At 39.7% G+C, this 72089-nt stretch overlaps 2 protein-coding genes across 3 annotated transcripts; both read right to left on the bottom strand.

The window, feature by feature from the left end:
- Positions 1 to 18930: 18930 nt before the first annotated feature.
- LOC110543424 (UDP-glucuronosyltransferase 2B17-like) lies at positions 18931 to 48247 on the bottom strand. 2 transcript variants are annotated; one of them, XM_060380868.1, is made up of 7 exons: positions 48109 to 48247; positions 30929 to 31711; positions 29880 to 30028; positions 28478 to 28609; positions 25074 to 25161; positions 24125 to 24344; positions 18931 to 19832 (listed from the first exon to the last, which is right to left on the bottom strand). In XM_060380868.1, the coding sequence occupies exons 2-7, from the start codon at positions 31647 to 31649 to the stop codon at positions 19553 to 19555; spliced, it is 1590 nt and encodes a 529-aa protein (XP_060236851.1). In that variant the 5' UTR covers positions 31650 to 31711; positions 48109 to 48247; the 3' UTR covers positions 18931 to 19552. The 2 variants fall into 2 exon arrangements, with proteins under 2 accessions (XP_060236851.1, XP_060236852.1); XM_060380869.1 differs by having other exon boundaries at positions 48105 to 48198.
- Positions 48248 to 63910: 15663 nt separating this feature from the next.
- LOC132652879 (igE-binding protein-like) lies at positions 63911 to 68861 on the bottom strand. Its single transcript, XM_060378811.1, has 4 exons — positions 68521 to 68861; positions 67451 to 68175; positions 64632 to 64661; positions 63911 to 64242 (listed from the first exon to the last, which is right to left on the bottom strand). Exons 1-4 carry the CDS (start codon positions 68859 to 68861, stop codon positions 63911 to 63913), a joined length of 1428 nt encoding a protein of 475 aa, XP_060234794.1.
- Between the last annotated feature and the right edge of the window lie 3228 nt (positions 68862 to 72089).

The raw sequence follows: 72089 nt of genomic DNA, 5'->3' as shown, positions 1-72089 counted from the left end.
GGTTGGTGCATCACTGTCTGTAGGTTCCCCATAGTACCAGATTTGTTGGCTTTATTGGTCTTCTTGAGGAGCTCCTGTCCCTTCTGGGTCCTTTTATCCTCCTTCTTCCATAAGACCTTCTGCACTCTGCCCAAAGTTTGGCTGTGAGTCTCAGCACCTGCTTCAATACCCTGCTGAGTGGAGAGGACATTTATGACAGTTCCCATCTTGTTTCCTCTCCTCTACCACTTACAGTATCTATCCTGTTTACCCTTGTGAGTGAGAATTAAGCATCCTCTATCATAAAACAAGGACATCTGCTCAACTGCCACAGACCAGCCCAGTCGGGTTCCCTGTATCCACGGGAGAATCAGGATTTGGATATCAGGAAGGCACAGTTTCAGGCGAATGACAGTCAGAGACCACACCAAGATGGTGTGACCCTCCTGTAATTTTACTGAAGTCAGGCTAACAATTTTATAGTGATTTCATAAGGAAGCACCTTAAAGTTGGCATGCTTTCTGGAACATTCAAACTTTTACCAAGGATACAAAGTTTATGTTTTAACTCTAAAGTATCGCCAAGCATAAAGCAGTGCCCACAAGAAATCTCAGCCTAGATACTTTCTGATCAATGCAAACAAGAAACAAAAACCTCAAACTGTGGTTTCATTATCACTGACTAGTGAAGGGGAAAGTCAGGAGCTGTAATAATCTTCCAAGCCAAGTCAAATACCTGCCAAAGTCTTTTTCTACATTAAAGTCTAAACACACCTTGGTCAACCCTCCTCCCATATGTCTTGCTAAAGATTTATAACCTTCCTTAGAAACAAGATGCTAAAGGGAGGCATGCTCAAGCCTGCTGTACTTGCTTATGCTATTTTTTCCTAAAAAGAAGCCCATTATTTTTCACTATTCTTGTAATGCTTTCTAATACTAAATCTGATTCATTACTTATTTTTCTTTTACTCTATTCTTGCTAAAGCTTTTAATAATCTATCAAAAATATTTTTTCTTGAATAGTTAGTTGTGCTGTATCAGGAATCATAGAGAAAATTCAAAAGGCTCATTCAATCCTTCATCTGAAAAAACAAGATTATCAGAGTATATCTTTTTGGCATAGATGGCCAGGGGGAACATCCAGGGACTTCCAGGGAGTGGATTCCCGTAGGAAACGTGTCTCCTCGTCTTAGCAGCATAATTTTATGCTTATATAGCAGATTTTTATGCTCATATAGACTCTGGAGTTAGTGTGGCACTCAATTATGTTCATAGCAGCTTTATTCATAATAGTTAGATCTGGAAACTACCCAGAAGTCCTTCAACCAAAGAATGGATACAGAAATTGTGGTATATTTACAACAATGGAATACTATTCAGCTGTTAAAAACAAGGAAATCATGAAATTTGTAGACAAATGGATAGAACTAGAAAAGATCATCCTGAGTAAGGTTGCCCAGAAGCAGAAAGACACACATAGTATGTATTCATTTTAAGCAGATATTAGCCATATAATACAGGATAACCATACTAATAGGTTATTCCACTCTATATTATTTATTAGAATGTGTAATATGTGTGAAGACATACACTTCAAGGTTCAGTGTTTATAAAGATCAATGTTTAGGTATTTTGGATATAAGTAACATTGTGAGAGACTTCACTTGATATTTAGCAAAGCAAAATTTTAAACAGAGAGAAAATGAAAAATTAAAGCAAATAGCATGATTTCAAAATCCTCGTTTTGGGAGATTCAATATGGTGGCGACTAGCATGCACCTTATCTGAGGGGTAAAGGACTGAAATTAGTCCTTTGCTGAAATTAGTGAGTGAAGGGGCTACTAGACCTAGAACAGAGTTATCTAGGCTTCCAGGGAGAAAGAGACTAACCATGAACTGAGTCCATCTAGAATCAGTTCACTGGCAGACTCCTCTGGGGACTTGATCCTTAAGCACTTCCCCTTATCCAACTCCCTATTTTCTCTGTGGAGGAGGCAGAGGAGGCAGCCAGCAGAATCCGCCACAGACCACACCGACCATTCCCTAGAGACAGTGGCAATCCATACCAAAGAAACCCTGGCTCAAGATCTGGATCTGAGAATACCCAACCCTTCCTGGCACTCCCCTGAGACCGCTGCCATAAGCTTGCCCTGGTGGAGGGGAACAACAGAGAGGTGGTCCGTGGATTCCACCACAGTCCACAGCGCCTGAGCTCCAGTGCAGCCAGTGGCCCCTGGCAAAGAAACCCCAGACTTGGGACCTGGGACTGAGGTCACTTAACTTCTCCTGGCACTCCCTCAGGACCAGACGCAATAAGCTGTAGCACTGGCAGCTCCTGGCAGAGAAACCCCGGTTCTGGATCTGAGACTGAGGACAATCCACCCTACCTGGTACTCTCCCTGGACCAGCCTCCATAAGCTCTAGTGCCAGGTGGCTTCTGGCAGAGATACCCGGGGTCCAGGATCTCAGACTGAGGACACTCAACTCAGCCCTTTCAGGTACTTCCCCGTGACCAGCCTCCATAAGTCTTCCCTGGCAGAGGGGAAGGACAGGGATGTGACCTGCAGATTCCACCACAGACCACAGCACGTGGGCCCGAGCCTCAGGATCTGGGACAGAGGAGATTCAGTACCCACTCTCCCCACCTACCCCCATCCCAGCACTTCCCCAGAACCAGCCACCAAAATTATTGCCTGGTGGAAGTGAAAGATACAGAAGGGGCCTGCAGAGTCTGCCACAGACCACACTGCCTGGGCTCCAGCATGGTCTGTGCCCAGCACAGCACACGGTGCAGGTGGACACCAAGACCTGCTGCTACAGCACCACTGAGATGACTGTTAGCCTACACCAGAAGTTGCCTCAGAAGGATCAAATTGGAGAGTTGAGAGCAAGGGAAACACCTGTGCTTTCCAACTCATCCTGCAAGGGAGTGAGTGTGCCTTCAAGGGAGTGTTTGCAGAGCCCCAAATCCAAAGCCCCTCTAAGCAAGGCATCAGACAAAAGATCCCTATCACTCACACCCCTGGTGTGGGCATCATAGGAATTCTTGGGACAGCAATCCCAACTCTGAAGCCTCTGCTCTGCCGGACTACCAGTGAATTTAAGGCAAACAATTCCTGGATCCCAGACAGAGCTACATACCAGTGGCCTGCAATAGTCAGGGAATCCTCACATGCACACTGTGCCAGCTAAAAGTCCCTGTGAATAGTGCCAGTGTCACATTCCTCACTTAGGTAAAGCTGAAACGACAGCGAACACTTCCAAGCCAGTGAACCTCTCTCATCTTCCTGAAAAACATTCCAGAAACCAGAAAAAGATGGTCCTAGCCTGAAGTACAGAATCTAGGAACAAAGAGTGAGTGTTACAGATTAAGCAAATGGTCAGAGGCCGATGTAAGACACACCCAACAAAAATCAGGACATCATGGCTTCACCAGCAAGCCCCCAAGTCAATGGACACTTCAATCCACTAGATATACAAGAAAACAACTTCAAAACTATGCTTTTCCAGCTATTAGAGGCTCATAAAGAGGAAATGAACAAATCTCTCAGAGAAATGGCCACATGAATTGAGGCAAACAAAGAAGAAATGAAGAAAGTTCTCAAAGAAATAATCACACAAGTGGAGGCAAAGAAAGAAGAAATGAACAAAGCTCTCAAAGAAATACAGACAAATACAGCCAAACAAGTAGAGGCACAATTAGTGGCATATAGAGAGGAATCAAACAAAAAAAAAATAGAAGCCATCATTGAAAAGCAGGATTCTACATTCAAACAGATGAAGGAAATGGTGCAAGACATGAAAACAAAATTAGAATCAATAAAGAAAACACAAAAAGAGAAAAACCTGGAGCTGGAGAGCATAGAGAAAAGAGTAGGAACTACAAAGGTAAGCATCACCAACAGCATACAAGAGATGGAAGAGAGAATCTCAGGTGCTGAGGATACATTTGAAGAATTTGATACATCTCTCAAAGAAAAAATAAAATGAGAAAAGTTCCAAATACAAAACATCCAAAAAATCAAAGACACCATGAAAAGAAAAAAATTTAAGAATAATAGGAGTAAATGAAAAAGAAGACATCAGGTTCCAAGATCCGGAAACTATTTTCAAATAAATCATAGAAGAAAATTTTCCCAACTTCGAGAAAGAGATCTCCATAAACATACAAAAGGCCTATAGAACACTAAACAGACTAGACCAGAGAAGAAAATTCTGTCACATCATAGTCAAAACACTGCACCTACAGAACAAAGAAAAAATATTAAAAGCAGCAATGGAAAAAGGCCAAATAACATATGAAGGCAGACCTATCAGAATCAAACTAGATTTCTCAACAGAAACTATGAAAGCCAGAAGGGCCTGGGCAGAAGTCATGCAGACCGTAAGGGACCACAGATGCCAACCCAAACTACTATACCCAGCAAAACTTTCAATCAACATAGACAGAGAATTCAAAATATTCCATGACAAAACTAAATTTAAACAATATCTAGACAGTAACCCAGCCCTACAGAAGTTACTAGAAGGAAAATTCCAACCCAATGGAAACAACTACATTTAAGGAAACATAGAACATAGATAACCACACAAGAAAAAAATCAAAAGAATACAAGCAATGAAACACAGCAACACTACCAACCCCACATCAAAAGAAAGTAACATTCATTGATCACTAGTATCTATCAACGGCAATGGACTCAACTCTCCAATAAAAAGACAGAAACTAACAGAATAGTTGTGGAAACAAGACTCAACATTCTGTTTCATCCTAAAAACACACCTATGCAACAAAGATAAACACTACCACAGATTAAAGGGCTGGAAAAATGATTTTCAAGCAAGTGGATCCAGAAAACAAGCTGGAGGAGCTATCCTAATATCTAATAAAATAGACTTTCAACCAAAATTAATCAAAAATGATGAGGAGGGGTACCACATTCTCATCAAAGGAAAAATCCACGAAGAGGACATCACAATTCTGAACATCTATGCCTGAAATACAAGAGCGCCTACATTCGTAAATGAAACATTATTAAAGCTTAAATCACACATAGATCCTAATACCTTAATAGTTGGAGACTTCAACATCCCACTCTCACCAAAGAACAGATCAACTAGATAGAAACCAAATAGGGAAATAAATGCACTTACAGAGACCCTAAATCAAATCTTTTCACCCAAACTCAAGAGTATACCTTCTTTTCAGCACCTCATGGAACCTTCTTCAAAATAGACCATATAGTTGGTTGCAAAGCAAGCCTCAACAGATAAAAGAAGATTGAAATAATCCCCTATTTTCTATCTGACCACCATGGACTAAAGCTGGACCTCAACAACAATGGAAATAAAAGGCCTACACACACATGGAAACTGAACAACTTGCTACTCAATGACAGCTGGGTTAAGAAATAAACAAAGAAATTAAAGTCTTCCTGGAATTCAAGGAAAATGAAGGTACAACATAACATAATTTATGGGACACAATGAAAGCAGTGCTCATAAGAAAATTCATAGCACCAAGTGCCTTTCAGAAGAAATTTGTAACGTCACATACAAGCAACTTAATGGCCCACAACTGAAAACCCCAGAAAAAAAAGAAGCAGATACATGAAAGAGGAGCAGATGCCTGGAAATAATCAAACTCAGGGCTGAAATCAATCAATTAGAAACAAATAAAACTACTCAAAGAATCAATGAAACCAAGAGCTGTTTGTTTCTTTGAGAAAATCAGTAAGATAGAAAATCCCTTAGCCAAACTAACTAAAAAGGAGAATCTATCCAATTCAGCAAAATCAGAAATGAAACGGGGACATAACTACAGACACTGAGGAAATCCAAACAATCATTAGGTCATATTACAAAAGCCTATATGCCACAAAATTTGAAAATCTAAATGAAATGGACAATTTTCTGGACAGAGTCCATCTACCAAAATTAAGTCAAGATCAGGTAAAAAGACTGAATAGCCCTATATCCCCCAAGGAAATTGAAGCAGTCATGGAAACTCTCCCCTCCAAAAAAAGCCCTGGACCAGATGGTTTCAGCACAGAATTCTACAAGACCTTCAAAGAAGTGCTAATACCAATCCTCCTCAATTATTCCACAAAATAGAAACAGAAGAAACATTACCAAACTTATTCTATGAAGCCACAATCATCTTGATATGTAAACCACACAAAGACCCAACAAAAACCAGAGATCTTCAGACCTATCTCTCTTATGAACATTAATGCAAAAATACTCAATAAAATACTTGCAAACCGAATCCAAGAACACATCAAAGATATCATCCACCACGACCAAGTAGGCTTCATCCCAGGCATGCAAGGGTGGTTCAACATATAGAAATCCATCAACATGATCCACCATATTAACAAACTGAAAGAAAAAAACCACGTGATAATCTCCCTAGATGCTGAAAAAGCATTTGACCAAATCCAACATCCATTCATGTTTAAAGTCTTGGAGAGATCAGGGATACAAGGCACATACCTAAAGATAGTAAGGGCAATATACAACAAGCCTATAGCCATCACCAAACTCAATGGAGAGACTTAAATCAATCCCAGTGAAATCAGGGACAAGGCAAGGCTGCCAATCTCTCCATATCTCTTCAACATAGTACTTGAAGTCCTAGCTAGAGCAATAAGACAACTACAAAAATCAAGGGGATACAAATCAGAAAGAAAGAAGTCAAAGTTTCACTATTCGCAGATGATAGTATACCTGAATGACCCAAAAATTCAACCAGAGAACTCCTTCAGCTGATAAACACCTTTAGCAAAGTGGCTGGATACAAAATCAACTCAAAAAAATCAGAAGCCCTCCTGTATACCCAAGACAAAAGGGCCGAAAAAGAAATCAAGGAGATAGGGAGCCAAGATGGCAGCGCCGGGAGAGCACCGCATCTGAGAAGCAAGACAGCACTCTCCATGCAGAGACCAGGAGACTGAACTCAGGGCCCTGAAACTACATCGATTGTGTTTCTCAAGTGAGGGGAGGCTCCCACGGCGTGGGAATCGGTCGGGTCCACTCACAGCTACCCAGCCAGAACCCGGAAGAAATCCCGGGTAATGCGGGCTTTGTGTCTCCGGGATGGAGCCGCAAGTGTGCGTGTCCCAATCACTTTCCCAGGCTGATCCGTGGGCACAAGGGTGCCTGAGACTGGGAGTCCCAGTCGCAGGGGGACCCCACTGGGAAGCAAGGTTGCGGGTCTGATCGCAGTTCACCCAGTCTTTCCCTGGAAGGTCTCTGCCGCCATCACAGCTGAGCTCCTGCCATGCACACGGAGAGCTGTGCGCTCAGCTCAGCGGTATAGACAAGTTGCGTGCCCCAGTACAACAGGGACTGGAAACCCCTGTCTGGAGAGGACCCCACAGAGAAGGAAGAAACCGTGCTGCTGGGGTCACCTAGGGAAAGTCTAGCAGACTGCAGATCGCAAAAAGGTGAGTACGGCCAGCCATCACAGATCTGAGCCCAAACAGGGAGCACAGAGTGATTGGAAACTCAGCTCCCGCAGACTAACAGGTGGGAGCACGCTCCGCCAGACCAGAGGCCTGCTTTGTACCAACTACTCCTTACAGATAGAACTGTGTGCCCCAAGACACCAGAGCAGTACTCACCCACCAAAGATTACCTATTGGGTCCTGGGGCACAGAGCCCCAACCTCAGACCTACAAAAGACCGAGAACCCTGAGATCAACCCCCAGATACTGCTCCAAGGGGCAACCAGTTATCCCTAACAAAACCTACCAAACCATGGGACACACAGATTACAGCAGCTGATCACTAAATTTACAGCAGGAAACCGAGAAGGAGGGCAGCTGTCTCCAGGACTTCTCCCAGTGAGAGGAGAGCCATCTTGACTAATCAGGACCACAGTTACCACCCAGGTCTCTATGCCTGAGGTGAGCTGTATCAACTCCTGAAAAACACCGGACATCCAGGGACTATACCCAAAAAGCTGGGAAGGCTTCCTTGAGGAAAAACCATCTTCCTGCCAAAGGGATTTTCTCCACTACAAGAGTCCAGGAACAACCAGAAACTAAATTCAAACAACTAAGATAGCCCAATGGGTAGAGGACAGCATAAAAGTTCAACCAACAAAAGCCAGAGCATTATGGCATCTCCAGAACCCAGTTATCCAGGGGCAAATAGCCCTAGACACCCCAGCATAAATGAAATTCAAGGAGACGACATAACATCTATGCTCAAGAAGATGATAACAGAGGAAACAAATAAAATACGAAAAGAAATAGAAGAAGCTGCAGCCAAACAGTATGTGGCCTTTAGAAAGGAAATGCTTAAATCACTGAATGAAATAAAAGAAACAGTGGATTGTTCAAACAAACAGCTGAAGGAATTGACGGAAAAACATGAAAATACAGTCAGACCGGGGAAGAAAACCAACAAAATAGATCAAGACCTGAAGATAGAATTGGAAAAATTAAAAAAAAAAAAAAACACAAATGGAGGAAATAAGGGAGAGGAAGAATTTAGGGAAGAAAGCAGGAACTACAGAGGTTAGCATAACCAATAGGCTACAAGAAATGGAAGAAAGAATTTCAGGTGTGGAAGATACAATGGAAGAAATAGATGTATCTGTCAAAGAAAATGTTAAATCTAAAAAATTCCCAACACAGACCGTCCAAGAAATTCAAGACAACATAAAAAGACAAAACCTAAGAATAATAGGTATAGAGGAAAAAGAAGACTTCCTGCACCAAGGCCCAGAAAATATTTTCAACAAAATCATTGAAGAAAATTTCCCCAAGTTAAAGGAGAGGCCAATAAGAATACAAGAGGCGTATAGAACACCCAACAAATTTGACCAGAAAAGAAAATCCTCCCGCCACATAATAATCAAAACCGTAAGTATACAGAACAAAGAAAAAATACTAAAAGCTGCAAGAGAAAAAGGCCAAGTAACATATAATGGCAAACCCATTAGAATCACACCTGACTTTTCAACAGAGACTATGAAAGCCAGGAGGGCCTGGACTGATATCATGCAGACCCTAAGAGAACACAGATGTCAGCCCAGGCTACTATACCCTGCAAGACTCTCAGTGCTCATAGACGGAGAAAACAAGATATTCAAGGACAAAAACAAATTTCAACAATACCTACAAACAAATTCAGCATTACAGAAGACACTGGAAGGGAAAATACAACCCAAGAAAGCTAGCTACATTCAAGAAAACACAGGAAATAAATAACCCCACTGCAGTAAAACAAAAAGCAACCAAGCACACAACCGTATGACCACAGCCAACATCAAATTCAAAGGATCTAACAGCCACTGGTCATTACTCTCTCTCAATATCAATGGACTTAATTCTTCAATAAAAAGACACAGACTAACAGAATGGATGCATAAACAAAACCCAGCAATCTGTTGTATACAAGAAACACACCTAAGTCAAAAGATAGACATTACCTGAGGGTAAAGTGTTGGAAGACGGCTTTTAAAGCAAATGGACGCAAGAAGCAAGCAGGAGTAGCCATTCTAATATCTGATAAAATAGTCTTTTAACCAAAATTAATCAAAAGAGATGGGGAAGGACACTTCATACTCATCAAGGGAAAATTCCACCAAGAAGACATCACAATCCTGAACATCTATGCCCCAAATACAAGGGCACCCACATTTGTGAAAGAAACATTGATAAAACCTAAACCACACATAGATCCACACACATTAATAGTGGGAGACTTCAACACCCCACTCTCAACAAAGGACAGGTCAACTAAACAGAAATTAAACAAAGAAACAATATCTCTAACAGAGGTCATGAATCAAATGGACCTAACAGACATTTACAGAACCTTACCCCAAACACAAAAGAATTTACCTTCTTCTCAGCACCTCATGGAACCTTCTCCAAAATAGACCACATAGTTGGTCACAAAGCAAGCCTCAACAGAAACAAGAAGATTGAAATAATCCCTTGTATCCTGTCTGATCACCATGGAATAAAGCTGGACCTCAATAACAACAGAAATAGCAAAAAGCCTACACATACATGGAAACTGAACAACTTGCTACTAAAAGACAGCTGGGTCAGGGAAGAAATAAAGAAAGAAATTAAAATCTTCCTAGAACTCAATGAAAATGAAGACACAACAGACCCAAATCTGTTGGACACAATGAAGGCAGTGCTAAGAGGAAAGTTCATAGCACTAAGTGCCTTCAAGAAGAAATGTGAGACAGCGCATTCAAGCAACTTAATGGCTCACTTAAAAACCCTAGAAAAAGAAGAAGCAGACACACCAAGAATGAGCAGACGGCTGGAAATAATCAAACTCAGGGCTGAATCAATCAATTAGAAACAAATAAAACAATTCAAAGAATCAATGAAACCAAGAGCTGGTTCTTTGAGAAAATCAACAGGATAGACAAACACTTAGCCAAGCTAACTAAAAGGCAGTGAGACACCATCCAAATCAACAAAATCAGAAATGAAAAGGGGGACATAACTACAGACACTGAGGAAATCCAAACAATCATTAGGACTTACTTCAAAAGTCTATACGCAACAAAATTTGAAAATTTAAATAAAATGGACAATTTTCTTGATCGATTCCACTTACCAAACATAAATCAACACCAGGTAAATCAATTAAATAGTCCTATATGCCCCAAGGAAATAGAAGCAGTCATCGAAAATCTCCCATCCAAAAAAAGCCCAGGACCTGATGGTTTCAGCGCAGAATTCTACCAGACCTTCAAAGAAGAGCTAACACCAATTCTCTTCAAACTATTCCACAAAATCGAAACAGAAGGAACATTACAAAATGCATTCTATGAAGCCACAGTCACCTTGGTACCTAAACCTCACAAAGACCCAACCAAAAAAGAGAACTTCAGGGCAATCTCCCTTATGAACATTGATGCAAAAATACTCAACAAAATACTTGCAAACCTAATACAAGAACACATCAAAGATATCATCCACCATGACCAAGTAGGCTTCATCCCAGGCATGCAAGGGTGCTTCAATATACAGAAATCCATCAAAGTGATCCACCATATTAACAAATTGAAAGAAAAAAACCACATGATAATCGCCCTAGATGCTGAAAAAGCCTTTGACAAAATCCAACATCCATTCATGTTTAAAGTATTGGAGAGATCAGGGATACAAGGCACATATCTAAACATAATAAAGGCAATATACAGCAAACCTATAGCCAACATCAAACTGAATGGAGAGAAACTTAAAGCAATCCCACTGAAATCAGGGACAAGAAAAGGATGCCCACTCTCTCCATATCTCTTCAACATAGTTCTGGAAGTCCTTGCTAGAGCAATAAGACAGTTGAAGGAGATCAAGGGGATACAAATTGGAAAGGAAGAAGTCAAATTATCACTATTTGCAGATGATATGATAGTAAACATGAGTGACCCCAAAAACTCTACCAGGGAACTCCTACAGCTGATAAACACCTTCAGCAAAGTGGCTGGATACAAATTTAACTCAAAAGAATCAGTAGCCCTCCTGTATACAAAAGACAAAAGGGCTGAGAAAGAAACACCCTTCACAATAGCCACAAATGACATAAGGTACCTCGGAGTAACCCTAACCAAGGAAGTCAAAAACCTGTATGAAAAAAATTTCAAATCTCTGAAGCAAGAATTAGAAGAAGATATGAGAAGATGGAAAGATCTCCCATGCTCATGGCTTGGCAGGATTAACAAGTAAAAATGGCCATCTTACCAAAAGCAATCTACAGATTCAATGCAATGCCCATCAAATTACCAACACAATTCTTTACAGACCTGGAAAGAAAAATTCTCAACTTCAAATGGAATAACAAGAAACCCAGAATTGCTAAAACAATCCTCTACAATAAAAGATCTTCTGGAGGTATCTCCATCCCTGATCTTAAGTTGTACTATAGAGCAACAGTTTTAAAAACTGCATGGTACTGGCATAGAAACAGAATGGTGGATCAATGGAACCGAACAGAGACCCAGAAATAAACCCACATACTTATGGACACCTGATCTTTGACAAAGATGCCAAAACCATACAATGGATAAAAGATAGCATCTTCAACAAATGGTGCTGGTCCAACTGGATGTCTACATGTAGAAAAATGAAAATAGATCCATACTTATCACCCTGCACAGAACTGAAGACCAAGTGGATCAAAGACCTCAACATAAAACCAGACACATTAAATCGGCTTGAAAAAAAAGTGGGAAATACCCTAGAACTCATTGGTACAGGGGAAAACTTCCTGAACAGAACACCAACAGCACAGGCTCTAAGAGCAACAACCAATAAATGGGACCTCATGAAACTGAAAAGCTTCTGTAAAGCAAAGGACACCGTCATCAAAACAAAGCGACCACCTACAGATTGGGAAAGAATCTTCACCAACCCTTTATCTGACAGAGGACTCATATCCAATATATATAAAGAACTAAAGAAGCTGAAAAGCAGCAAACCAAGTAATCCACTTAAAAAATGGGGAACAGAGCTAAACAGAGAATTCTCCGTAGAGGAATACCGAACGGCAGAGAAGCACTTAAAGAAATGCTCAACCTCACTAGCCATTAGGGAAATGCAAATCAAAACAACCCTGAGATTTCACCTTACACCCATGAGAATGGCCAAGATCAAAAACTCAAGGGACAACACATGCTGGAGAGGTTGTGGAGAAAGGGGAACCCTTCTCCACTGCTGGTGGGAATGTAAACTTGTACAACCACTCTGGAAATCAATCTGGTGCTTTCTCAGACAACTAGGAATAGCGCTTCCTCAAGATCCAGCCATACCACTCCTGGGCATATATCCAAAAGAGGCTCAAGTACACAAAAAGGACATTTGCTCAACCATGTTTGTAGCAGCTTTATTTGTAATAGCCAGAAGCTGGAAACAACCCAGATGCCCCTCAACTGAAGAATGGATGCAGAAATTGTGGTACATCTACACAATGGAATATTACTCAGCAATGAAAAATAAGGAAATCATGAAATTTGCAGGTAAATGGTGGGATCTGGAAAGGATCATCCTGAGTGAGTTGTCCCAGAAGCAAAAAGACACACATGGTATATATTCACTCATATAGACATACAACATAGGACAAACCCACTAAAACCTGTGCATCTAAAGAAACTAAGCAAGAGAGAGGACCCTAACTAAAACGTCCAATCCCCATCCAGAAAGGCAAAGAGGATGGACATCAGAAGAAGAAGAAAACAGGAAACAACCTAGGAACCTACCACAGAGGTTCTGAAAGCCTCTGCCCTTCAGACTATCAAAGCAGATGCTGAGCCTGATGGTCAATTGTTGGGCAGAGTGAATGGAATTTTATGAAAGAACTGGGAAATAGTAATAGCTGGAGAGGACAGGGTCTCCACAAGGAGAGCAACAGAACAAGAAAATTTGAACACAGGGAACTTCCCAGAGACTCATACTCCAACCAAAGACTATTTATAGAGATAACCCAGAACCCCTGCACAGATGTAGCCCAGGGCAGTTCAGAGTCCAATTGGCTTACATAGTAATGTGAAGAGGGACTGCCTCTGACATAATCTGATTGCCCTGCTCTTTGATCACCTCCCCCTGGAGGGGAGCAGCCTTACCAGGCCATAGTAGAGGACAATGCAGCCACTTTTGATGTGAACTGATGGACTAAGATCAGAAAGGAGAGGAGAACCTCCCCTATCAGTGGACTTGGGGAGTGGCATGCATGCAGAGGGAGGAGGGAGGGTGGGATTGGGAGGGGAGGAGGGAGGGGCTTATGGGGGGATACAGAATGAATAAAGTGTAATTGATGAAAAATTTTAAAAAAAGGAAAAAAAATAATTTAAGAACCTTAAATGACTTTCAAAAGTGGAGGAAAACATGGAGTTAGTCAATTTACATGGAGCACGTCTCGCCCCTGGGGGCAATGGTCTCCTGAACCTACTCAGACCTCGGACACCACCACTGCTAGTTCTAGAACTGATGCAGGATGTTCCAACGAGGGGGTTAAGGCTTCTCATAATATTTCCTATAAGCCCACACCTGTTTGTTTATATCCCCCATTTTTATTCATTATCAGCCAGATAGAGCCAAGTAATTGTGGTAATGATACTTGCTTTTTTGCCCAATGCTGGAATGCTAGTGAATTTAGGTATGCCCTGGTTACTCGCATGCCTCACTGGGTGCCTGTGCCCGTTGATGCCCCTCACACTATGACTCTCTTCAGACAGAAAAGGGATCTTGGAACTACAGACACCATTGTTACTGCCATCTCATTGGTGACTGTTGGAGCTACCACCGTGGCATTAGCCATGAGTCATACTGTGCAGACTGCTCAGACCCTGAATAATCTTTTAGCCAATGTAGCTCATGCCTTAGATGTACAAAAAGGAATTAATGCTTAACTAAAAGGAGGCTTGATGGTGTTCAATCAGAGGATTGACCTCTGATCAATCAGGAGCAAATTGATACCCTATGGCAAATCGCTCAACTTGGCTGTCAATGAAAGTATGCTGGACTTTGAGTCACTAGCATCCAACATGAGAATTTTTCCTGTGCTGCAAATCTGTCTAAACAATTGTCTAGCTATATTTTAGGTAATTGGACTGGAGAATTCGATGCTACGATGGAGCAGCTGAGAGTGGCCATTGTCACGGTAAATTCTACCAGAGTGGATGCAGGACTAGCCACAGGATTATCATCATGGATTGCTGCAGCCATGAATCATCTGAAGGAATGTGCAGGCATGGGAGCGTTAGCAGGCCTTCTGGTGTTGGTCTCCTTGGTTTGCCTGTGGTATATATGCAAGATTAGAGTCTCACAACAGCGTAATGCAGCCATGACCATTCAGGCCTTTACAGCCATTGAAGCAGGACAGTCTCCCCAAACATGGTTGGCTACCATAAAAAGCTAAAATGTTACACTCAGGATGTGAGGCTAAGCACTGCACTCAGGGTCAGACGCTTTCGACCCAGAGAAGAGCAAGTCTGATTGCATGCAGGTTGATACCCCAGGTCCCGCCTCTGAGAAAAAGGTATCGGAAGGGTCTGATGCTCTTTGGGTGGATGACACCTAAATGAACATTGGTACAAAGTCCCAATTTATTTCTAATATCAGAGATCAGACCTCTACTCTTGCCTGATGTGTCTAAAACAAAAAGGGGGAACTGTAGAGAGCTGCGTAATGCCACGCTTTAAAGAGGGAGCTGGTTTCTGCCTTCCACCTTCAAGATGGTGAGTGCTCTCTCTTACGAACAACTCCACATTTGGCTAAGGTCGAGGATCTGGCTTGCTTACATGTATGTGGACCTATCTGCATTGCCCACGTGGCACGCTGGGGTTGGCTACCCAGAGGCTATTTAAGCTGTGGGCTGGCTTTCTCCAGGGTCAGATGATTGTTCAAGGTTCCTGAATAAACTGCATTGAAAAAAAAAGAATCAAGGAAACATCACCCTTTACAATAGCCAGTAATAACTAATAAAGTACCTTGGTGTGATTCTAACCAGGAAGGTGAAAGACCTTTTTGAGAAAAACTTCAAGTCTCTGAAGAAAGAATTGAAGAAGATATAGAAAGATGGAAAGATCTCCCGTGCTCATGGATCGGTAAGATTAACATAGTCAAAATGGCTATTCTGCTAAAAGCAATCTACAGATACAATGCCATTCCCATCAAAATACCAACACAATTCTTTAAAGACCTTGTAAGAAAAATTCTCAACTCCATATGGAGAAACAAAAAAACCCAAGGATTTCCAAAACACTCCTGTATGACAACAGATCGTCTGGAGGCATCTCATTCCCTGATCTGAAACTGTACTACAGAAAATAGTAATAACAACCACATGGTATTGGCATAGAAACAGAAAGATGGATCAATGGAACTGAATAGAAGACCCAGAAATAAACCCACACACCTATGAATACTTGATTTTTGACAAAGAAGCCAAAACCAAAGGAAAAAAGACAGCATGTTCAACAAATGGTGCTGGTCTTATTGAATGTCTACATGCAGAAAAATGCAAAGAGATCCATATTTATCACTCTGCACTCTGCAAGTGGATAAAAAACCTCAATATAAAACCAGATACACTAAGCATTTTAGAGGCAAAAGTGGGGAAGAGCCTATAACTCATCGGTACAGGAGACAACTTCTGAACAGCACACCATCAGCACAGGTTCTTAGAGCAACAGTCAATAAATGAGACCTCATGAAACTGAAAAGCTTCTATAAAGCAAAGGACACTGTTGTCAGAACAAAATGACAGCCTACAGATGGGGAAAGGATATTCACCAACCCTACATCTGACAGAGGGATGATATCCAGTATATATATAGAACTAAAGAAGTTAAAAAGGAATAAATCAAGCAATCTGATTAAAAATGGGATATGGAGCTAAACAGAGAATTCTCTGTAGAAGAATATAGAATGGCAGAGAAACACTTAAATAGATGCTAAACATCCTTAGCCATCAGAGAGATGCAAATCAAAATGACCCTGAGATTTCACCTTACACCCATCAGAATGGCTAAGATCAAAAACTCAAGTGACAACACATGCTGGAGAGGTTGTGGAGAAAGGGGAACCCTCCTCCATTGCTGGTGGGAATGTAAACTTGTACAACCACTCTGGAAATCAATCTGGTACTTTCTCAGACAATCAGGTATAGTGCTTCCTCAAGATCCAGCTATACCACTCCTAGCCATATATCCAAAAGATTCTCAAGTACACAATATGGACATTTGCTCAACCATGTTTGTAGCAGCTTTATTTGTAATAGCCAGAACCTGGAAACAACCCAGATGTCCATCAACGGAGGAATGGATACAGAAATTGTGGTACATTTTTCTCCTACTGATCCATTTTTGTAGGATTTATGATCTTTTTGTGAGTCCTAAGGAGTTATGATAGCCCATGGAAGATTGCAAAGTGCTGGGTTGTTTTCTGTTGTGTTTGTGTTGTGGGTGGCCATCTTGGTCTTGGCTGTTTTATTCTCCCGGTCATATGGAGAACAGCAAGGAGGTTCCTAAGACAGTGCTTTGTGGTTGGAAGCTGGCTTTTCAGGTGGACCTCCTGGACTGGGGCAGTGAGTCAGGTTCTAAAGACTTTCAGGGAGGTTGTGAAGGCAATGAGTGCTCAAAAGTTTTTTCTTTCATGTTCTTTACATTGGCTGCCAGCAGAAGGTGTGGCCCAGATTTAGGGTTGGTCTTCTCACCTCGAAAGATGAGTAAGAAATATGTCCCTTACAGGTGTTCTCAGATGGTTGGCTTTTAATTTATGCCAGATGTTGTCAATCTGACAACTGAGAATATCCCTTATACAGACCTAAGCATTCTTACCATTACCAGTTTCTTTAAAATTGATTGATCTTATTTGTTGGTTACTCTGTGCTTCTGTTATCATGACTCATGCTTTTAGTTTCATTTAAAAAAAAATTAGTGAAATTATCCTAATGTACCAATACAAAAACAAAGCCAACAGAAAAACTCCACAGAGCAGAGAAATAATACATACAGAAAGAAATCTGAGTATACTATATGGATATAAAAGTAAATACTAAGATAAATAATTAAAAATTTGTTACATCAATGACATTTTCATTAAACTTTGATTAAGGTATGTATTATCCTTAATGGAGGCACTAAGTAACTTTCTTTTCCAGTTCCTATTGTAGATTTATATAGAGTGATAATATTTGATGGAACTAATAAGCCTTAAATAATTAACCTCTGTTTCCAATATTGATCTAACTACCAATGAAACATCATAGAATAAAGGACTGAAAGACTCTAAGAGGGCCAAGATATCTGCTGTGAAGTTGCATCTTTGAGAAGTATCAGAAAAGCTATGCTCATGTAGTCTCAACAGCATGGGTGCCTAAACAGGCTTTGAATAAGGATGACACCAATAGTCATGCTAATATGGACAGGGGTTTATCTCATCCTGGCACCAGCTCTACACAGAATTATGCTGAGAGTGGGAAACAGTCTTCTCCAGGGAAGTACCTCCCAATTGGAATTTCTTTAAATCAAAGAAAATTGATGATGGACGCATTCATTGCTTCACTCTAATATGTTTTTACTATTTGAATTTATCCTAAAATGTTAGGTTGCATATTTATACATCCAACCATACACTTATTTTTATATTAATATCTTTTGTATTTTGACACTCAAAGACAACTACCATAAACATTACATAGCTCTCTTATAACAGTTCTCAAATCACAACAAATCCTCGCACGAATGTGGCTGCTAGTCAATATCCCTTGCTCATGTACTTCATTTCAAACATATATCAAGCTTCATGATCACAGGTAACTTACACTGAAGAAGTGCAAGTGTTCTGTGGTGCTGTGGTAGACTTACAGATAGAGTAAAAGAATGCTAAGAACCTATGGGATGCTAAGAAATGAGACTAGAAACAGGGCTATTTCCTGTTACGATTTGAATGAAAAAAAATGTCTCTGATAAACTGATGCAGCTGAACCCCTTTTCCTAAACTGGTGGTGCTGTTTGAGGTTATAGAGTACTAAGGAATTTAAATCTTGCTGGAGGAAGTGCATCACTGGAAGAAGCTCTGCAAATGTGCAGCTTGGCCCACTTTCTACTACTGTCTCTGCTGCCTATTTGTGATCAGGGAGAATCCTTCTGCTCCCTACAGCCTTGCCTTCTCACCTACCATGCATTCTAAAGACCTAACCAGAATTCAAAATAAACTGTTTTGTTTTTGCTGTGAGCTGCTCTTGATCAGTGTATTTTGTTACAGCAACAAAAGAGTAAATAATTCATTTTCCAACCCTGTTTTTACTTATTCTTTCAGCTTCAATTTTTTTCTTTGCAAATTGTTGAATAAAGGCCTTGAAATATTTCTTCTCCACCAGACTGCAGAACATTGTTCTTTATCAACATTTGATAACTGGAGTGTATGTTTTAAAATGCTACAATTTCGTAAGAAAATATGTGGAGAAAACCTTGTTTTATTATGCCACAATTGTTTTTATTTTAATAGTCAACACATTCTATATAGATATTAATTCAGAAAATTTATAGTTATTCTGTGAAGTAGATGACTGAATTTTATATACTGTTTTTAGAATGAAATTTTGATCATTTGATTTTTGCTAATAATTTCTGTGGAACATACAGATTCCTACCATTTAAAATGTATTTGCAAAATAAACCACACTATCCCCAAGACTACAAAAAATGAAGACTTTTACAGGAAAACCATATTTATATATGAGTATTTAGAATTTAGTGCTTTTCTTTTTTATTGTAGAAATCTCCAGAGTCAGATGGAAGAATGAATGAAATGAATAGTATTCAAATGTTGGTAGGTTAATAGTTTCATTTCAAGTACATTTTCAGTTTTCCTATGCATGATTGTTTTAATTACATAGTTTAGAAATTAAAAGAAATGATGGCATTCTTTGATCACATATCAGTAGCCACAGCTATATATATGTCTTCTTACATGCTATAAAAATTACAAAGAAGATATGCCTTGATAAAGTAATCAGTGAATGTCTGGAAGGTGGTTCATAAATTACAAGGATGCTGAAATTCAGTTCATGTAGTGTGTTCTCAATGAGCTCTATTCAGTCTTCTTTTTCTTTTCCTCCCTTGCAAAGAATCGGTAAACAAGCAAGCAGCCCTTTACAGTAAGGGTAGCAATGGCTGCCACACAGGCGAGTAGGAATCCTATCACATCCAGAGAGTGGTACTGGTACCAGGTGAGATTAAAGGCGAGTGGTCTCAGGTGTTTGGCCCCTTTGTGGCGCATGACAAACTCAATCCAGAAGACAGCTCTGTCTAGCGGCTTCATAGGCTGGTCATGGTGAATGGTTGATAGCCACATAACATTCTCTTTATAGCTGTAAGAGATAAAATAGGCATCAATTCACTGAATGAATTAAAATACATATTTACAAGATTTTTTTGTGTGTGTATAGGCAGTAAACATGATTATACAAAATAGAAGGAAAATTATTTGTTTTACATTCATGCCTAGGAAGATGTTAGCAGCAATCTCTCAGCTTCTTGAGTATACAAGAAGCATATGGAAGCATATACTCAGAAAGGCTGGAAAAGAGAAAATGTTCCCAAAGTTAAGTATGCAGACAGTTGAAGGACCATGCATGGAGATAACCTAGAACTCCAGCACAGATGTAGCCCATGGCAGCTCAGTGTCCAAGTGCATAGCCTAGTAAGGGGAACAGAGGTTTGTCTGTGACATGAACTCAGTGGCTGGCTCTTTGTTCACCTTCTCCTGAGGGGGGAACAGCTTTCCAGGCCACAGGAAAACAATGCAGCCAGTCCTGATGAGACCTGATAGGCTATGGTCAGAAGGATGGGGAAGAGGACCTCCCCTATCAGTGGACTGGGAGGAGAAGACGGAGGGAGGGTAGAATTGGGAGGAGATAAGGTAGGAGGCTATAGCTGGAGTATAAAGTGAATAAACTGTAGTAAATAAAAATAAAATAAAAGTATTTTGAGCCAGGAAAACAAATTTACAGAATAACAAAATGAGGTATTATTTGAGTCTATGATACTTCAGTTATCCAGTGTCATAATATGGTCCCAGATCATGTGAGGAGATTCCTCAGTGCTTATGAGAAAACTCCAAGAAAACAAGATAAGAGTGTTATAACCTCAGTTTCTTCAAAAGATATGGACTTGTTCATGGATTATGCTTTTGTGCGCCTCCCTGGTGTAGCAGACAGGAATGATTTTACTTGAGGTTTTTCATTACAAGTGGCTTTTGCTATTTGTTTATATGCATCTATGAATAAATGTACTTCTCTGGTAATGGCTTTTCCACACTGCTCATGTGAGTCCTCTTAACTCTCAGAGTGCCTGATGTCTAAAGAAAAGTAGGGTATTGCATGAGACTTTATTTTGTCTAATTTATCAGCCCTAATTTTCCAGGTCCCATTGCCATTCTAGAGTGATAAACAACCCAGTAAGCAATGAAAAACTAACTTTTCATGAAAACTTTATACTAGAATCAGAATGCATGAGTTTAAGTTCTCTCAAGTTCCCACAATGACACCTGCCTGTGTAATGGTGATAAGTGGTTGGATTTGAAAAGAAAATTTTATGGAATGACATATCAGTGATTAAAGAGTGTAACTACAAAAGTGTCCTGGTTCTTATTAATTAGATATAATGGTTGCTTTTTGTTACTTTTATGTATTTTCATGAAAGTTACTAATTATTCAGTGAAATTAATAGAAAGTCTAACTTTTCTATTACAATAAACAGGAATTATTATCGCATCACATATATTATTCTTATTGTAAAATGGAATAAAAAACTTTCGCTATTATTTTTAAATGTGTGTGAGTGTGTGTGTGTGTGTGTGTGTGTGTGTGTGCGCAGATATTTGAGGGGTTGGAGTTTTTGTGTACCACCAGACATGGGCACTGGGAACTGAGCTGTGGTCTTCTGCTAGAGTAAACCTTGCTCTTACCTACTGAGCCATCCTTGAGTCTATTTCCTGCTATTATTTATTATCTTCTTTTTGGTTAGAAGTGTGATTTTAGAAATAAAGTGGTCAAAATTTCTCAATGAAGCATTACAAGAGCATTGATTCTAGTTCTGAAATGATTATTAATGAATATGTAAAATGAAGGGTTACACTGAGACATGAGTCATCAACCCCAAATATCAGTTTGATGTAGCACAAGAAGTAATTGCAATGGTGGTAACATATCCTCCTACTATTTACAAGGATTGATTGGAAATTTGTGTATTGCTTTTTATTATATCCTCATTTCTTAGTATGCATATTACAGTATTTTAAAATTAGGATTCAACTTCTTTGATGGAAGAATGGGAAGAGTAGAGGCTCCCTAGAGAGGGGTAGGGAGGCAAATAAAGAAAAGAGTGAAGGGAAATGGCTGTCTTCAGTAGTCTGATATAGGAAATTGGAAGAGGGGTGGGTCCTTTGGAAGGGGGATCGAACTTAATACAGAAAGAGCAAAATGGATAAAATAACAATAAGGATGTCTAAAAAAGCCGCTAATAAATATATTAACTTATATCCAACTCTATATTCTATATGCTATTCCATGTATAAGCATATATATAGTTTCTATAAACTCTTCTTTATTATTATCATTTATTACAATTTATTCAATTTGTATCCCAGCTGTGACCACCTCCCTTGTCTCCTCCCAATCCTGCCTTCCCTCCCTCTCTACCCCTATAACTCTCCCCTAGTCCACTGATAGGGGAGGTCCCCCTTCTTTTCTATTTGACCCTAGCCTATCAGGTCTCATCAGGACTGGTTGCATTGTCTTCCTATGTGGCCTGGCAAGGCTGCACCCCCCCCCAAGGGGGAGGTGATCAGAGAGTCTGTCTCTGAGTTCATGCCAGAGAAAGCCCCTGCTCTGCTTACTTGAGGCCCCACTTGGAGACTGCATCTATGGACTACATCTGAGTTGGGGTTTTAAGTTTTCTCCATGCATTGTCCTAGTTTGGAGTATCAGTCTCTGCAGGGTACCCAGGGTTCAGGTGTTTTTGCCTCTGTTGGTCCCCTTTTGGAGATCCTGCTCCTCTAGGTCTTTCTATCTCTCCCTTCTTTCACACAATTCCCTGCATTCTGCCCAAAGTTTGGCTATGGGTCTCAGCATCAGTTTTCGTACCTCAATCAGTAGCATCTTTCAGAGGCCGACTGTGGTAAACGCCTGTCCTATTCCCTGTCTTCTCCTGCTTCCAATGACTATGGCATTTGTCCTTCTGAATGAGGATTGAGTATCTTTCCTAGGTTCTTCCTTGTTGTTTAGCTTCTTTAGGAGTATAGATTTTAGTATATTTATCCTATGTTATATGTCTAATAACCACTTATGGGTGAGTATACACCATGTGTATCTTTCTGCTTCTGGGATACCTCATTCAAGATGATTTTTTTCTAGTTCCCCCCTTTTGCCTGTAAATTTCACAATTTCCTTGTAATAAACTATTCTTATCTAAACTGAGGGTGCTCTCTCCAAGAGCCAAGGACGACCTAACATAAACCCCAATGCCAGACATGAGAAGCCCTGTTTTGAGATGTTGGCCAGGACTGTCAAACAGACTTACGGACTTACAAACATACAGACTTGATGTTGCCCTTGGTTATTCCCCAGAGGTAGAAAGTAAGTTTCTATTGATGAAAGAGCATGCACATCAGAAAATAAAGACCTATGATCTGTAACTGACTTTAAATCACCTTACCTGAGAACTAGCTTTCATGGTAAAACATAGAATAGAGGATTGAAACATTATAAGAGCTGAAGGGCAAAGATAGCTGCTGTGAAGTTGCATCTTGAGGAAAGCTACACTCATGAAGTTTCAACAATATGGTTTCCTAACTAAAATCTGAATAAGGATGACATCAATAGTCAAGCTAATATTAGAAAGTAGTACATCTCAGCCTGAGCTCAATTCTGCACAAAATTATTATAGGTACATGAGGGATGATGACAGTGGGAGAGAAATAGTCTTTTTCAGGAAAGAACTTCCAAATTGGATTTTTTTTAATTAAAGAAATGATGGTGGACATATTCTTTGTTTTACTCTTATGTTTTCGCTATTTGAATTTATCTTAAAACATTAGGTTGCATATTTAAACATCCAACCATACACTTTCCTTTTATGTTAATATCTATTGTATTTCTATGCTGAATATTATAACTGCCATAAAAGTTACTTAGCTCTTTTATAACACTCAAGCTTGATTGTGGTATAGTGTTATCCTATGGCTTCTGTGTACAACAGATCTGATTGGTACCTGACATTTTATTTCACTTTGCTTATTTGCTATGTAAGTTCTGGACTATCCTTAAAATGCTAAACAATTACTTTACTAAAAGAATTGAATAGAAAAATTGGTCAGTGCTGGTGGCATATGCCTGTTGGTCAAGCAGTCTGGAGGATGAAGCAGAAAAGGTTTACACTTTGGACCAGCCTGATACACATTGCAAGGAAACATAAATCAAAACATGAAAATAAAGAACAAGAAGAAAGAAGAAAAAAAATCATGGCACTGAATCATGTTATAATTTGTCTCTGCACCTATCATTATTTCTGCCTTCAAGATAATTCTTGCTTCTTTGGCCTTCCATAAGAAGCACAATGAATAAAGAAGTAATGGATACACATTTTAGGAAGTTACACTCACGAAGGATTGTCGATGACTGCCTCCAGGGCATTGAGCAAATCTGACTTTGACAATGTTCTGATATTTAATGCAACAGCTGCTCCTTTGGCCACCATGTGGGCAATGTTATCATGTTGTTCTCCAAACAGAGGAATGCCAATCATGGGGATTCCATGGTGGATCGCCTCATAGATGCCATTGGCTCCACCGTGAGTTATGAAGGCTTTGGTTTTGGGGTGTCCTAGAATAAGATGAATTCAGGTTAACATTAATTAGCTGTCTTAGACATAAGAAAAGAAATGAATACTATGAGGAGCTCAAAGGAGATTTTTCTACATGAAGATTGTTATACTCAAACCTCACTGAAATGTTTTCCTGTCTCAGAACACAAAGTTAAACATACAGAGACCATTTTGCAGACTTGTGACTATATAGACTTTGCAGACTATTTTGTGACTTGAGACTTGAACTTTGCAATACTGATTCCAGTCGAACACATACAGTACATAGGAGATAAGAGAAAATGAGTGTTAACAAAAGACCAGATGCATGACAGAAGTTGCTACCTTTAAATAAATAGTGCCTTCTCTAAATGCCTTCCTTAGGAGTTTTGAGAGGCAGAAGAGGGAGAGAAAGGTGTGAGGGGAGGACAGTGAGGCAACAAGGAGCTACGATTCTGATTAATAGTAAATAACTAAATAAAAAAATATAAAAATAGTAACTTTTTAGCTTAAACATAACATAGCTAAATGCCTTCCTTAGGAGTGATGAAAAAAATCAAAGGAGGTGAGTAATGAGATCCTTTAAAGATGGAGATGAAGAGTGTGCCAGCAGTTTCTGTGTTTATTTTGACATTCAGACAGGTTGAATGCAATCATCATTTTCAAAGTAGTACGAAGAACTTTGAAGTCAACCAGGATGGGTATAGAGAAAGTCAGTCATGACTCAGCATTGTTTTCCAAAGTCTTACCAAGAAGATCATTCTGGGGGAGCCACTTGTAGACTCTAGTATTGGGTCCTAAGTTGGCTGGTTTTTTGCCATCAAATCTCCAAAGAACCTGTTAAATATGAGATTATCTTGATTTCTGGAGCCAAATTTGACATTATACAGACTGAGCAAGTTATATTTAGGAATATAAATGCATGTACATGTACATTTATGTATGTACCAGCAGTTAATGAAAAAGATGCCATGAACTTGAAAGAGAGCAAGGGGCATGATATAAGAGAGTTTGGAGAGAGGAATGGGAAGGTAGAAGTGATATAGGGAGCCTTGTAGAAGAACAGGCAGAAGGATAGAAAGACCCAGAGGGAACAGGAGCTCCACAAGAGGAACAACAGTCCCAACTAACCTGGGCCCAACATGACATGTGGAGACCAACCAAGGACCAGGCACAGACTAGACTTAGACCCTCTACATGTATATACACAATGGTCAGCTTAGCCTCCATGTGTGTGCCCCAGAAAAGGGATGGGGGATGTCTCTGACAAGGTCTTTGTTGCAGGACATGGTCACTTCACCCTGGCATGGCTGTGAAGCCAGGACACTGTGAAAGAGGAAATACACAGTCCTAATGAGACTGCGTGCATTGAAGTGGATTTGTGTGGGGAGGGCCTCCACTGTTTTGAGAGGCAGAAGAGGGAGAGAAAGGTGTGAGGGGAGGACAGTGAGGCAACAAGGAGCTACGATTCTGATTAATAGTAAATAACTAAATAAAAAAATATAAAAATAGTAACTTTTTAGCTTAAACATAACATAGCTAAATGCCTTCCTTAGGAGTGATGAAAAAAATCAAAGGAGGTGAGTAATGAGATCCTTTAAAGATGGAGATGAAGAGTGTGCCAGCAGTTTCTGTGTTTATTTTGACATTCAGACAGGTTGAATGCAATCATCATTTTCCAAGCAGGGTTATTTACACAAATCAGATAGTTCATGATACATGAACATATTTACTACATGGACATGGTGTCATAATTCCATTGAAGAAAGCAGTGGCCCATTATGAATAATTTTTGTTTTATATAAATTTCGTCCCACCTTGGGACAGGTAAAAACCATAAGCACCAAGAAGTCAGTCTATGAATCACAAAGAACCCTATGTCACCCAAGAATCTCTTTCTGGTGATTTTAGCTTCTTTGGCCTGTGCATGTGTTGATACTCACACATCAAAGGACCATTAGGTTTATTTACCTTTGAAGTCAAAATAACTCTAGATATTCTTTATCTAAAATAATTACAAAAGGGGAGGTATCCGGGATGAATTCACATAAGAAGTATTCTTAGTGATTCGTAAGAACACCCCAAGAGACCAGGGCAAGATTCTTCTTAACTCAGTTTCTTCAAAACATGAGATTGTATTTGGAAGGTGTTTTCACTCTCCTCTCAGGTGTAGTGGATAGAAGTGGGTTTACTTTAGCTTAATGACTACTGCTGGTCATTTACAAATTTTGTAAAATGGAGAATGGTCTACATGTCTAACACGGACTTGCTATGTGACTGATAAAATCAAATACTGGATCACAGCATATAAATTAATGTAGATGATTATATAGAGGCTTTTCCACTAGAACATAAACTGTGTTCATAAATGTTCAAAGATTTAAATTTAATCTCCAGAAAATTACTTTGTGGTATGCTTTATGAAGAAAGCCATCTGAAACTGTTTTCACATTGGCTTCTGTTAGACTCTGTTAGACTCTTTCTTATTTTCATATTTCTTCCTTGAATCTTAGGAGTTCATTCTGACTACTTATAAGCAGAGCTGGATGTTTCATATGTTACTTATGACCTTACTGCTGTAAGGGCAGTGCCCACATCTATCTTTCCTTCATGCATTTCTTCTACAAATATTTGGCAAGGAAGGCCTGAAACAATGTTTTTAATTATCTTTTTTTTAATTAACAAAATGAGTACTTTATTGTTTTTAAATTTTTTTATATTAGAGTTTGTTAATTTTGTATCCCAGCTGTAGCCCTCCCCCTCATTTCCTCCCAATCCCACCCTCCCTTCCATCCTCATCTCCTCCCATGCCCCTTTCCAAGTCCACTAATAGAGGAGATCCTCCTCCCCTTCCATCTGACCCTAGCCTATCAGGTCTCATCAGGAATGGCTGCATTGTCTTCCTCTGTGGCCTGGTAAGGCTGCTACCTCCTCAGGGGGAGGTGATCAGAGAGCCAGCCAATGAGTTCAGGTCAAAGACAGTCCTTGTTTCCATTACTAGAGAACCCACTTGGAGACTGAGCTGCCATGGGCTACATCTGTGCAGTGTTCTAGGTTATCTCAATGCATGGTCCTTGGTTGGAGTATCAGTCTCTTTATTTTTTTTACTGTGTTAATGCTGCCAAGCCATGAGCAAAGGAGATCTTTCCATCTTCTGATATCTTCTATTTCTCTCTTCAGAGACTGGAATTTTTTTTCATATGAGTTTTTGACTTGCTTGGTTAGAATCACACAAAGGTACTTTATGTCCTTTGGGATTATTGGGAAGGGTGTTATTCCTAATTTCTTTCTCAGCACTTTTGTCTTTTGCATACAAGTGGGCTACTGATTTTTTTTTTTTTAGTTAAGTTTTTATCTAGCCCCTCTGCCGAATGTGTTTATCAGCTGTAGGTGTTCCCTGGGGTCACTCATGTACGCTATATCATCTTCAAATAGTGATACTTTTGACTTCTACCTTTCCAATTTGTATGCCCTTGATCTCCTTTAATTGTCTCATTCCTCTAGCAAGGACTTTAAGAACTATTTTGAAGAACTATCTCTTCAGTGGGCATCCTTGCCTTGTCTCTGCTTTCAGTGGAATTGGTTTAAGTTTCTCTCCATTTAGTTTGATGTTAGCTGTAGGCTTGCTGTGTAATCTCTTTACTAGTATCAGTCTCAGAAAAGACCCCTGGGCCCTTTGAATGACAGTTGAGAATTTAAATGGCTCTCTCAACTGCACATTGAACAGGCCTACTTCAAAATTAGGATGCAGAGCAGAGCCATGATACATTTCAGACAGTTTCAATACCTGCTTAATGTTATTAGGCTAGAAAATAAAAGAAATGTCAATAATCTTACCAAAACTTTTATGTATGCATTGAGTTTAAATAATCAACAAATACAACAAGTGACTCTGAAGTACAAGATCCTCTCACACCAGCATTTCAGAATGTGTCCACAGAGATCACAATGTTTATATCCAAGATATTCTAGGTCAAAAACAATTTCTGGATAACTTGTAGTACATTGTAACGTTTGTTATGCATATCTGTTTCTAAATTGAGTAATGTAAATTACAGCTTACCTAAAACTTTACCTTTCACCAGCCATTTCGGTAATCAGACCTTTGAAGGTCATTTATAGAGTTGCCTCCAATGAGGGGACTTTATCTCACCTTTTGTGGAATCTGGGCAAGGGCCCATGCAATTGTGTTGGCCGTTTCCTCTGTCATGTTACTGACCATGGACCCCAAAGAAAGCAGCACAATCCCATGTTCTCCAGAGCTCTGGACAAAGTCTTCCATTTCCTGTTAAGAAAGAACCTGCTTCATCACAAAGTAACAACTGAAGAGAAATCACTTGTGTAACTTTTATGAAAATAACTAGAATAAAAATTGAAGTGTTCCTAGGAAGTTGTAGAATACTGCTGTTAAAAATGCAGAAGACAAAAATAGCAAGGTCAAACACTTTGAACTTCACAGGCAGCAGTTCCAAGTGTACTCACACATAATTCAATCACCTACTAAATATTTTGGTCTGGCAAAACGAAAACGCAGAAGTACAAGTATACTATGTATGATGTAGTCATTAAATTGTAGCTCATTTACATTTTCTCATTCTAAAGAGAGCGTAATTTTTTCCTTAGTATTTTTTTCTTTTCTATGATGGTTCATTTAATATTATTAACTAATGTTTCATGAAATAGTATCTATGTTGTGGTATGTACATATGTGTAGATAACACAAACTTCCAACTATGATCAATAAAATGTTTTCCATTTTTTGCAAAATAATCATCACTGCATCAAAAACATATATTGTGATGATTTTCTGATATTATGTATAAATAGGGTATTTTCAGAGATGACCTCCACAATCTACTGCTTAGAGCTGAAACTGTGTCTACATTGTTTCACTGGATATCAAACTATTACCTCTGATATACACTAATCACCACTTTTGAATAATTGACAGTTTCTCATCCAATGAGTTTAACTAACTTAATTTTTTTGTCTTTTGTGTGTCTATGCATGGACCTGTGTGTATGTTTTTGTAAGTGTGTTGAGAGGTGGTGGTATTGGAGAAAGTCCCTGTCTTTGTTTTTGCACATGGGTCCAAAGGTTAAAATCCAGAGTCTTTCCCTATCAATCTTTACTATATATTTTTTATTCTGTCTCTAATTGAACATGAATCCCACTATTCTTAACAGGTTAATAGCCATCAAGGTGTTGGTGTTACCCTGTTTCTGCCACCCCAGGACTAAAGTCATACGTGCCATGCCAGGATACCCAACTTATTACATGGGTGTTGGAGATTCAAACTCACATCCTCAGGGTTGCTTGGTAATAACCTTACCCGGTGACTAACCACCCAAATACCTTACCTGACTTCATTTAACTCAAATGCTATGAACATTTCCCATGTCTCTCATGTTCTTCCCTGAGTTCACTGAGCTGCTAGTTAGCAGTATGCTTAATTCCTATATATCTCTGTCATTGGGAGAAAATGTAGTGAAAGGTGTAGAATCACTTTCAACATAAGTGAAAATTTAAAAAAGAAATTAAAAAAATGTATTTACCTCAGGCAAGGGTTTAGCAGGTTTGCAGTGGAGTCCTCCAACATAGTCAACATTTGGTAAAGTTGGGTGAGGAAATTCCAAATCCCAGTAGGATCTAATGAGCCACATTTCTGCTTTGCTTACCATCTCTGCAAAGGTGGTGGGCCTTCCTAGATGGAGAAGATGAGCAAATGAGAGGGGAAAAAGCTAACTGGATTGTCATCTGAATGTAAAATATGTGTTCGTAGAGATGTTGCAAGAATTTGTGTTTGATGTAGAGCATGTGCATTTTAAACCCAATGTTTATTTATATGTAACATAATTTGCATGTGTAATAGATGTGAAGCTTAGTTATATACATAAATGTCAGTTTGGTTTAATTTTAATGCAAAATATAACAATCACCTCATGTTTTCACAATAATTTGAAATGATCCACTAAACCACTGTAACAATAAGCACACGTTTTACTTCTATCTAAGCTTCAGAAGGAGCAGTGCAAATGCAAATACCATTCCAGGTTCAAAACACAAACCATGCTGTGTACCCTGGACAGATTTCTTCAGGGACAGTGTAGTTTGTAACTAGTCCTTTTTCCTTGTTTTGCCAAGGCAGCAGTAATTTTATTTTTCCATACCCTACATTTTGGTTTTAAATAAAGCATAGCCCTACGCAAGAGAAAATAATTTCTTCAATGTTATATATGCATGTATATTCTATTGAATATATCGTTTTTAATGTACACTAATGAAGATTTGGGTTTCACTAGCTAGTGACCTATTAAGATAGAGAGTAAATTACAGGAAAAGGAGTAAAGAACCACATAGAGAAAGTCTACTTGTGTCTCTTTGCAATTGTATAGCTGACCAGAATGCCCTATATCAGGTCTCTTGCCATTTTCTATTTGATCAATAAAATGAGCTTTAGCAGAATGTTTCAGACTTTCTTAGCCAATATTGTATTATATTTGACCACCTAGAAAAGAAAACCTCACTTTGTATTTCATGGACAGATAGCTTTAAATACATGTGCAAGTTAGGTCCTAGGCTATTGATGAGAAACATAACTTACCCAAAGTTTCACTGTAGAACTGATCCCATTTCTTCTCATCAAATGTCTGGAACCAAAAGTCAAAATAAAGCATACATATCATATTTTTCACCCTCTCTAAGAATGTCATTTGACCACCTAGTCTTGACAAAATCATAGGTACATAAGAGGGAGGGAGGACAAATCCTCCATTGTACTTTTCCATTGTGTAGCCAGGAGTGCAACGAAGACTGTACAGAAAAGGAAGATGGAGCATTTCAGCTATCAGTTCCCCACAGGGAGCAATCGCATCTGAGATCAGGACATCAAACTTGGATTTCTGCAGTTTTGCCATAAGCTGTTTGTTTGAAACTGTGTCTTTACAAAGACTTTGATAATAAGCAGAATATTCTGTAAACATATTTTGTAGCAAAGGAGAATGTAAACATAGTTCTGTTGGCATCTCATAAGTCCACATATTCACAATCTTTGCATAAAAACTTTCCAGATCATCTTTACTGATAGTTGTAGAAAAAGTTTCAAACTTAAGGCCAGGCGATTTTTCGGGATCAAGAAAAATGGAAGCTGATGGTCTCAGAACAATCACTTCATGACCCCTCTGTACAAGTTCATCCAGTATTATCTTTAAATTCATCCAGTGACTGTACTCCATCGGCCACACCAACACCTTCCCACAGTTACCAGATCTAAAGCAGCAACTCATCTGCAGCAGGAACAGGGCAAAAATCCACTTCACAGGCATCCTGGGAGAGCACAGTCCTCTGTTCAGAGTGTCTTCCCTTCTCTCACTGTTTGCCCTTATGTCTAAACAGAAAAGAGCAATGAGTTAAAATGTAACCTGAGTTGTTTAAAGCAAATATACGTAATGAATTTGTAGGCTGAGGGAGGTAGTAAAAGAAAAATTTTAACTTTTTAATATTTGCATGTGCGTATTTAATGTCACATGTTTTGTAATGAAGTAAAGTTAGGAGTCATGATCTGAGTGTGTAAAAGATTGCAAAAGATTTGAAGAGTGGAAAGAACACTTGTTAGCGAGAGGTTAAGTCTGACTTTTCTTTCAACTAGAACCCAAGATGTAGTAACTACAGAGCTTGTCAGTGTTTGTGGATATCATTTTCAAGAACATTTTTTGTAAAAATGTTGATTAATGTTAGAGACAGTCCCTGTCCCCATTACTATGGACATTGAACTGCCATGGGCTACATCTGTGCAGGGGTTCTAGGTTATCTCCATGAATGGTCCTTGGCTGCAGTATCAGCATGAACTGATTGGGTTGCTCTTTGATCACCTCCCCCTGAGTGGGGAGCAGCCTTACCAGGATACAAAGGAAGATAATGCAGCCACTTCTGATGAGACCTGATAGACTAAGGTCTGAAGGAAGGGGAAGAAGACCTCCCCTATAGGTGGACTGGGGTAGGGGCATGGTGAAGAAGAAGGAGAGGTGGGGTCGGGAGGGGAAGAGGGAAGGAGCTACAGGGGAGATACAACGTGAATAAATTGTAATTAATAAAAATTAAAATTAAAAAAAATAAATATGATTTTAAAAAATAAAGATATGAAAGAGTCATGAAAAAGAGAATGTTGATTAATGTATTTACTTACATACAATTTCTAAATATGCTTGACAGTGTGTCTTACTGATAGAAACCTTGGGAATGAGACAGATAAGAGTTTCTGCCAATCAGTGCTGCTAGGGAAACAGCCAAATAGACAGGCCTGAGTAGCATTTGTTGCTAAGCTTTGCAACCAATTCTATAGACTTAGATTTTTCAAACACCTAATTTACTTGATGCTCTTGAACACCTCTACCTCCCTTCCCACACCCTGACCTTAGGTGGGAGATTAATAGGAAAAGGGTATCTTTACCTCTTTTACCTACTTCTGCCTGACTAGAATCCTTGGGTTCTTTGGGGATATACCAATCTCAGTAGTCAGGATATCAGTAGTCCAGACAAACAGCAAAGCAGCAAACCACAGCAGCAGCAAACAACAAGCAGCAGCAAACAACAAGCAGCAGCAGCAGAGGTAGTACCACTCAGCCAAACAGTAAGACTCTACCTAAACTACATCAGTACACCAAAGTGGGAAAACTCCCTTGATTCAAATAGTTTCCAGCTGACAAACATTGAATGCCTTTTCACAGGGGCAGTTTTCCACAGGGGAAAGACATTCTCACATCCCACACTTGGAACCAAAACAAAATCTGTATTTACAGGACACAACTGGGTTTCCAAAGAAATAAGAAACTTCTACTTCATATTTTGTCCAACTTATCTATCCACGAGCCTTTCCTAGGCTCAAGGTGTAGCTGGGTAGTTTATTCTCAGAATCTTAGTGCACAAATCCCCTGAGTAGATGAGTAGGTAAATCTGTATTCCCTCCTCTTCAGGAAACACAATGCCTACCATTTCTGAAATTCCCCAATGTTTCTGTTTGCCTAAGAAGCCCTTGGATATTGACATGTGATCTACCTGGGCCTTCTTGTTTGACCTCATATTTTACTGAACTACAAACTTTCAAACAACTGTAGGATGCATCCCTTATAGAAATTCTTTGGTTTTAAAAGCAACCTCCCTTAATTAACTTCTCACCACACTGACCAAGTCCTTTGCCAAAACCAAATTTTGATATTACAGATGTATTTTATCCCATGATTTGAAGGACTAGTTTCCAACATGACAAGCAAGGTCAGTACGATTTTTGTGACAATATTATGTGGCAGAGACACCACACACACACACACACACACACACACACACAACACACACACACACAACACACACACACACACACACACACACCATAGAGAATGGAGAGGGCAATCCTTTCTGAAAACTTACTCACAGATATATTCAAATATTTATTTCAGTGTTGCCTTTACCAGTCAAAGTAACAATGAAGAAACCACCAACTTACAAAAAAAGTATGAGAAAAAAGGGAACAATAGATGTATAAAAGAAAAAAGAAAGTGAATGAATTACAGTGGGATAGCTTTAATTATAAATAATGAGCTTGGGTGTTAACAGGTGAAATTCCTTAATTATATACACTGCCTAAATCAACCAAACATCTAAACATGAGATTCTTACCTTATAAGAAAATTACTTCATAGGTAAAGAAACACTTGCATTGAAAATTGGAAAAATAAATATTTTACATAAGCTAACTGCAAGTGTACTGTATTAGACATACCTATAAGTACAAGAATAGAATTAAGTCATAGAGTATATATTGTGACCTCTAAAGTCACTAAATATTTTTAAAAACATCAGTTTGACAAAAGGAAATATTAGTTGCAATAATATATTTCAAATCATATCCAATAAGACATTTCTAATCATTTTCAGCAAACATTCGATGTGCTTTATTCATAATAGAAACTGTATGTTCGTAGCAGCTTTATTTGTAACATCCAGAGCTAGCCACAACCCAGATGTCCCTCAGCTGAGGAATGGATATAGACATTGTGGTACATTTACACAATGGACTACTACTCAGCAATTAAAAATAAGGAAATCATGAAATTTGCAGGCAAATGATAGGAAAAGATCATCCTGAGTGAGGTATCCCAGAAGCAGAAAGACACACGTGGTATAAACTCACTTATAAGTGGATATTAGAGATATAACATAGGATAATCACACTAAAGTCTGTATACTTAAAGAAGCTAAGCAAGAAAGAGGACCCGTGTAAGATGACCAATCCTCATTCAGAAAGGCAAAAATGGCATGGACATTGGAAGAAGGAGAAAACAGGGAACGGGACAGGAGCCTACCACAGAGGGCCTCTGAAAGACTCTATCCAGCAAGGTATCAAAGCAGATGCTGAGACTCATAGCCAAACTTTGGGTAGAATGCAAGGGAATCTTATGAAAGAAGGGGGAGATAGAAAGACCTGGAGGGGACATGAGCTCTACAAGGAGAAAAAAGAAATGTGGGCATAGGGAACTTTTCTGAGACTGATACTCCAACCAAGCACAATTCATGGAGATAACCTAGAACCCTGAACAGATGTAGACCATGGCAGGTCAGTCTCCAAGTGGGTTCTCTAATATTGGGAATAGGGACTGTCTTTGATCTGAACTCAATGGACTGCTCTTTGATCACCTCCGCTGAGGGGGGTGTAGCCTTACCAGGCCACAGAGGAAGACAGTGAAGCCAGTCCTGCTGAGACCTGATAGAACAGGATCAGGTGGTAGGGGAGGAGGACATCCCATATCAGTGGACTTAGGGAAGGGCTATGTTGTAGAAGAGGGAGGGAGTGTGGGATTGGGAGGAGAAAAAGGAGGAGGCTACAGTTGGGATATAAAGTGAATAAACTATAATTAATAAAAAAATTATAAATTTAAAATTAAAAAAAATACTGGAGACAACTTAGATGTCCCTCAACTGAAGAACTGATGAAGAAAATGTGGTACCTTTACACAATGGAATACTACTCACTATTTAAAATAAAACCATCTTACAATTTGTATGCAGGTGGATGAAACTTGAAAAGATGATCCTGAATGACATAAGCCAGACCCAGAAAAAAGCACATGGTATGTACTCACTTGTAATTGGGTATTAGTCATAAAGTATAGGGTAACTATGCTACAATCCACAGACCCAGAGAAGCCAAGGAGGGCCCAAGGGAGGACATTTGAATCTCACTCAGATGGGGAAATAAAATAGACATCCAAAGTATATGCAGGGAGGGACCTGGGTGGGAGATGGGGTAGGGCTGATAATAGGGGAGGGGATGGGGTGTGGAGAGAGGAGGAGGGTGTGAGTGTGGGAGTGGCAGGATCTGGTGAGAAAATGAAAACTGTTGGGTTGGGGACTATCTGAGACTTAGGAAGCTCCCTGGAGTCTGTGGGGTTGATCTTACCTGAGGCTCCTAAGGGCTATAGAACTTGAAGTCACCACTCTGTGTAGCCAGATTGGGCTTCCAGAGGAGGGAGGGGGACACCAAACCACTCATAAAACTTTCACCCCAAAATGTGTCTCACCTACAAGAAGTGAAGCCATAAAGATGGAACAGAGATTGAGGGAATGGCAAAACAATGACTGGCCCAACTTGAGAACCACCTTGTGGGACAGAACAAGCCTCCAACATTATTAATGACACTCTGCTGTGCTTGCAGACAGGAGCCTAGCATAACTGTCTTCTGAGAGGCTTCATCTAGCAGCTGATGGAAAAAGATGCATAGACCCACAACAAAACAATTGGAGAGTTAGGGGGAAGAGAGGGAGGAATGACTGAGGGAGCCAGCGGGGTCAAGAACACCACAAGATGAGCTACAGAGTAAACTAATCTGGGCCTATGTTGGCTCACAGATACTGAACCATCAACCAAAGCGCATGCATGGGCTGGACCCAGGCCCCCTATACAAGTACATAGCAGGTGTGCTGCATGGTCAACACGTGGGTCCCTAACAATGGAAGAAGGGCTGTCTCTGACTCTGTGCCTGTCTTTGCATCAGTTTCCCCTAGCTGAGTTGCCTTGTCTGGCCTCAGTGGAAGGGTCTGTCCTTACTCGTGGTAGAACTTAAAGTACCAGGGTGCGTTGGTACCCTTGAGGGCCTCCCCTTCTCTGAGAAGGACAGAGGGGAGCATGAGGAGGAAGCATGAGGATGGGACTGGGATGAGAGGAGGAAGGGGGCTGGGATCAGCCTGTAAAGTGATTAAATTTTAAAAATAAATAAAATTTTCAAAACAGACTCAACCCAGTGAGAGCTGGAGTTCTGAAAATCTCACTTCAATCCATGAGAAAATCACTGAGGCAAAAATTCAGCATTGGAGTTTAGTACTAATTCAACTGGCTAAACAGATATATACAGAAAATTTCATTCAACAGGTGCACTATAGGGCACACTCCTAAAATTTACCACGAGTAGGGCTGCAAAATAATTCTCAGTAAGATCACAAAAATTAAAAACATAATTTTTGACCACAGCATAATAAAACCACAATTTAACAATAGAAACATTTTAAGTTGTACAAATACACAAAATTTCTAAACATTATTTTGTATGTCCATTGAGTCAAGGAAGAAGCCAAAAAGGAAATAAAACAGTTTCTTGAAATCAGTAAAGAATGAGAACATGCCCTACTAAATCTTAAGAGATATGGCCGCTAAAGATAAAAGACCACATGCCTACATAAAACTAGAAAATATTGAAATAAACTAAAATTGTTTGACTCGGGTCCCTGAGTAAGCAAAAATATTGAAATCCAAAACTAAACATAAGAAAGAATATCACCATGACAAAAGAGAATGAAATACACACTAAAAAGAACACAGATGAGTGAACTGAAAAGCTTTTTTTAAAGATGCACAAACAAACAAAAATGCAAATTCGTTAGTATTCTGTTTCTTTGGCTGTGATAAAACACAGACCCAAAGCAAGCTGGGGAGGAAAAGATTTGTTTGATTTACACATCCTGATCAAGCTTCACCATAAAGCAAAGTCAGGGCAGGATCTCAGTGTGGGACCTAAGGCAGGAACTGAAGCAGAAACCATGGAGCAGTGCTGCTTATTGAGTACTCGGCTTGCTGTCTTCTACAACACAGGATCAACTGCTCAGGTTTGCCATCTCACAGGGTGGGCTGGACACCCTCACACCAGTCATTAATCTAGAGAACACCAGCATAGCCTTGCCTAGAGACCAATTTGATGGAGACTTTGCTCAGTTCCTTAACTGAAGTCCCTTCTTCCAACAGGACCCTAGCTGTGTCAAGCTGACAAAAATTAACCATGATAGTTAGACTAGATAGCAAAAATAAAAAAGAAAAAGAAAAAGGAAATTAGAGCTCCACAAGTAGAGCAGCAGATCCAGAAGGCCTGGGCACAGGGGTCTTTTCTGAGACTGATAATTCCAGGCAAGGACCACTCATGGAGATGGCCTGGAACTCTTGCACAGAGGTATCCCATGGCAGTTCAGTGTCCAAGTGGGCTCCATAGTAATGGGAACAGGGACTGTCTCTGATATGAAGTGATTGGCCTGCTCTTTGATCACCTCCCCCTAAGTGGGGAGCAAACTTACCAGACCACAAAGGAAGACAATGCAGCCACTCCTGATGAGACCTAATAGACCAGGATCAGAAGAAAGGAAAGGAAGACCTCCCCTATCACTGGACTGGGGGAGGGGCACAGATGGGGAAAAGGGAGGGAGGATGTGATTGGGAGGGGAGTAGGGAGGGATACAAAGTAAATAAACTATAATTAACAAAGATAAAAATAATTTTAAAGAGAATAAAAATAACAGAAATGATAGAAAGTACTAGAAATTAAAAAGTAAGAAATAAAAATAATACAAAGAAAGATAAAGACTTCTTAATAAAGATGGTAACATAGAAAATATTTCTGCGGTAGTGATTGTTTTAAAAACAACTGAATCTGTCAATGTATTTTCCAGTATCCTGAGCCACATTGTATACCATTTTAAAAGAAATGAATGCATAAGTTTATCTTTAGAAGAGAATAGGCATTTGTATTTCTTGTCATATTGAAGATTATATGCCATCGAAGTTTACAATTCGGTCATTATATATGCTTTAAATATTTGAAAATAAGAAAGCATAAATCATATGAATATTTGTGTAATGCTACAAAGAAGAGAACATTAGTTAGGGAAATAAACAAGTCTTTGAAAATATCTTAATAATATTGGTAGCAGAGTGGCAGAGTGAAGTGACTATATTTCTAATTCCATATATACTTAAGAAAGAAATATTTTAGCTGGAAGAACCAAAAGTCTCCTCCTGTCTTTCAAGGAAAAAAAACATGGTACTGAGTTGGTGTCCATGTTGATTTCAGGTATTCTTTCCTAAAACTAATATTGAATATGTAAATCTTGTTTTCAAGTACTCATGATATAGTTTATAAAATAGACCTAAGTTATGGTTAAAGATGTCCAAAAAATTTAACAAGATTCCACAAAATAAATTAGATTCAAATGACATAAAGTAAAATAAAAATTGAAAAAATAAAATAAAACACCTATTCCAAAATATATTCATTTTTGAATTTCTGACACTGTAATGTATAGAAAGTACAGATGGTGCACATCTGTAATCCCAGCATTAGGGCAGCAGAGGCAGACAGATCTCTGTGAGTTCAAGGCCAGGCTGGTCTACAAAGCAAGTCCAGAACAACCAAGGCTACCCAGAGAAACCCTTTTCTACAAAAACAAACAAACAGATAGACAAACAAACAAAAACAAAAAAAATTTCTTTAAAAGAAAAAAGTGATAAAATATTTACTCAACCATTTCTCAATTCTCAGGATACAAATCCAGAACAACAGCAAATAAACATCAGGCAAAATATGTAAATAAAAAGGACACACACACACACACATATATATATATAATTTTTATATAATGGAATTCCATGAACACATGCTTGTTAAGAGCTGTAAAACATGACATTTGATTGGAATACAAATAAGATCCAGTTTATATTTTAAAACACAGCTTTCTTCCTAAGCATTGGAAAAAATTGTAACAGACCTAGAGATTGACATACAATATACAAGGGGTGAAAAACTGAATCTAAAGAGATGTTGTCAAATGTAGATGCTGACAAGAAATTGGAGTCATCACTTCTTGTTGAAGATTCATTCATGAAACTACATGGGGAAATTATCCATGTGAAATAGAAGAGTTTACATGCCAGTTTTGTATTAACAAGTAGAGCAAAAACTAAAAACGGGGTGTTAGAATAAACATGATGCAGATACCCAGAGATGAATGAATTGGTAATTGAAGACAAAAATGTTAAAAAGGAGAGAAAATGGATATAAAGCAAAGACTGAATAAATTCTAAAAACATGAACATCCCATTTTATATGTAAATGTTAAATATAATTAAATATGAAATATTTGCGAAAGAGTAAATAAAAGGATGTATTTGATCAGCATGGGACAGAATTATATTTTCTGCTGTCTTGACCTATGTTTGACCTGTAAAAAGGTCTTTACTAACTTTTCCAGAAGTTGCCAGTAAACCAAATAGAAGTGAAACTTCTTAATATGTATCATGAGTGTCTTTTTGTTCTTGAATTTTACCTTAAAATTCTCTTTAATTTATGCTTGTTGAGCATAACTATATTTTAAGTGATCCAATGTTGTTGTCTCAATTTCTCCTTCTGTTCTAGCATACCATAGCTCTACTCATTACAATATATCAGGTTTTTTAAATTGCATCTTATTAGCCCCAAAATTTATTTTATTTTTTAATTAATTTATTTTTTAATAAATTACAGTTTATTTACTTTGTATCCCACCTGTAGCCCCCTCCTTTATCCCTCGAAATCCCACCCTCCTCTTGCATCTTGTCCCATGCTGCTCCCTAAGTCTATTGATAAGGTAGGACCATACATGGAGATAACCTACAACCCCTGCCTAGATAAAGCCCAGGGGAACAGGGACTATCTCTGACAGGAACTCAGTGGCTGACCTTCCCACAGAGGAAGACAGTGCAGCCAAACCTGATGAGACCTCATATTCTATGGTCAGAAGAAGGGGAGGAAGACCTCCCCTATCAGTGGGCTTAGGGAGGGGCATGAGAGGAGATGAGGAAGGAAGGGTAGCTTTGGGAGGGAATGTGGGAAGGGGTTACAGGTGGGATGCAAACTGAATAAACTATAATTAATAAAAAAAATTTAAAAAAAACTAAAAAAGAAAAATATCCTTTATGTACCTAAAAGATATTAATATAAAACTTCAAGAGAAGATAGGTATAGTATATACATGCTATTTATATATAAGTACATTAACAAATGAAACTTAAATAGAGCACACCCTTAGGGTTGTGATCAAATGTATTATTAGAGATTTGCTACTTCAAGTGATAAAATATTTTCTTATACTTTGAACTAATAAGAGTAGGTATCTACCATAATTATAGCACCAAGTAACTACCTTTTCTATTTCCAGTTTGCCAGATATAAATATGAAATGATGGTATTTAATGAAAACTAGTGTGCCTAAGAATTTTGACTCTATGTCCAATATTTATCTAACCACTGTAGAAAGAGATTCCAAGTTATTATCATGTCAGTTCTCATGCACATGTGATGTCAGGTGAATGACCACAACTGTAACTGCAGGCTAAGGTCCAGTTCTAAGCTTACCTTTGTGGGAATTTCTCGATGGTCTCTTGCTCAAGCATTTTATTTCCAAAAGAACACCAGGCCTCTCATTTATGGCTATCTTTTTTTAATTTTTTATTTAACTTTTATTAATCACACTTTATTCATTTTGAATTCCCCCCATAAGCTCCTCCCTCCTCCACTCCTGGTCCCACCCTCCCCTCCACCTTTCTGCATGCATGCCCCTCCCCAAGTCCACTGATAGGGGAGGTCCTCCTCTCCTTCTTTCTGATCTTAGTCTATCAGTTCTCATCAGAAGTGGCTGCATTGTCAGGGTTATCTCCATGAATAGTCCTTGGTTGGAGTATGAGTCTCTGGGAAGTTCCCTGTGTTCAAATTTTCTTGTTCTGTTGCTCTCCTTGTGGAGACCCTGTCCTCTCCAGCTCTTTTATTTCCCACTTCTTACATAAAATTCCTTTCACTCTGCCTGACAGTTGGCCATCAGGCTCAGCATCTGCTTTGACAGTCTGCATGGTAGAGCTTTCAGAGGCCCTCTGTGGCAGGTTCCTAGATTGTTTCCTATTTTCTTCTTCTGGCTTTCAGAGGCTCTCTGTAGCAGGTTTCTAGGTTGTTTCCTGTTTTCTTCTTCTTCTGATATCCATCCTCTTTGCCTTTCAGGATGGGGATTGAACATTTTAGCTAGGGTCCTCTCTTTTGCTTAGTTTGTTTAGATGTACAAATTTTAGTGGGTTTATCCTATGATGTATGTTTATATGAGTGAGTATATACCGTGTGTGTCTTTTTGCTTCTGGGACAACTCACTCAGGATGATCCTTTCCAGATTCCACCAATTAGCTGCAAATTTCATGATTTCCTTATTTTTCATTGCTGAGTAATACTTAATTGTATAGATGTACCACAATTTCTGCATCCATTCTTCAGTTGAGGGGCATCTGGGCTGTTTCCAGCTTCTGGCTATTACAAAAAAAGTTGCTACAAACATGGTTGAGCAAATGTCCTTTTTGTGTACTTGAGCCTCTTTTGGATATATGCCTAGAAGTGGTATGACTGGATCTTGAAGAAGCGCTATTCCTAGTTGTCTGAGAAAGCCCCGGATTGATTTCCACAGTGGCTGTACCAGTTTACATTCCCACTAGCAGTGGAGGAGGGTTCCCCTTTCTCCACAACCACTCCAGCATGTGTTGTCACTTGAGTTTTTCATCTTGGCCATTCTGATGGGTGTAAGGTGAAAGATCAGGGTTGTTTTGATTTGCATTTCCCTAATGGCTAATGAGGTTGAGCATTTCTTTAAATGCTTCTCTGCCATTCCATATTCCTCTACAGAGAATTCTCTGTTTAGCTCTGTTCCCCACTTTTTAAGTGGATTATTTGGTTTGCTGCTTTTCAGCTTCTTTAGTTCTTTATATATACTGGATATGAGTCCTCTGTCAGATAAAAGGTTGGTGATGATTCTTTCCCAATCTTTATGGCTATCTTAACAGGGGAAATATGCACAAAGCACAGGGGTACTGAGTGCCAACATTTGGGATGCAAACAAATGAGAATTTTGAAATCATGCTATTTGCTTTAATTTTTAATTTTCTCTCTGTTTAAAATTTTGCTTTGCTAAATATCAAGTGAAGTCTCTCACAATGTTAATTACATCCCAAATAGCTAAACGTTGGTCATTTTAAACTCTGAACTTGAAGTGTAGGTTTTCATATATTACACATTCTAATTAATAATGTAGAATGGAATAACCTATTAGTATGGTTATCCTGTATCATATGGCTAATAGCTGCTTAAAATGAATACATACCATGTGTGTCTTTCTGCTTCTGGGCAACCTTACTCAGGATGATTTTTTCTAGTTCTATCCATTTGGCTACAAATTTCCTGATTTCCTTGTTTTTAACAGCTGAATAGTATTCCATTGTGTAAATATACCACAATTTCTGTATCCATTCTTTGGTTGAGGGACTTCTGGGTAGTTTCCAGATCTAGCTATTATAAATAAAGTTACTATGAACATAGTTGAGCAGATGTCCTTGTTTTATAGTAGAGGATGCTTAATTTTCACTCACAAGGGTAAAAAGGATAGACACTGGAAGCAGTAGAGGAGAGTAAACAAGATGGGAGCCTATTATAAAAGTCCTCTCCACTCAGCAGGGGATTGAAGCAGGTGCTGAGACTCACAGCCAAACTTTGGACACAGTGCAGAAAGTCTTATGGAAGAAGGGGGATAAAAGGACCCAGAGGGGACAGGAGCTCCAAGAGAAGACCAATAAAGCCAATAAATCTGGTACTAGGGGGAACCTACAGACAGTGATGCACCAACCAAGGATCATGTATGGAGAAAACCTAGACCCGCTGCTCAGATGTAGCTGATAGGCAGCTCAGTCTCAACCTGGGTTCCCTAGTGAGGGGTGCAGGAGCTGTCTCTGACAAGAACTTGGTTGTCTGCTCTTTGATCACTTCACCCTGGTGAGGCAGCCTTGCCAGGCCACAGAGAAAGAGGACCCATGCAGTCATGATGACTCTCAATAAGCTAGGGTCAAATGGTAGGGAAGGAGGACTCCCGCAGAGGACTAGGGGAGAGGGATAGGGAGAAAGAGGGAGGGAGGGTGGGACTGGGAAGAGATGAGGGAGAGGGCTACAATTTGGATACACAGTAAATAAATTGTAAAACATAAAAAGAAAATATTTTCAATAAATGTACAATTCTAATTAAATATTTACTCATAGTTTATTTAGGGCTGACATAGGAACGTTATTTTTACTTAACATTAGATTCACTGAAACAAACAGCTTGTTCATTTGAGAAGTTCAAGAAGACTAAAGTGCCCATTGTTCCTTTAAAAATGGTATCCATTTGAATATATTCATATGTGTGATGAATTGTAAATTATGGACAATAAAACTAGTTATGGTACTATGATAATGCCCAGAGATGAAATACACAGTGATTATTTTTGTTAAACTGATTATACTTATATGTGGTGCATACTTACCCCACCATGAAGAAAGATAACATAAAAGTAAAGTAAACAAAGAAAATGTAACACATAATTATATTTTAACAGCATTAATGTATCAGTAAAAACCTTGACTACACTTGATTGGTCATCTTTTAAGTTTGTGATGCACTATTTCTCTCCCCTTTTCACAGGTTACACTGACCTCTTGTGGACAGACTGTGCTAACGTCTAGTTTGGTGACCTTAAAATACCTAGAATCCCTGCAATAATCAGTGTAACTCAGTGAAACTGACAAAGAACTGAAACAATCAATGATGATAACTAACTAGAAATTCTAGGTAGAAAGGTCAATCATAACTAAATGCAGCTTGCACAATAATGCTATGATAAAATGAACACTAACACGGTGAATCACAAATACTTAAATAAAATGGGTGACTGTGAGTGAGAAAATAATCAGAAAAAAGAGGATTCTTTCTGTAAGTCAGGGTGAGGATGGGCCTAATGTAAGGGGCCTAATGTAAGGTGCTAACAATGCATTGAGACTTTTCACTGCCAATTCTTAGGCATGTGGCTGTCTTTTGGGAGCCTCTGAAGTTGAGATTCAGTAAGGCAGAAAATTAATATTCCCTACTGTGCTCTTGTTCATCCTTTTGCATTAAGATTTATTTATTTTTAATGATGTGTTTGGGTTAGTGTTCACATGTGAGTGAAGGTGCCCACAGAGGCCAGAGACATCAGGGCCTCTGAAGCCACAGTTATAAGCAGTTGTGAGCAGCTTAACGTGGAAGCTGAGAATCAAACTCAGTCCTCTGTAAGAGTAGTAAGTGCTCTTAACCACTAAGCCATCTCTCCAGCCCTTGTTTATAATTATTTATTATTCTTTCTGTTCCTCTTAATTTGTATATTTAACTATACCACCCTCAACTGGTGAATGCACTTTCAATAGTTAAAATTCATCTTTTTCTTTTCAGGTCAGTTTTGTTTTCACAGAGGTGTGTTCCCCTGTGAGAACATAAACAATACTTTCATATCATAATTTGATTCTTATTTCTGCCTACAATCCTTAGATACAAATGGTCTCATAGTATTTTCTGTGTGGCATTTTCTCAGTTGCAATCACTCATTTTTTTTTTAAACAGTGATTTGATTAGTCCTGTTATCATGAAACTGTTACAGTTTTGGGACATGAAATTCCGACTCCACAAATCTGTGTTCCTGTGTTCCTGGGCTATGTTCACTAATATTTGGCTCCAGAATAAAGTTTTGTCCCCTTTTGATGAGAGTTGTGTTGTTTATGTTCACAATGTAAGCAAACATAACGGAGGAAGGAATGACAAAACTGAAGGAGTCCACAGAACCAACTAAGGAACAAGAGTGAATAGCATGCTTAGCCACTACAGGAAAAAAAGAGATTGAAGTTACTTTGGCATTTCATCTCACTCCAGTCAGAATGGTTATCATCAGGAATAAAATTAAAAATAATTGGTGAGAAAGTGGGGGAAAAAGAACCCTTTAAGTGGAATAGTAGATTAGTGCATCCACTATGGAAACCAGTCTGGGATTTCTTAAAACAATAAACAAAAATAGAAATCAAAACAACCCTGAGATTTCACCTTACACCCATCAAAATGGTGAAGATAAAAACCTCAAGTGACAATGCATGCTGGAGAGGATGTGGAGAAAGGGGAACCTTCCACCATTGCTGGTTGGAATGTAAACTTACACACACAACCACTCTGGAAATAAATCTGGAGCTTTCTCAGACAATTAGGAATAGTGCTTTCTCAAAATCCAGCTATACCACTCCTAGGCATATATCCAAAAGAGGCTCAAGTAATAAGGACATTTATTCAAACATGTTAGTAGCAGCTTTATTTGTTATATCCAGAACCTGGAAACAACCCAGATGTCCCTCAGTGGAGGAAATCATGACATTTGCAGGCAAATGGTGGGATCTAGAAAAGATCATCCTGAGTGAGGTATTGCAGTAGCAGAAAGACACACATGGTATATACTCACTTATAAGTGGATATATAACATAGGATAAATGTAATAAAATCTGTACACCTAAAGAAGCTAAGCAAGAAGGAGGACCCTGGGTAAGATGATCAATCCTCACTCAGAAAGACAAATGGTATGGACATTGGAAGAAGGATAAAACAGGGAACAGGACAGGAGCCTAACACAGAGCGACTCTGAAAGACTCCACCCAACGGTGTATCAAAGCAGATGCTGATACTCATACCCAAACTTTGGTAGGAGTGCAGGGAATCTTATGAAAGAAGGGAGAGATGGTAAGACCTAGAAAGGACAGGAGCTCCATAAGGAAATAAACAGAACCAAAAACCTGGGCACAGGAGTCTTTTCTGAGACTGATACTCCAACCAGGGACGATTCATGGATATAACCTAGAACCCTTACTCATATGTAGCTCATGGCAGCTCAGTCTCCAAGTGGGTTTTCTAGTTAGAAGAACAGGGAATGTCTCTGACGTGAACTCAGTGGCTGGCTCTTTGATCACCTCCCCCTGAGGGGAAACAACCTTACCAGGGCACAGAGGAGGACAATGCAGCCAGTCCTGATAAGCTAGGGTCACATTGAAAGGGAGGAGGACCTCCCCTATCAGTGGACTTGGAGAGGGGCATGGGAGGAGATGAGGTTGGGAGGGTGGGGATAGGAGGGGGTGAGGGAGGGGGATAGAGCTGGGATACAAAATGAATAAACTGTAATTAATATTAAAAAATAAACAAAATCACCATATGATCCAGATGTGCTAATCTCCAGCATACAACCAAAGCACTCTATGTCCTACTACCAGCTAGTTTTCCAGACAAGCTCATTGCTGCTCTGCATACAACAGCCAGCAAATGCAACTGGACTAGATGTTCATCCTCAGAAGAATGGATGAAGAAATCATGATATAGCTAGATGATACATAGGGAGAGAGAGAGAGAGCACAGAATTTCATTCAACTGTAAAGAAAAATAAAATTTGCAGGAAAGTGGATGAACTAGAAAACATATTTAATCCATAGTGTCTGTAGAGACTAGGAAACTAAAATGGGGCAAAGAGACAGGGCAGGGATCCTGAATTGAGGCTGAGATTGTGGATCACAGGGAATATGAAAACAGAGGGGGAGGAGAAAGATAGAGAAGAAAGGACAAAGATAGAGAAGAAAAGGATTAGGGAGAGAAGATCAAAGAAAATTAAGTATATATAAAGAAATCATACGGAAACCTACTACTGTACAAACTTCATGTGAAATATCTAAATGAAGGTACCCTGCCTGACTGCAAAAAGCAGCTCTTGAAAGCTGTGTGATCCATGCTGCCCTTGTTTACTATGCTATGATAGTATACAAGTATAGCCAGAAGACCCCTGCCCCACCAGATGTTGTTTGATCTTGCCGCACAGCATAATCATGAGCCACATATATTTTTATAGCAATCAAAAATACAGTAAAACAAGAGAAATACAAGGGGTGTTTGCATTCCTCTAAACACGGAATTTTGGCTTAAATTCGTGTAACAAATTATATTATGTTATTTGTGTTTTTATCATCAAAGTTTGCGAAAGCGCAATTACTGACAGCTATTTAATAACTATTAGTACCTTCCTTAATGTTTTTATATACTAATATGCAATGTAGGCCAGACTCTGGGCTCCAGAGTACGCAGTTTCTGATACTGCTCTAAAAATGCCACACAATATTTGTAATCTAAAAATGCAAAGTCATTCCCTCTTGAGGGGAAGGTAGCACTTACAAAACTGACAGAGATGCAAAATGAACTTTTAGGACTTTGGGGTCATCTAAGTTCTGTTTGGCAAACTATGCTTCACACCATCAGATGCTGCCAGTGAATGGTGGACTTGGAACTGGAGAAGGGACACATTAACGTCTTGTTTGATTTATTGTTGCATATCAGCATGAGTTGGCAAAGTGTTGTAAGCAATTATTAATATTTACTATTGGTTTATCTTCTTGTAATGCTTGCTGTTAATTTTAAACAGCTGCATAACCAAATCAACACACAGAGACTGGATTTTTATTTAACCTAGAACACAATGCTGGACAATATTTACTCCCTCCTAAACCTACAAGCCCTCAGTTTCCTAACATTGATTTCCCACATTATACTTGCTTTTTGTGAAATCTTAGGTCTGGTTGATGCTCCACGTCCTCCAAGATCTCTCTTCCAGCTCAGCTCTCCTCGCTCTCCTCTCACTCTCCTTCTCCTCCCACTTATCTGTTGCCTTTTGGCTCCTCCCCTCTTTCCTGTGTTCTGGCTCCTCCCTGCTCAACATTGTGTCTAGTTGCTTTTATTTTGTTCCTGTTTACACAAGTGTTGAGACAGGATGCTTAGAATGAGTATCACAATGCAATATCCAGATTGAAACCAGAGAGTTGGGGGTGGGGAAATCAGCATTTGAATTAACAAGGGTAAGGCATATACATTTTAAAAGAACATTATACCAACAGCAAAGACAGCCAATGTGAAAGAAGCCTTTGCATTGCACCCAGATACCTACAAAAGTTACCTGGGTCCATTCTACTGATGCCAGTGATGTCTTAAATTAACCCAGGAAGTTGAGTAAACATGCTGATGTGGCCATGGATTACAGCCATCGGATCACTATCAGCAAACTCTGCATGAACTTGTACTGAGATCCTGAGGTGAAATCAGTTCTTACTGACCCCAGCAAACAGGATTCCTTTAAATTTGAGATTTTCTCTGTGTATTTGATGAAACAGGAGTTTGAAGATTGCATCACTACAAAATGGGTCTTAAGTAAGTACATGAGTATTAAAAGTAATGATTTCAGAAATAATATTCACAATTCTCAAAGGACTTTGCAGAGTAATTAAATATTCTGAGTAGCACTGCAGACACTCATGACCAAGCCATCAGATTCAAACTTTGACATCATTCTTGAAGGTGCCACGAGTCAGTATGTTGAGTTCATGGCTGAAACATTTAAAATACTTTTTTAATGTATACTTTCTGTCAGGATTTCCTAATTATATGGTGGGGAAGCACACTAAAAGACTCCCTCTCCTTCCTTTGTGCTGTTGTTTTGTCAGAGTTAAGTGAGTAGATGATATTCATATAGAGAGTAAAAATACAGTTTATGTGTTCTGTTTTTGGTTTTTGGTTCCAATACTTGATGAGAAGAGATGAAAATAATTTTATAGTGAAGTTCTAGGTAAACTTTAGATGGGTGATATATAATCTTAATATTTCTGTTCCTGTGAAGGTGAACTTTATGTTATTCTTTTAATCAAAATTCTGGATTTTTGTAGAACAATCAGGGAATCTGCTGTGAAATTGTATCTCCTAGCAACATAAGAACTTATACCCATAAAAGTGATCACCAACATGAACTCCTAAACATGAGCTGAAAAAGGACAACAACAGACATGCCCCACCCCATACACAACCCACAAAAGATCAATCCTACAGCTGCAGGAAACTAAGGAATGCTGAGTGTGGGAGAATTGTCTTCCCCAGGTCAGAACACACCAATTGGTTATGCAATACCAAATGGTCATCCCTGAAAACATACATACAAGACTTAGCTGGTTATATTTAGGAGTGTGAGAGAGACGGAAAGCAAGGAAGACAGAGGAAAAAAAGAGACAAGAGAGATCATGCATATAACATTTAAAATCTACATAAGAGAGGAAACATCTAATACTCTCTTTCTTAGCTTAGTTAATTACTCTAATATAATGAACTTGTTTTGTGCATTTTCCGAAAAAGGACATGACTTCATTTACTAAGGCTGAAACACTCTTACATATATAAACTACTTTTCCTTTGTTCTCTGTGCTGAAACCTAAGTTGTTTCCACAACTTAGCTAATGTGAAGAGGGTTAAAACATTGAAGTGCTCACATCTCTGTGATGTGCAACCTTGGAATCACAGAAGTTCATGTCCAGGAATGGTAAAGTTAGGTCACAGATAATCTAATTTAGCTGTATTCCATTATTTGCTTGTTTTGGGGTTTTTTTTGTATGTTTGTATGTCGTGTGTGTGTGTAAACAAATATGAAATACAACCTGCTTGGTCTAAGGGAATTTTATGAAAGAGGGAGTAGAAAGATGGTAAGATTCATATTGCCAGGAAGTCTGTTGTTAAACAGTCTCTCCTAGAGAGACTGCATAAACAGGACAGAAACAATGGTAAGATCGTTGGACATGTTAACATGAAAGGGTAAATCTCAAAAGGTCCCTCCACTAGACAAAGAACTACAAACAACTATTAACTCTTGGGAGGAAGAGACTTAGCATCTCCCAGGAATGAGTCCCTTTGTTGGTTGTCCTGATCAGAGTAGTCAGCACTGAAACCATGTGCACACAACCAGAAAAATACGGTCTTCTGAGAACAGTGTGTTCCCATCCTTTGCCCTTTTACTAATTACGCTGCCTCTTAATTTTAGTGTTCAGTTTGTGCACTCAGTGTACTCTGTGTATCAGTCCTCTGTCAGGTATGTAGCCGGCAGTGTTTTCTCTCATTTCTTGGCTGTGTTTTGTCTTCATGGTAGCATTTGCTGTGTAGAAGCTTTTTAATTTCAGGCAATCCCACTTATCAGTTCCTGACTTCATTTCTTACCTATGAGTTCTTTTCAGAAAGTCATTGCCTAACGCCATGTCTTGAAATATTTCCCTTCTTTCCTCTACTAGTTTCTAAGTTTAAGTCTAACATTAAGGTCTTTGGTCCATTTTGAAGACCTTTGTGTTCAGGGTGAGAAATACGAATCTAGGATCAACCTTACCCATGTGGGTGTAATTTTTCTAGCACCATTTATTGCAGAATTTTCATCCAGTGTATGATTTTCTCATCTGTTTTCAAAAAGTGATGCTGGTGGGATCTGTGCATGTTCATTGAGTCTAGTCTCTTGCCTCTAGTCTCTAGAACTACATCTCCATTTTTTGCTAGTATCCTGTCACTGTAGTGATTACACTGTACTGCAAATATGCAGTGTAATTTCAAATTAGACATGGTGATACTTACTGCCTTTTTTTTTTCCCTCAGGACAACATTGGCTATTTGGGATCTTCTGATCTTTCCTGTGAGTTTTGGGATGTTTTCTACTTCTGTGAAAAGTATCATCTTTTTGTTGATAAGAATTGGGCAGAATCTTTACAGTGGTTTTGTTAGTAAAGTAATTTGTACAATATTAATTGTCATAAAAAGAAAGGCCTTTCTATTTTATAGTGCCCTTTCAATTTTTTCCTTCAGTGTTGTAAATTTTGCACTATATTGGTCTTTCCCCTTATCCTTTTGGTGAGATAATTCTTATGTTATATTTCAGTGGTAGTGATGGTGTTTCATTGCAAAGCTGTTTTGAATAGAATTTTTTCCTAATTTCTTCCTCAGAATGCTCATTATTGACTTAAATTACACCTCCTGTTTTCTCATGTGTGGTTTTTTGTGTGCTTTACTATGTATATTCATATGTGCATTGTGTGTGTGTAGCACATGTGTGTGTATGTGTGGAGGTCTGGGGTTGATACTATGAGTCTTCCTCATCACTCTCCATGTCTTTCATTGAGTCAAAGTGTCTCATTTGAACCCAGATATCACCAACATGGACTGATCTAGCTAGCTGCCTTGATCTGCAGTTTCCCTGTCTCCATCTCCTGAACAATGACATACAGGTGGATGTCCACATGCATCTGGGTTTACTCTGTTTCTCATGCTTGATTGACAAGTGATTTTACTGCTGAGTCATCTGCTGATATTTGTGTACTGATTTTGTGTAAAATTACTGCTGAAAGTTCATTAGTTCTAAGAGTTGGCTGATGGACTATTAGGGTCTCTTACATAGATGATCATACAATATGCAAATAGCAGAAAACATTTTTACTTCCTACTTTAATCCATTTTATTTCTTCCTCTTGTATTCTTGCTCTAGATAAGTTTTTTATAATTTTTTATTTTTATTTTTTCTTTACAATTTATTCATTATATATCCCAATTGAAGCCCCATCCCTCAACTCCTCCTAGTCCCACCCTGCCTCCCTCTTCCACCATCTCCTTCCCCTAGTCCATTTAAAGGGGGAGTCCTCCACTATTGCCAACTGCTCATAGCTTCTTAAGTCTCAACAGGACTACCTGGATTCTCTTTCTCCTTGGCCTGGGAAGGCCACATTATCAGAGGCAAAGTGATCAAAGAGCAGTCAGCTGAGTTCATGATAGAGATCCACATGGAGACTGAGCTGCCAATCTGCCACATCTGAGCAGGGGGTCTAGTTCCTCTTCTTGCATGGTCCTCCATTCGTGCATCAGTCTCTGTAGACCCCATGAGCTAGTATCTTTTATCTACCTAAGATTTTTAGGAGACTATATTAACTACACATGGACAAGTTGGCCTGTGTCTTATGCCTGATCTCAGTGGTAATACTTGTGTCTCAATTGTTTAGCATATGTAAGCTACACACACACACACACACACACACACACATATATATTCTTTTTATATTCCTTTAAATCAGAGTTTCTTCAGGGCTTTCATTGTGAAAGAATTTTGGATTTTCTAAGGGGTATTTCCCATCAATTTAGGAAATATAAAACTTTTTTGTGAATCTCCAACAATGGACCTTACAACCATTCTCAAATTTCGTTTCTATTGTTCCATTTACTGGACTTAAAATTACTCATTATCATTTTCCCTGTAGAAAAAAAAAGTTGTGTTACCTCCTGCTATCCCATTTTCACTTTAGAAAATATTTCCCCATCAGAAGATTCCAACTTTAAACTAATGAATACATGGAGATGAAATCAAAACTTCATCATTTGGATGACAAGGCTGTGATATTTTTACATTTTTATTGTCGAAACCCTCCCATATGTTCAGCCCAGCTCTCCTTCAAACATGGCATCATTTTTTTCAACAATTCTTATTGCATGCATTAATGTATTTGTGCACACATATTAAATGGAATCTATTCAGGCCATATAATGTTACTCATATAATGTTACTGAGTTTTTGGCACTGAACAACCAATTGGTGTGCTCTTTCCTGAGAAGGGCATCTTGTCTAACTCCCAGCTGTCTTGTTTGCCTATAGTTCTTTATGTAGGGATGAGGATTGTCGGCTTTTCTCCATCCAGTTTGGCATGTTTGTTGTTGTCCTCCTTTTGCATCTCTTGTTAGGGCAGTCATGCTGTTGAGACTTTGGGGGGTGCTTAGCTTCTGACATTCCTAGCAGACACAGCCTCACAGAAAACTCCATGATCCTCTGGCTCTTACAATCTTTCTGCTCCCTTTTCTACAATGTTTCCTGAGCTTTCCATGCAGTATTATTTTGTAAATGTTTCACCAGGAGTGTGTTCCACAACTCTGCAATTTAATTGGTGTGGTTTTCTGTAGTGCTCTCTAAAAATTGTCAGGAGACCTTTCTTTGATGAAGGGTAAAATAATATTCACCTGGGGGCATATGGATAACAAGAGGAAAACTATGCCTGGACTGAAAACCTAGCTAACTACAAAGCACTAGCAAAGTCCTGATTACTGGAAGAAAATCTACAACCATTAATTTGCTATCACATTCATTTTTAATCACCTGTTGAGTACTTTTAATTTTTTAAATTGGTTTGGTGTACTGTCAAATTAATTTCCTTTCCTGTTAAAGTGTTCTTTATTTTTTTTTTCAGATAGAAAGGGAATGTTATGGTGTTATTGAGAATCCACCATGATCAGCCAGTAAATCCCCTGGATGGGGTGATTATCTGGATAGCTTGTCATGATCAGCCAGTAAATCTCCTTGATGAGGTGACCATGTGGATAGTTTGCCATGAGCAATGAAGAAACTACAGTGGCAGCCTTTATCTACAGTAATTTCAGTGCTTACGCCCCAGTTGTGCTTAGGTTCCTAATAGCATGTGTAATGACTGTGACACTCATTATCACAGATGTTACCTAGTTTGTTGAAACTGAAAAGAAAAATTAAAAAGCTTATATCATATAAGCATGTCCATGTTGGCAAGAATTTTAATACCTGATTTACTTTTCCTGAGACCAAATACTTTAAGAAAGAACCTGTCAAATCTAATTTGTTTGCAAGATATTCACTACCTGTCTTAGGAGAGCACAGTATTTGTTACTCAAGGAAAGTTATTTTTAAAATAAATATAGAACTGTCTATATTGGTTTGTTTGTTTTTATTAGTTCTTTGAAAATTTTGAAACATTTTGATCACAGTATGTCTCCCTCCCCCAAATATTGCAAGATCTGTCTCTGTCCTTCCCTTCCAACTTTCTGTGTTCCCATCTTTATCAAGGCCATGTGCTACACAAATTTTCTTAGGTTCATGGCCGTCTACTAGAGCATGAATGAATTCTCACGGGCTCTAGGGGAAACTGACCCTTTCCCTTCCAGTACTTAAGAGCTACCCACAGTTCTTTGCTTACAGGTGGACTTTCATGCCCCAAACTGTCACTGTGCTAGGATTTGGTCTGGTTTTGAAACATACAAATCTTGTATGTTGAATCACAACTTCTCTGAGTTCATATGTGCAACTTTCCTGCTGTATCCATAAGACATTCTTTCTTTGTAGTTACCTACTGCTCTTATGTTCTTTCTCCTCCACCATGATCCTGAGCCTTTACTGGGAAGAATCAGTACATGTGTTCCGTTCAGGGCTGTACATTCTGTGGTCTCTTGTTCTCTGTACCTTGGCCAGTTGTAGCTCTCGTTATTGATTATCTTTTGTAATCAGAAGCTTGTCTGAGAAGATTCCTTAACCTGGGAGTATACTGGTAAATAAATACAAAATGGTTTACTACTATGTCCATTTAGCAGACTAATATTCTCTGCTAGGATCTATGATTTGTCTAACTGCAGGTGTTTGGTCTAATAATGGTGCCAGTACAGCTTTATATTGTGTAACAAGCCTCAAATCCAGTCATAAAATGATTGGGTAACCTCCTGGCATCTGTGCTACTATTGCATCATTGGGTATATCTGTCAGGTTGTGGTTGTTATTGTAGCTCATGGGGTTCACAGGTCAGTGCCAACCTGATTTCTCTGTTTCTCTGTGTTCTGTGATTGAAATATGTGGTGTTTTCAGAAATAGGAACACAGTATACAGGTGTTCGTTCCTTTTCTGCCACATCCACACCAACCTTTATCAACATTTTTTTTATCTTAGCCATCCTGTTAGTGTAAGATGAAATTTCAGTGTATTTTTAATTCACAGTTTCCTCATATCTAGGGATATTGAAAATTTTAAGATATTTTTCAGCAGTTAGTATTCGTTTTATTTTTGAGAACTCTATTTAATCGCAGCTGCATTTTTATTGAAGATAAAAATTTTATACAATACATTATCTTCTTTCATCTCCCTATAGATCATCCCTACCTTTATACCCAGCTATCTCCATGCCTTCTTTCTCTCTTTTTAGAAAACAAACACACAAATTTTTACAAAAAAATATACACCACAAGAAAAATAAAATCATAAACACATACGCCCATGTATATACACACACAGTCAAAAAATTCCAGAAAACACAAAATCAGAAACCATAATAGACAAGCAGAAGGCCAATCCAATATGAGGGGAAAATCTCCAAAAATACTATTGAGTTTATTTTGTGTGGACTATCTACTACTGGGAATGGGGCGTCCTCTTAAGTGTGGTCTGTTTACATAGAGAGACAGTGTTCTGTGCCACAACTTTTAACTTTCTTGAAATGTGTGGTTGTAACTCACAAGTTATCCACCATTCTAATTACTAAGATTGGCCATACTTCACAAACTGTTCATAAAACCTTTGAAAAATCCATGTATCACATGAATTGGTTCTATAAGTAGTCAGCCTATTTAGATATCATTTTAGTATAGCATTTCAGTTTTTGATATTTTTTCATGTAACAAAAATATATTTAAGTTTATCTGATGGTGAATCATATCCAGGATGTCAGGCTTGGTTAGCAACTATTGCTGAAAACTGAGCTGCACCCCAATCATTTTTCTTTTTTTCCCAATATTTTAAAAAAAATTGTATTAATTACAATTTATTCACTTTGTATCCCCCCCGTAGCTCCTTCCTTCCTCCCCTCCCAATCCCTCCCTTCTCTGCATATGCCCCTCCCCAAGTCCACTGATAGGGGAGGTCTTCTTTTCCTTCCTTCTGAGCCTAGTCTATTAGGTCTCATCAGGAGTGGCTGCATTGTCTTCCTCTGTGGCCTGGTAAGGCTGCTCCCCACTCAGGTGATCAAAGAGCAGAACAATCAGTTCATGTCAGAGACAGTCCCTGTTCCCATTACTACAGAACTCACTTGGACACAGAACTGCCATGGGCTACATCTGTGCAGCGGTTCTAGGTTATCTCCATGCTTGGTACTTGGTTGGAGTATCAGTCTCAGGAAAGACCCCTGTGCTTAGATTTTTTTGGTTCTGTTGCTCTCCTTGTGGAGCTCCTGTCCTCTTCAGATCTTACTATTTCCCAATTTTTTCCTAAGATTCCCCTGCACTCTGCCCAAACGTTGGCCATAAGTCTCAGCATCTGCTTTGATACCCTGTAAGGTAGAGCCTTTCAGAGGCCCTTTGTGGCAGGCTCCTGAATTGTTCCCTGTTTTCTCCATTTTCTGATGTCCATCCTCATTTCCTTTCTGGATAAGGATTGAGCGTTTTAGCCAGAGTCCTTCCTCTTGATAAGTTTCTTTGGGTGTACAGATTTTAGTAGGTTTATCCTATATATTATGCCTATATGAGTGAGTATATTCCATGTGTGTCTTTCTGCTTCTGGTATACCTCACTCAGGATGATCTTTTGCAATTCCCACCATTTACCTGCAAATTTCATGATTTCCTTGTTTTTTATTGCTGAGTAATATTCCATTGTATAGATGTACCACAATTTCTGTATCCATTCCTCAGTTGAGGGGCATCTGGATTGTTTCCAGCTTCTGGCTATTACAAATAAAGCTGCTACAAACATGGCTGAGAAAATGTCTTTATTGTGTACTTGAGCCTCTTTTGGATATATGCCTAGGAATGGTATAGCTGGATCTTGAGGAAGTGCTATTTCTTGTTGTCTGAGAAAACTCCAGATTGATTTCCAGAGTGGTTGTACCAGTTTACATTCCCACTAGCAGTGGAGGAGGGTTTCCCTTTCTCCACAACCTCTCCAGCATGTGTTGTCACTTGAGGTTTTGGTCTTGGCTATTCTGATGCTTGTAAGGTGAAATCTCAGGGTTGTTTTGTTTTGCATTTCCTTGATGACTAATGACATTGATCATTTCTTTTATTTCATTATTATTATTATTATTATTATTATTATTATTATTTTACATTTTATTCAATTTGTATCCCTAAATAAGCCCCTCCCTCCTCCCCTTCCGATCGCACCCTCCCTCCTCCTTCTTCATGCATGCTCCTCCCCAAGTCCACTGGTAGGAGAGGTCCTCCTCTCCTTCCATCTGATCTTAGTCTATCAGATCACATCCAGAGTAGCTGCATTGTCATCTTCTGTGGTCTGGTAAAACTGCTCTCCACTCAGGGGGAGGTGATCAAAGAGCAGGCCTATCAGATTGTGTAGGAGACTATCCCTCTTCCCATTACTATGTAACCCACTTAGACACTAAACTGCCATGGATTACATCTGCATAGGGGTTCTAGGTTATCCCCATGCCTGGTGTTTGGTTGGAGTATGAGTCTCTGGGAAGACCCCTGTGTTGAAATCTTTTAGTTCTGTTGCTCTCCTTGTGAGGTTCCTGTCCTCTCCATAACCTACTATATCCCACTTCTTACATAAGATTCCATGCACTCTGCGCAACAGTTGGCCATAAAGTCTCAGCGTCTGCTTTGATAGTCTGCAGGGCAGAGCCTTTCAGAGGCCCTCTGTGGCACATTCCTAGGTTGTTTCCTGCTTTCTTCTTCTTCTGATGTCCATTCTCTTCGCCTTTCGGGATGGGGATTGAGCGTTTTAGTCAGGGTCCTCTCTATTGATTGGTTTCTTTAGATTTTAGGTTTATCCTATAAGCCTATATGAGTGAGTATATACCATGTGTGTCTTTCTGCTTCTGGGATAGCTCACTCATGATGATTCTTTCCAGGTCCCACCATTTACCTGCAAATTGCATGATTTCCTTATTTTTCATTACAGAGTAATAATCCATTGTGTAGATGTACCACAATTTCTGCATCCACTCTTCGGTTGAGGGGCATCTGGGCTCTTTCCAGCTTCTTCTGGCTATTACAAATAAGGCTGATACAAACATGGTTGAGCAAATGTTCTTATTGTGTACTTGAGCCTCTTTTGGATATATGCCTAGAAGTGGTATGGCTGGATCTTGAGGAAGCACTATTCCTAGTTGTCTGAGAAAGCGCCAGATAGCTTTCCAGAGTGGTTGTACAAGTTTACATTCCCACCAGCAGTGGAGGAGGGTTCCCCTTTCTCCACAACCACTCCAGCATGTGTTGTCACTTGAGTTTTTCATCTTGGCCATTCTCATGGGTGTAAGGTGAAATCTCAGGGTTGTTTTGATTTGCATTTCCCTAATGGCTAGTGAGGTTGAGCATTTCTTTAAGTGCTTCTCTGCCATTCGGTATTCCTCTACAGAGAATTCTCTGTTTAGCTCTGTACCCCATTTTTTAAGTGGATTACTTGGTTTACTGCTTTTCAGCTTCTTTAGTTCTTTATACATACTGGATATTAGCCCTCTGTCAGATACAGGGTTAGTGAAGATTCTTTCCCAATCTGTAGGCAGTTGTTTTGTTTTGATGACTGTGTACTTTGCTTTACAGAAGCTTTTCAGTTTCATGGGGTCCCAACTACTGATTGTTGATCTTAGAGCCTGTGCTGTTGGTGTTCTGTTCAGGAAAGTGTCTCCTGTACCAATGAGTTCTAGGGTATTCCCTACTTTTTCTTCGACCTATTGAATGTGTCGGGTTTTATGTTGAGGTCTTTGAGCCACTTGGACTTTAGTTTTGTGCAGGGTGATAAGTATAGATCTATTTGCATTTTTCTACATATAGACATCCAGTTAGACCAGCACCATTTGTTGAAGATGCTATCTATTTTCCATTGTATGGTTTTGGCATCTTTGTCAAAGATCAGGTGTCCATATGTGTGTGGGTTTATTTCTGGGTCTTCTATTCGGTTCCATTGATCCACCAGTCTGTTTTTATGCCAGTATCATGCAGTTTTTATTACTGTTGTTCTATAGTACAGCTTTAGATCAGGATGGAGATGTTTCCAGAAGATCTTTTATTATAGAGGATTGTTTTGGCAATTCTGGGTTTTTTGTTATTCCACATGAAGTTGAGAATTGTTCTTTCAAGGTCTATAGAGAATTGAGTTGGTATTTTGATGGGAATTGCATTGAATCTGCAGATTGCTTTTGGTAAGATGGCCATTTTTACTATGTTAATCCTGCAAAGACATGAGCATGGGAGATCTTTCCATTTTCTGATATCTTCTTCTAATTCTTTCTTCTGAGAAGGGAAATTCTTTTAATACAAATATTTGAATTTCCTAGGATCACACCAAGGTACTTTATGTCATTTGTGGCTATTGTGAAGGGTGTTGTTTCCCTAATTTCATTCTCAGCCTTTTTGTCTTTTGTATACAGGAGGGCTACTGATTTTTTTGTGTTAATTTTGTATCCAGCCACTTATCTGACGGTGTTTATCGGCTGAAGGAGTTTTCTGGTAGAATTTTAGAGGTCATTCAGGTATACTATCATATAATCTGCAAATAGTGATACTTTGACATCTTCCTCTCCAATTTGTATCCCCTTCATCTCATTTAATTGTCTTATTGTTCTAGCTAGGTCTTCAAGAACTATGTTGAAGAGGTATGAGAGAGTGGGCAGCCTTGCCTTGCCTTATTTTGGTGAGATTGATTTGAGTTTCTCTCCGTTTAGATTGATGTTGGCTATAGGCTTGCTCTATATTGCCTTTACTATGTTTAGGTATGTGCCTTATATCCTTGATCTCTCCAATACTTTAAACATAAATGGATGTTAGATTTTTGTCAAATGTGCTTTCAGCATCTAAGGAGATGATCATGTGGGTTTTCTCCTTTGGTTTGTTTATATGGTGGATCACATTAATGGATTTTTAGATATTGAACCTCCCTTGCATGCCTGGGATGAAGCCTACTTCGTCATAGTGGATGATATCTTTGATGTGTTCTTGTATTCGGTTTGCAAGTATTTTGTTGAGTGTTTTTGCACCAATGTTCACAAGGGAGATTGACCTGAAATTCTCTTTCTTTGTTGGGTCTTTGTGAAGTTTAGATACCATGGTGACTGCATCTTCATAGAATGAGTTTGGTAGTGTTCCTTCTGTTTCTATTTTGTGGAATAGTTTGAAGAGTATTGGTGTTACCTCTTCTTTCAAGGTCTGGTAAAATTCTGGGCTGAAACCATCTGGCTCTGGGCCTTTTTTGCATGGGAGACTTTTGATGACCACTTCTATTTCCTTAGGGGATATAGGACTATTTAATTGATTTACCTGGTCTTGATTCAACTTTGGTAAGTGTAATATGTCAAGATAATTGTCCATTTCATTTAGAGTTTCAAATTTTGTGGCGTAAAGGCTTTTGAAGTCAGAACTAATGATTATTTGAATTACTTCAGTGTCTGTGGTTATGTCCCGCTTTTTGTTTCTGAATTTGTTGATTTGGATAGTGTCTCTTTGCCTTTTAATTAGTTTGGCTAAGGGTTTGTCTATCTTGATGATTTTCTCAAAGAACCAGCTCTTGGTTTCATTGATTCTTTGAATTGTTTTATTTGTTTCTAATTGATTGATTTCAGCCCTGAGTTTGATTATTTCCAGCTGTCTACTTTTTCGGTGTGTCTGCTTCTTTTTTTCCTAGGGCTTTTTAGGTGAGCCTTTAAGTTGTTTGCATGAGATATTTCGAATTTTTTCTTGAAGGCACTTAGTGCTATGAACTTTCCCCTTAGCACTGCTTTCACTGCATCCCATAAGTTTGGGCATGTTGTGCCTTCATTGTCATAGAATTCTAGGAAGACTTTAATTTCTTTCTTTATTTCTTCCCTGACCAGCTGTCATTTAACAGAAAGTTGATCAGTTTCCATGTGTGTGTAGGCTTTTTGTTATTTCTTTTGTAGTTGAGATAGCATTAGTCCATGATGGTCAGATAGGATACAAGGTATTATTTCAATATTTTTGTATGTGTTGAGACTTGTTTTGTGACCAACTATATGGTCTATTTTGGAGAAGGTTCCATGAAGAAGAAGGTAAATTCTTTTGTCTTTGGATGAAAGTTTCTTTAGATATCTTTTAGGTCCATTTGAATCATGACCTCTGTTAGAGTCATTGTTTCTTTCTTTAATTTCTGTTTTGTTGACCTGTCTTTTGTTGAGAGTGGGTGTTGCAACCCGCATAGTTGTCTCGCCAGCAAGAATGCACAGGGACAACAGGATCCTTCTGCAGCAAGCTTTATTGCAGTCAAGCGATGAGAGGAGGAAGACCCCAAACCCCAGAATGGTGCTGCTTAAATACACCCTATGGCGGCGTGTACTCCGCTGGTTGGCTGCTTGCTCATTGCCCCATATGACGCCCCGGGCTGGGCAGTGACTTGGCGCGCTTTCACAACTTGCACATGTGCTCTATTACTTGTTCACTAGGGCCGAGGCCAGATGTCGGCGCCATCTCGTAATGGCGATTGCATTCTCTCGGCTCTCCACATCTCCCCCTTTTTGTTTTAATAAATGAAAACTGCCTCAAAGCCTTGTAAGCGTGGCACAAGAAAGCCCTAAGCTCGATCAAGCAAACTCCTTCTTTGGGGAGTAAGCGATCAAGAGCTTTAGATTACTCCCTTACCCCACCAGGTGCAATGGAGACAAGTCCTCTGGGTGCAGGGGCTAAGGGAGAAGATTAAAACTGGAGGTGACACCCATTCCCGTGCAATGGAATAAAATTCCAGGGAGTGCAAGGGCTGTCATCCTCCTATCTTGGTACCGCAGCCGCTTAGGCAAAGGCAACATTGTGACTTGGATCATTCATCGACTCAGTGCAATGGGTAAAACCCCTGAGGTGCATCGACTGAGTGTCACAGTCTGTTTTAATTTTTTAACATGGATAACCAAATTTCGGGAGATGATCCTTGCTCCAAGGCCACAAGTGCTTGCGTGATCACGACCTTGTTACGTTGTTGTTGAGCTTTGAGCTTACAGACCAAGCAGAGCAGAACCACTAAGCCACAACATAGGGTGGCACCAAACAACCCTACCCCCACCCATTCCTTAAAGAAGGAAAATGCTGAGAAAATCCAAGATGATAGTCCATTCATCAATGACAGGTCTACTCTGGTGCTATTTATCGTCACTACTGCTGCTCTCAATGCTTCAAGCGTTTCCTCAAACCCTTCTGACCAGTTTCCTACAAGATAAAAGGACAATTTTCTGGACAGATAAGCTGCTCGAGTGAAATTTTCATATTGTACGCTGGTAATACACAGCGCTCCCATCTTTCTTTCACATCCTAACTGCGCCAGGTGGAACAGGATATCTAATCTTTCTTCCACTAGATCCAGGCGTTGATTAAGAATCATAAGGCCACCCTTTAATTGGGCACTCGCAGATGAATATAAACTCATCGCTTCCACTACAGCAGCTGATAACTGATTTATAGTAGTACTTGTTTGTACAGAATTTGCCATGGCCAATCCAGACACAGTTGCGGCACCTGCACTAATAAATATAGCTGTTACAACAGCTGCGGTTACACCAAAATCTCTCTTTTGCCTAAATAAAGATAATGTAGATGGGGTTTCCACAGGGACCGAAATCCACTGTGGCACTCTAGCAACCAAAGCACGAGAAAAGCGCTTTGCATCCCAGCATTGGGACATCCAGCAAGTTTCATTGCTGCAATTAGTAAAGGAGGCATTGGAAAGTATGAGCAGAAAAGGGGGATAAACACAAACAGGGCTAGGTGGGAAATTTGTTGAATTAACAAGAGTATTATTCCAAGCAACGACTTGGTCGGTTTCATTAACCGTTGTCTTTTTTTCACCAGCTGCTCCTATTTCAGTATACACCGCAGTGATTGTAAACGTTGCCACACCCACTGCGCCTCCATGGATAAATCCCAGGGGGTTAAGATCCGTGCAGCTTCCGTTTATCCCACAAAGTAGCCACTTATGAAAGGGGTCCATTCTTTGATCTTGTATAAAAAGCCCTTGTTTCATGACCCATCCATTCGTTGGGTCCACCATCATATTAGGGGAGAAGGAAAAGGTTTTGCTCTTATCAGCCCAGCGAGTGATGCGTGACTGACATTCAGACCAAGGTGGAATAACGCTTCCATCCTCCCACAAACAAGAGGGGGCCACCCTAGGTTGTGAAGGCCTATCTCTATCCGTAAGATTTGGTGTTAAAAAGGTACCATTTATCCAAGTGACCTTTTGCCAAAAGGTCCAATAAACATCAGTAATATTTTCATTGGAGCTTCGTTCCCTCTGAGTGATATTTACATCACCCTGTTGGTTATGGTCAAATGATCCCAGGGCTCTATTACCAAGTTGAATGCAATTCCCCTCGTCATCATCAAGTTGAAAACAAAGCGAGCCAACTTCAGGGAACATATGACTTTCCCCCAATGGCGCTTGAGTCCCATCATAAGGCAAATAAGGTAAACCCAAGGTCTTGTTGGATGTAAAAATTTTGGGAAAGACTAATGAATTGTGCCTAACCGGCATAGGTTTTGGGAAGGCAGACAAAATGGTTGTTCCCCCAGAATACTAGGAACCCAAATTAGGAGGATCCAGGCATGGGTCAAGATCTTCTGTAGATGCAGTTGTTGAAGTGTCATTCTCAGATATTATAAGGCGACACGTCAATCGCTCAGGCAGCCAGAATGGATTGTCTTCATCCTGTGGAAAAATACAAACAGCTCCCCTGGATCTTATTAAAATAGGATCCGGGCCTCTCCATTGTCCGGACAAAACATCTTTCCATTTAACCATTTCTTTTGGCCTCAGGCTCTGAGTAATGACGGTCAGCCGCCATGCAGCCCTGACTGTCCAAATTTAGAAAATTAAGAGTGAAAAGGGCTATGGAGATAGTCACTCGTGGGACTAAGGACAGAGCCTCCTCAACTCCCCCTTTCTGTTTTAATAAATAAGATTTGAGAGTGCGATGAGCTCGTTCTATGATGCCTTGTCCCTGAGGGTTATATGGGAGACCTGTCAGATGGGTCACCCCCATCTGGCGACAGAATTGTCCAAATTTTTGGGAAGTATAAGCTGGTCCATTATCAGTTTTAAGGATTTTAGGCTTTCCCCAGGCACTCCATGCCTCAAGGCAATGCTGAATGACATAAACTGCTTTCTCCCCAGTTAATGGGGAAGCAAAAATAATTCCAGGACAGGTATCAATAGAAACATGCAAATATTGTAATTTACCAAATGATGGGATGTGAGTAACATCCATTTGCCAAATTTGTAATGGACGGATTCCCCTAGAATTAATTCCAACATGAGGCACAGGTAAGAATTGACAACAATTTTGACATTGGGTTACTATATTTCTAGCTTCTTTTCTAGTTATGTCAAATCGACGACGCAGCGTCTCAGCTGTGACATGAAACCTTTTATGTAACTCCTTAGCCATTTCCAGTTTTGATAAGAGGGCGAACCCAATTAATTTTGTGGCTCGATATGCCAAATCATTCCCATGGGACATAGGCCCCGGCAGGCCCGAGTGGGCTCTAATATGCGTAATAAAAACAGGGGATCTTCTATTAATCAAGGCAGAATGAATCTTTTGAAAAATTTTTGCAAGTTTACTAGATGCCTTAATTAACCCAGCAGCCTCCAAAATCTTTGTTGCATTAACCACGTAACAGGAATCCGAAACAATATTTAAAGGACCCAAAAATTTCTCCAAAACTTCTAATACCACTAGACATTCTACAATTTGGGGCGAGGTTTCATGATATTGTTTAGAAACAACCTTGTTATTAACCACATAGGCTCCCACACCTGTCTTTGATCCATCAGTATACACTACTAACCCATCCCGAAGAGGTGATGCGTGGGAACACAACTGCTTGCGTCAAAGCAAATTGTAAGATGGGATGTTTAGGATAATGATTATCTATCAAACCACCAAAGGAGGTGACTAGCACTGCCCAAACATCTGAAGTAGCAGATAAAATTTGGACTTGGTGGGCAGTATAAGGCACTATCAAAGCCTTAGGTTCTCTTCCAAAGTGAGTGGTGGCTGCTTTTAAACCACAAAGGGCAAGTTGAGCAACTGCATCTGGATACCATTCAATGATTCTTGCAGGGGAGGCATTGGGATGAACCCACAGCAAGGGTCCGTCTTGCCATAGCACAGCAGTTGGTAAACCTTTGGTTTTAAAGACACATAGCTCAAAGGCTTTGGTTTCATCTATGCATTTCAGCTGGGCATCTTGTAAGGCTTCTTCTACTAATTTCAAAGCGCGGCTTGCCGCCAGTGTTAAAAGTTCTGGGTGAAAAAATATGAGCATCCCCCTCTAAAACATCGAACAGGGGTTTTAATTCAGCAGAAGGAATTTTTAGAAACGGCCTCAACCAATTTATATCACCCAATAATTTTTGAAAATCATTTAAGGTATGCAAATGGTCCCTGCAAATCTCTATTTTCTGAGGAACTATTCTTTCCGGATAAATAACAGTCCCTAGAAAGGAACCTACTTCTGAAATTTGGACCTTTTCAGTAGCAATATGTAAGCCCCATTGCCTTAAGGTTTTTTGCAGTAGAGGATATGCAGTCTGCAAGACAGCTAACTCTTTATGGCACAAAAGAATGTCATCCACATAATGGATCAACAGTAAAGAAGAAAATTGTTTTCTAACCAGTTCAAGGGCCATTTGAACATACAGCTGACACATGGTGGGGCTATTGGCCATGCCTTGAGGTAAAACTCTCCATTGATAACTTTTGTCTGGCTCATGGTGATTAACAGCAGGTAGAGTAAAGGCAAATCTCTGTCTGTCTCGTGGGCACAGAGGAATGGAGAAAAAGCAATCCTTGATATCTATAATTATGACTCTCCATTGTTTAGGCAAAGCAGAAAGTAAAGGTAGGCCTCACTGAACAGAGCCAAAGAGCCGCATCTGTGCATTAATGGCCCTTAAATCATGAAGAAGTCTCCATTTTCCAGACTTCTTTTTAATAACAAAAATAGGTGTGTTCCAGGGGGAAGTAGATGGTTCCAAATGACCAAGCTGTACCTGTTCTTTAACCAGCCTTGTAGCGGCTTCCAGCTTTTCAGAGGAAAGGGGCCATTGAGGAACCCATACGGCCTCCTCTGTGAGCCAAGATATGGGCATGGAACCCTCAATGGCAGCTAATGAAAACCCAGGCCTTGTTTCTCTGTATTATTTTCCTGTGAAATCGGGTGTAATCTCCCTTGTTCCTGTTTACCAAGGCCTTTTCCTTCCTTATAACCCATCCTTTTCATGATATCAACAGCTTGTTGAGAGTACTCATTGGTCAATGCCAATCCCAAGTCTTGCAATATGTCTCTTCCCCAGAGATTAACGGGGAGAGGAAGTACATAAGGTATGAAACTTCCTGTCTGACCCTCTGGTACTTGCCAGGTCAATGGGCGTGAGCTGACTGCGGGGCTGGCTTCATATCCTAACCCTTGTAAGGAATGAGATGATTGTGTAACAGGTCACGCCTTAGGCCACCAATTTGAGGAGATAATGCTCCGGTCAGCCCCAGTATCTAAAATGCCAGTGAAAAGTTTCCCTTCTATCTGTAATTGTAAGGTGGGTCTAGTTTTTAAATCAACCACCAAGTGAGCAAAGTCAGTTCCTGAAGAACCGAACCCTTTGTTGCCCCTTGTCATTCCTGTGGATGGGAAAACATCCTGCAAGCTTGGAAGGAGAACTAACTGGGCAATCCTATCTCCAGGGGAAATGAAAAATACTCCTTGCGGACAAGAACAAAGAACTCGAAGCCTTCAAGTATAATCTTGATCTATTATTCCAGGATGGATAATAAGCCCCTTTAGGGTAAGAGAGGAGCGTCTGAGTATCAGGCCAACACTTCCCTTGGGCAGAGGGCCCTCAAACTCAACTGGAATGGGCTGAACACCTAATTGGGGCATCAATAAGAACTGGGAGGTGGAACGGAGGTCCAATCCTGCTGATCCTCTTGTTGCTCTACAGATGGATAGACCCTCCTGTTGCCTGCTTGTGTCCCATATCTTTTGGGGTCCTGAGACCCGTTTTTTGGAATATTCTCATTCCTCTCATTAGGGGGGTTTCATGCTGAATAAGTTTTCCCTGAATATCTCTAACTGAACGACATTCATTGGCCCAGTGATTACCCTTCCTACATTTGGGGCACAATCCTGGAACTTCTTTTGTGCAGTAGCATGGCAATCTCGCTTCAAATGGCCTGGTTTGCCACAACTATAGCAGGTTTTATTGCCTTCGGGACTTGAGCGGCTCTTGCTCTGTAGTATAGCCGCTGCAAGGCCAGCATTGGTAAGTGGACCTCCGAGTCCTTGGCAGATCTTTATCCAATCTGTAAGCCCTTTGTTCCTTCTAGGAGTAATGACTGTTTTACATTCTGGGGAAGCATTTTCATATACCAGCTGTTCTATCATTGGCCTAACTTGCTCCGGATCTCCAAATATTCTACCTGCTGCTTCTGTCATTCTGGCCACAAAATCTGAGAATGGCTCCTGAGGGCATTGTATAATCTTTGTCAGGTGTCCTCCGGCCTCGCCCTTCTTTGAAAGGGCTTTCCATGCTTTAATAGCAGCAGCAGAGATCTGACCATATGCCCCCCAATCATAATTTGTCTGATTATGAACAAACTGGCCTTGCCCTGTTAGCAAATCAAAGGTCCATTGCCGCTGATTGTCTTCTGCATGGGCATTGGCCCTTGCCTGAGTTTGGGAAGCATCATGCCACAAGGCTTTCCAATCTAAGTACTGTCCCATACTAGGGAGAGCAGCTTTTATGGTATTTTGCCAATCATTTGGAGTCATGGCCACGCTACCAAGTCTTTCAAGCTGCATGATTGTAAAGTTAGCATCTACCCCGTATTTGTTAACCGATTCAGCAAGTTCTTTAACAAGGGGATATTCTACCGGTGCATGAACACGGCCCCCTTCCGCGGCCTCAAATACAGGGAAGGCCTGTAAAAGCTTCTTTTTATCCCTTTTCGAAAAGAAGGAATCTAAACAGTGCCTCTCAACATAAGGTGGAGGAGCACTAGGGGTCAATGGGAAAGCCCCGTGAATTCCAGCTCCTCCCTTCTTTTGCTCTCAATTTGGTGGTAACGGCTGCTCATCAGGATGGTACCTCTCTTCCTCATAGCGAGCCACTTCCTCCTTTAAGTCCTCTTCCTCAGAGGGACTCAGCTCCGCAGATTCAGAACTATCAAACTCCAATTCTTTTATCGGATAAAGAGGCTTCTTTTTTTGGGTTTTTCTTTCCCTTCTCACCTTTCTCTCCCAGGGCATCCTCTCCCTTGTCTATCCTGTCTGTGGACTTACTGTCCACAGAGGGCCTTTTTTCTTAGAGACGTATTTTTCTTTTTCTTTAAGGGCCCCTAACCTTTTATCCTGTTCTGTTTCTGACATGCTGTCTTGTAGTTCCTCTAACACCCCTTGGCCAGCTGCCACAGATGAGTGGCATTTCTCATCTTCTAAGCAAGATTTTACTAAAATCCACAATGACCTAGTTCCAACTTTTAGCTTTCCATTTCCTTCCTCCCTCCGTAAATCACCTTCTAGCTTATCCCAGGAAGCAAACGTCAGCGACCCTGAACATACAAACCAGGGAGCGATGCGATCAATTTCCGTAATAAATCCTTCCAACGTTCTTTTTGAAAGCTTTAGTTCATGCTGTTTTAAAAGTGACTGAAGTGCCGTGATCACCGAATGTGAAGCTCCCATGTTGCTCCCTTATCTACGAGAGAAACTGACACAGGGAGGGGCACTGCGGCTTATCTACGTCCGTCTAACTGTGTCCCACCGAAATAGGGTGTTTTAGCATGAATATTTGTGAAAACAAAATGAAACCAAAAGGAAGAGAATGAGAGCCACGATCACAAACGGTAAAGCTAGAAGTGCTCCTGCCAACTGGGGTGAAAGATGAGACAAATCAAGACCAAACATACCTCTCAGAACTTACCTTAGTGCTGCAGTTCTGAATCCTCCCCGCAAGCGGGGGATCTCCTCAGGGCCGGCGATAAAAGGCTGCCTGGCATCCCGGGTTTCGGCATCAGTTGTTGCAACCTGCGTAGTCGTCTCGCCAGCAAGAACGCACACGGACAACAGGATCCTTCTGCAGCAAGCTTTATTGCAGTCAAGCAATGAGAGGAGGAAGACCCCAAACCCCAGAATGGTGCTGCTTAAATACACCCTATGGCGGCGTGTACTCCGCTGGTTGGCTGCTTGCTCATTGCCCCATATGACGCCCCAGGCTGGGCAGTGACTTGGCGCGCTTTCGCAACTTGCACATGTGCTCTATTACTTGTTCACTAGGGCCGAGGCCAGATGTCGGCGCCATCTCGTAATGGCGATTGCATTCTCTCGGCTCTCCACAAGTGGGGTTTTGAAGACTCCACTAATATGTGGCGATCCATGTGTGGTTTCAGTTTTATTAGTATTTCTTTTACAAATGTGGGTGCTCTTGTATTTGGGGCATAGATGTTCAGAATTATGATGTCTACATGGTGGAGTTTTCCTTTGATGAATATGAAATGACCTTCCCCATCTCTTTTAATTAATTTTGGTCGAAAATCTATTTCATTATATATTAGAATGGCTACTCCTGCTTGTTTCTTTGGCCCATTTGCTTGGAAAACTGTGTTCCAGGCCTTTACTCTCTGGTAATGTCTATCTTTGTAACTTAGGTGCGTTTCTTTCTTTCTTTCTTTCTTTCTTTCTTTCTTTCTTTCTTTCTTTCTTTCTTTCTTTCTTTGCCAGTTTGCAATGATTTTATTAATCAAAGAGATTTTTAATTATACTTTATTTACTTTGTATCCCCTCTCCATTTCCCTCCCTCCTCCCCTCCCAATCTCTCCCTTCCTACCACTTCTCCACCCTCTCCCCAAGTCCACTGGTAGGGGAGGGTTTCTTTTACTTCCTTCTGATCCTAGTCTGTTAGGTCTCATCAGGAGTGGCTGATTTGTCTTCCTCTTTGGCCTGGTAAGGCTGCTTCCCCCTTGGGGAGAGGTGATCAAAGAGCAGGCCAATCCTTTCATGTCAGAAGCAGTCCCTGTTCCCATTACTATGGAACCCACATGGACACTTAACTGCCTGTGCAGGGGTTCTAGGTTATCTCCAGGCATGGTACTTGGTTGGAGTATCAATCTCAGGAAAGACCCTTGTGCTCATTTTTTTTTGGTTCTGTTACTCTCCTTGTGGACCTCCTGTCCTCTCCAGCTCTTACTATTATTTCTCACTTCTTTCATAAGATTCCCTGCATTCTGCCCAAAGTTTGGCCATAAGTCTCAACATCTGCTTTGATAGTCTGTGGGGCAGAGCCTTTCAGAGGCCCTCTGTGGGAGGCTCCTAACTTTTTTCTTCTTTTCTTCTTCTTCTAGTGTCCATCCTCTTTACCTTTCGGTGTGGGGATTGAGCATTTTAGCCAGAGTCCTCCCTCTTGATTAGTTTCTTTAGGTGTACAGATTTTAGTAGGTTTATCCTATATTATATGTCTATATGAGTGAATATATGCCTTTTTTGTCTTTCTGCTTCTGGGATAGCTCACTCAGGATGATCCTTTCCAGATTCCACTATTTACATGCAAATTTCATGATTTCCTTGTTTTTCATTGCTGAGTAATATTCCATTGTGTAGACGTACCACAATTTCTGTATCCATTCCTCAGTTGAGGGGCATCTGGGTTGTTTCCAGCTTCTGGCTATTACAAATAAAGCTGCTACAAACATGGTGGAGCAAATGTCCTTATTGTGTACTTGAGCCTCTTTTGGATATATGCCTAGGAGTGGTATAGCTGGATCTTGAGGAAGCGCTATTCCTTCTTGTCTGAGAAAACACCAGATTGATTTCCAGAGTGGTTGTATCAGTTTACATTCCCACTAGCAATGGAGGAGGGTTCCCCTTTCTCCACAACCTCTCCAGCATGTGTTGTCACTTGAGGTTTTGATCTTGGCCATTTTGATGCTTGTAAGGTGAAATCTCAGGGTTGTTTTGTTTTGCATTTCCCTGATGACAAATGACATTGAGCATTTCTTTAAGTGTCTCTCTGCCATTTGATATTCCTCTATCGAGAATTCTCTATTTAGCTCTGTACCACATTTTTTAATTGGATTACTTGATTTGTTGCTTTTCAACTTCTTTAGTTCATTATATATATTGGATATTAGTCCTCTGTCAGATATAGGGTTGGTGAAAATTTTTTCCCAATCTGTAGTCAGTTGTTTTGTTTTGAGGATGGTGTCCTTTACTTTACAGAAGCTTTTCAGTTTCATGAGGTCCCATTTATTGATTATTGATCTTAGAGCCTGTGCTGTTGGTGTTCTGTTCAGGAAGGTGTCTCCTGTACCAATGAATTCTAGGGTATTCCCCACTTTTTCTTCTAAACTATTGAATGTGTCTGGTTTTATGTTGAGGTCTTTGAGCCACTTGGACTTTAGTTTTGTGCAGGGTGATAAGTATAGATCTATTTGCATTTTTCTACATATAGACATCCAGTTAGACCAGCACCATTTGTTGAAGATGCTATCTATTTTCCATTGTATGGTTTTGGCATCTTTGTCAAAGATCAGGTGTCCATATGTGTGTTGGTTTATTTCTGGGTCTTCTATTCGATGCCTTGATCAACCAGTCTGTTTTTATGCCAGTATCATGCAGTTTTTATTACTGTTGCTCTATAGTACAGCTTGAGATCAGGATGGAGATGTTTCCAGAAAATATTTTATTGTAGAGGATTGTTTTGGCAATTCTGGGTTTCTTGTTATTCCATATGAAGTTGAGAATTGTTCTTTCAAGGTCTATAAAGGACTGAGTTGGTAATTTGATGGGAATTGCATTGAAACTGTAGATTGCTTTTGGTAAGATGGCCATTTTTACTATGTTAATCCTGCCAAGCCATGAGCATGGGAGATCTTTCCATCTTCTGATATCTTCTTCTAATTCTTTCTTCAGAGACTT

The sequence above is a fragment of the Meriones unguiculatus genome, chromosome 3 (assembly GCF_030254825.1).
Source record: "Meriones unguiculatus strain TT.TT164.6M chromosome 3, Bangor_MerUng_6.1, whole genome shotgun sequence".
NCBI classification, from domain to species: Eukaryota; Metazoa; Chordata; class Mammalia; order Rodentia; family Muridae; genus Meriones; species Meriones unguiculatus.
This window is presented reverse-complemented; position numbering and strand designations above follow the sequence as displayed.

What these genes read in the sequence shown, in the direction of transcription:
- LOC110543424 (XM_060380868.1), bottom strand. Translation starts at nt 31,649, where the DNA reads ATGCCTGTGAAGTGGATTTTTGCCCTGTTCCTGCTGCAGATGAGTTGC. An exon ending in CTGCTAAACCCTTGCCTGAG is followed by an intron (nt 28,610 to 29,879) that starts GTAAATACATTT and finishes CTTTCTTAACAG; the next exon opens with GAAATGGAAGACTTTGTCCA. An exon ending in CCCCCAGAATGATCTTCTTG is followed by an intron (nt 24,345 to 25,073) that starts GTAAGACTTTGG and finishes ATCTTATTCTAG; the next exon opens with GACACCCCAAAACCAAAGCC.
- LOC132652879 (XM_060378811.1), bottom strand. Translation starts at nt 68,861, where the DNA reads ATGGGAGCTTCACATTCGGTGATCACGGCACTTCAGTCACTTTTAAAA. An exon ending in GAAACAGAACAGGATAAAAG is followed by an intron (nt 68,176 to 68,520) that starts GTTAGGGGCCCT and finishes ATTGACCCCTAG; the next exon opens with TGCTCCTCCACCTTATGTTG. An exon ending in GATCTGCCAAGGACTCGGAG is followed by an intron (nt 64,662 to 67,450) that starts GTCCACTTACCA and finishes TACGCATATTAG; the next exon opens with AGCCCACTCGGGCCTGCCGG.